The sequence below is a fragment of the Cydia strobilella genome, chromosome 13, assembly GCF_947568885.1.
Source record: "Cydia strobilella chromosome 13, ilCydStro3.1, whole genome shotgun sequence".
In the NCBI taxonomy this organism is placed as follows: Eukaryota; Metazoa; Arthropoda; class Insecta; order Lepidoptera; family Tortricidae; genus Cydia; species Cydia strobilella.
In genome coordinates this window covers 14,392,457-14,455,920 of record NC_086053.1, presented here as the reverse complement: position 1 = coordinate 14,455,920, position 63,464 = coordinate 14,392,457, and the positions used below count along the sequence as shown (strand labels likewise).

General features: G+C 36.8%; 1 protein-coding gene and 1 non-coding gene across 2 annotated transcripts; both read right to left on the bottom strand.

Moving 5' to 3' along the window:
• Positions 1-3,390: 3,390 nt before the first annotated feature.
• Positions 3,391-30,921, bottom strand: LOC134746926 (rho-related GTP-binding protein RhoN-like). Its single transcript, XM_063681497.1, has 6 exons — positions 30,865-30,921; positions 27,953-28,040; positions 11,803-11,912; positions 10,286-10,420; positions 5,737-5,877; positions 3,391-4,157 (listed from the first exon to the last, which is right to left on the bottom strand). The coding sequence occupies exons 1-6, from the start codon at positions 30,919-30,921 to the stop codon at positions 4,071-4,073; spliced, it is 618 nt and encodes a 205-aa protein (XP_063537567.1). The 3' UTR covers positions 3,391-4,070.
• On the bottom strand, positions 16,658-16,730 carry Trnaf-gaa (transfer RNA phenylalanine (anticodon GAA)). Its single transcript has one exon. It is a non-coding gene; the product is annotated as a tRNA-Phe (tRNA).
• Positions 30,922-63,464: the final 32,543 nt, after the last annotated feature.

The following is a 63,464-nucleotide window of genomic DNA, read 5'->3' as shown; positions in this document are numbered from 1 at the left end:
TACATTAAGATACGCTGCGGTGTGTGAGCGAGACAGCGCTATGCACGTGTATAGCGGTGTCTTGCTCGCACACATAATCGGTGTGCATCCGCATCCAATATGACGCCATAGGTACTAGGGTTACAGTCAACATATTCGAGCTTTCATACTATTACAATACTGTTAAAACTAACAGACGTTCAAGTCATGGAAAGTTTCAAAAAAGTTCGAAATGTTTTGAGAAATATTATAGAAAATTAAGGAAACATTCAATTTAGAAACGGAAAGTTAATCCCCATACAAAAATATGAGATTTTCCGAAATTTTTTAATATGGAAATTTCGCAATTTTAGGAAAGCTTTCCGACGGCACATCCTTAGTTTACTGTACGTTATTGTGACATACCATTGAAAAAGGGACTTTAGGCTAGAATAAGACCATAAGGCCCACTTGCACCATCCCACTAACCCGGGGTTAAGCGGTTAAACCGTTAACCCAGTGTCAAATTCTACTGGTAATCATGGTAACTCGGTTCACCCGGGTTAGTGGAATGGTGCAAGTGGGCCTAAGGGTCTTAAATATGACATAATTGCCCAAATGTTCCTTTTCCGCGACCCGACACAATTTGTATTACACTATGATCATTGCTATAGTATATTAAACTGACTTTATATAAATATAGATATAATAACTTATATTGAATTTTATCTAAAAATATAAGAATTTAAAGTACACGAAGATTGTTACCAAATAATTAGTAAGGCCTAAGGCAAATTTGTTTTTAATACAATTTTCTTAAAATTGATGTTCTAGATTATGTTAAAACGCCACGGTTATACCGATAGTTACATTGAAATAATGTTATTTCTGAATTTTTCATTTTAAATTGGAGGAATACAAAGCCAACTTAATTAATTGAACAGCGTATTATCTGTAATGTCAAATAAATAAATAAGTTAGTAGGTATTTGCGGCTATACTAGCAGTTTTGTGACGAAAACTTCTTATTTTATTATCTGTAAAAATAACAATAATTTTAAAAGGTATTAAATAATAAATGTATTACAAACAATTTTCCCTTGTGTAATTTAGAGACAGTAAATATAATTTACAAATGTTATATGAAATATATTAAACAGAGTCACTAACGTTTATAAAGTCGATGACGCGGTTTAATATATTTCATATGTCAGTGACTCACGGAAGTTTTGTTATTAAAATTACAAATGATAAACTCAATAAGAGTGAAGCTGTGTGATATGTTAATATTTTAACAATCAAAGAACCGGTTCGGGCGGAGTAAGTCACTTTCGGAGTACGTCACTTTCTGAGTATGTCACATAAGGAGTACGTCACTTTCTGAGTATGTCACATTCGGAGTACGTCACTTTCTGAGTAGGTCAATTTATGAGTACGTCACTTTTTTTAGTACCATCGCCCACAATGCTAACTGTACAGTCAAAGGCAAAAATATCTGTACAGTTGAGAGGTCAGAAAAATCTATGGCCATTTATGGAAAATGTATGGCCATTTGAACGTCTATCTTTTTGACCCTTTAAATGCTCACATATTTCTGACCAAATTATCGAACAGATTTTTCTGGCCTCTCAACTGTACAGATAACTTTGCCCTTGACTGTACAGTTAGCAGTGTGGGCGATGGTACTAAAAAAGTGACGTACTCAGAAAGTGACGTACTCAGAAAGTGACGTTCTACGCCCGAACCAAAGAACCATCTAATAAAAACTATTTTAAAGTTATTAAAAGCAATATCCTCAATATAATTATAATATATTTAAATAGGTATACATAACATTACCCAATAATTAAAGCTAACATTGAATTTAAAGCTTTGATATCGACTAACTACATGAAAAATAAAACAAAAGTAATAACGATCAGGCTAAAGTTTACTTTAAATAAAAATATAATTATTGAAAATCCTTTTTTTTTTCATTGTAGCTATGTCGATAGCTTGTCGTTAGTTCTAAACAATAAAGGCTCGGCCAAACACAAAGCACGACGCAGCGCCGCGGTCGCGCGGCGCGACCGCCGCCCATGGTAACAGGTTAGCGACGTCACACAAACTGCGTCCCGCCGGCATCGCGCCCCGTCGCGCGCGCCCACGCGGCGCGGACGCGCGCGAACGCGGCGGCACGCTGGGTCACACATCAGTCGGACGTGAATGAGAAACCTTCCGCGCGCGTATGATGCTGTATCGGGCGCGAGTCACGCCTGCATCGCGCCGCGTCCGCGCCGCGTTCGCGCGCGGGATGAGGGCGTTTTGAGAGCGCGAGGCCGATGCGATCCGCGGGCTACCTGTTTGAACAGGCATCACGCGGCGCGGACGCGGCGCTGCGTCGCACCTTGTGTTTGGCCGAGCCTTAAGCCATTTTCCACACCTATTTTGTCTCTTAATACATTTTTTTTGCTTTATTGAAAATTGTATTGTAGCATGCGATTTCGCACGCATACAAGTAGGTACCTTTAATTACGAAACACAAACAAATTAAAATAAAAAAAAGATATGAGTAAGTATTTTTTGAGGTTACCATTCATGTTTATTTACACAAAATATTAACAAATAAAAAATCTGAAATGTACTGAGTCGCAGGCAGCAAAGACTAATTTTAATAATTACGGTAGAAAATTTTAACTTCTAACGTAGCAAACATGGACGTTATCTACACCTGGACCATTATTTAATTGTATTGTCCATCATTGTGCATCATAATTTTAATTGTTTTACGTATGTATATCACAAACAATAAGAAAACGCTTCGCATCGACAAACAACCATATTTTTTTTACTAATTTATTATACAGCGCATAAAACGTTGGTCCTACTGAAAAAAACATAACACGTAATTTTTATAGCTATACACCAATTTGAAAATTCTAGTATAATAGAAAAACACTAAGTATTTTATCTATATTTATTGTATATGAAAACACTTATTTTCCGTTACATATTACCTTTTTACAATATTCATTTGAATATTACGCTGTCGCTTTTTATGACATTTAAATAACATTTCAGTACCTTTTTGATTTAAACAAGTTTTAAGAACTATTTTGCGTTCAACACTTTATTTGCCTACATATTCCATAATTCATGTGACATTGCTAGGCAAGAGGTACTTTGCATTATTTTGACTTTAGTTTTTTCTCCACTACAATAATGTTGAGATAAACCAAAACCTCTAAGCGACACATGCACCATCCCGCTTACCCGGGGTTAACCGGTTAAACCGTTAACACAGTGTCAAATTGTACTAGTAACCATGGTTACTCCAGATTTAACCGGTTTACCTCAGGTTAGTGGGATGGTGCAAGTGGCGTTAAGCGCCAACGAGTGTCTCTTATCTAGCAAATCACTTTTAAAACAGGATGATAGTTAAACATTTTAAAAATTTCACTGACTAAGCGCCTATGTGCCTCAAACCGTCCTATTAAAATTTCTCCGACTCTTTTCGAGAAGAGAACAACTATCGTCGTCGCTTAAGCCTAATTTTAAGAACACTAAAAATAAGGTTTAGGTGCCCACGATATAATTGTCTCTCCTGCAGTCTCGTTTACGAATTTCCTATTATAGATTATCACAGGCTCCTTTTTACTCCCAAATAGCTTCTTAGATTGCACCTTCGTTTCACTGATATTTCTCAAGGAAGTCCATCCAATCGGCGAAACGGCAAACGCCAATACTTAACTAACTTTATACATTTAATTCTTAAATTACCTTTACATTCCAAACTTGAAATATCAAAGTCATACAATGTTTTCACACGTCAAGATTGAATTTGTGAGCCAACATTTCAAACAAAGATTTTGATAGCATCAGGAAGGGTTATTTAACTTATTTACATCACTGATCAGACCAAGAATGACGATGTCACCGTCAGTCACAAATGCTCAAGACCCAGGCTTTGGACCAAAAACAATTGCCTCGTTACGTTAAGTTATGACCACGTTTTTTTAAACATTTAGCAGCTCTTTATCGTCCGAATTCTTCCTAACGGAGCTTAGGCTATCTAGAAGCGTTCGCGATGGCTTAGACGTCGTGCGGCCACCGCGAGGGGTGGCCGGCCCCGGATCACATGACGCAGCAGCTCTTGGCGCGCCCCTTCAGCTCTGCCTTCAGGTCGCGCTTGCTTTTGCTGCGGCCGACTTGCTGCTTCTGCTGGAAATAGAAAAAAAAAATGTTTTCGAACGTACAACTAAAGAGCTACTTTAAATGATATGATTTTAAATGCCCCTACACGCATTACTACCTAAGCTATTGATGTTGTGAAATCAGGTGGTAAGGCGTGGGATTTTCAAACCTTAGTGACGAAGTCACCCGATGAACGACTCAATCGTTCATCGGGCCAGTCGCCGAAAAGGTTGTCATGCGGATTCCAGACTATTTTAACGATGTAACATGGTCTAAGGATGTATCACATTAAACTTTCGCGTTTTGTACACATATTTATTTTAGTGATAAGATAGTGGTTCTACCGCGACGACCGGTCTGGCTAGTGACCCTGCCTGTGAAGCCGATGGTCCTGGGTTCGAATCCCGGTAAGGGCATTTATTTTGTGTGATGAGCACAGATATTTGTTCCTGAGTCATGGGTGTTTTCTATGTATTTAAGTATTTATATATTATATATATCGTTGTCTGAGTACCCATAACACAAGCCTCCTTGGGCTTACCGTGGGACTTAGTCAATCTGTGTAAGAATGTCCTATAAAATTTATTTATTTATTTATTATTTATTATAATAGTATAAAAATAATTTCATTATTTATCCCCTTTAAGGATGGCTCACGCTAGAATTGTCCGGGCACGGACCGAGGCGTCCGACACTTCATCCCAGGTAGCAAAGTGACGTCAGCGAGTGACGTAACGGACATCATAATGACGTATAAATGATACCTGGGATTTTTTACAGAAAGCATCACGTGATCACCGATCACCCGTCATAGAAAACGAAGTGTGTGATTTTTGAGCCGTGCTAAAAGCCTTGATAACGTTAGAAAGATGAATGTTGATTGATTGCAAAAGCCGTCAACGCCGGTCTACTTGTTTTTTACATTGCATTTGAAAATCATTGCGTGGAGACTGATAAAACCTTTTACCAATTTAATAGCGAGTAGTTTACCAAATACAATAATGTATCCTATATAAAATATTTCATTGAGCAGGTTTGTGGAACCACAAACATTTTAGATTAACTATTGAAAACCGCACTTTCATGTTTGAGCGATTTTCAACAGTTTAAAATAAATCTGAATGACATTGCAAACAATGACATTAAAATTATGTATTAATAATTAATTATGTGTGGCGCCTAGGCTACTCAAAAAGAAAAAGTTTAAATGATCTTTTCAAACTATAACCTATTTCTATAATATGTATTATTATTTATTGAACATAAAAGTTAAAGTTACCAATGTCACTTACCTGTAGACATCATAAAATAGGTTCTATGTGAGAGACGGACTTTAAATACTATTTTTTTATCTTTTATCCTTATCGACATGTTAAAACCTTCTAACTCTTTAAATTTGTATGATAAAATTTGTTAAAGAAACATATCGAAATTGTTAAATTTTGAAATGTGCACAGAGAAATCGCCGGTTTTACCGAACGTTTTTGGCCCATGCGTCGTTTCGTTTACGAAGTGACTGTGGTCGAAATTAATTAATTAAAGGTGGTGTAAACGGAATTCAATGTTTTTTACGAAGGTCAGTATTAATAATGAGTGCTACACTCACTTGTTTTATTTGCTGTTTGTTCAGCTTCCCCAGCGCGGCAAAGGCGGCCACTTCGAAGGCATCTTTGACGCCTTTGCTGGACGCTCGCGCCGAGGTCTCCACATAAGTCGTCGCGCCAAGCTGCCTCGCTACACCTAATGCCTGAAATAGATGGAAGATATTAGCTTTTGGAAGTACGCGTTAACATATGGGTGAGATAAAAAAACCTGCCAAGTGCCATGCCAGTCGGACTCGCGCACCGAGGGTTCCGTATTTTTTAGTATTTGTTGTTATAGCGGCAACAGAAATACATCATCTGTGAAAATTTCAACTGTCTAGCTATCACGGTTCATGAGATACAGTCTGGTGACAGACAGACGGACAGCGGAGTCTTACTGTCTTAGTAATAGGGTCCCGTTTTTACCCTTTGGGTACGGAACCCTAAAAAAACGTATTTTCTGTTCCTGAATGTTAATATCCAATTATATTTGTTTATGTTTCTGTGCATTTATTGTAAACTATGTGAGGTGTGCAATAATGAGTATTGTATTGTATTGTATTGCGAGCTTAAGCTGTCTGTCCAATCACGCATAAGCTTAACAATTGTAATATCTATGGGACAACTAACCTACACGAACCTAGCCGCCATCATACAATCGAAACAAAACGACATTCTACAACAACATGAAATTTGACACTAACATTCAAGTAACATAATTATCTAAGTCTGGTACTAGTTTTCGTTGCTACAAATTGTACAGTCGCCATCAGATATATCGGAGCGGCCGAGGTGCTCACAAATATCTGAACACGCACCTAACGCCTTGACAATAGAGGCGTGTTCAGATATTTGTGAGCACCTCGGCCGCTCCGATATATCTGATGGCGACTGTAATACAAAGAAATTAGAGCGAGTAGTTTTGTATGTAAGACTTTCTATGTTAAATCCATAATAAATTTCTAAGTTAAATATTTCGCTAAGAGTCCCCGGCAAGCTCGGACGAATTGCACCTTCCCATACAATAGTTATTTACGATACAAGTGCGGAAAAGAGGAAATTCGAAACGAGTGGCGATAAATTAAAACACGACCGCAGGGAGTGTTTTAAATCGACACGAGTTGCGAATTACCCATCCGCACGTGTATCGTACAACGTTTTACAGTACATATGGCCCTTTAAACTTTCGACATATGAACGAAAAGTGCTCTTTTACGCACTAGTGCGAGAAAGTAGCACCATATGTACTGTAAACGTAGTTCCGCTCTCATTATAAAACTACGTGTTGGATTGTAATGAAACTTTGCACATACAATGACATGAGGTATATCTAGGTCTGTAATTAGTTTATATAGCTCCAGTTTATAAAACAAACGAAATAGAGCAAAAACAAGTTTTGTATGAAACACTTAAATTTGCAGTATTTTTTTAACTATGATATCTGAAGCTACATAAACTAATTACAGACATAGATATACCTTATCCTATTGTAAATACAAAGTTTCAGAGCAATCTAGCTAGTCGTTTTAAAATGAGAGCGGAACTACGTTTGTATGGAGAACCGAGCTTGTCGGGGACCCTTAAACCGTAATATTTTAAGTGAATTATAAATATGTTTATTAAGCTAATGACATGTAAGATAATGCCTAATACTGTATTTTAGAGTAAATTACTCGACGAAATCCAAGAAAAACTGACGAATAATTTGAAGTTGCGTTTCACCTTAATAGAAAAAGTTCTCCTTTATATTTTAAACTAAAATCGTTTAACAAAAACTACTTCAAATAAGGTTCCCGTCCAGTAATCTCGCAGCCAGAGGACTTTCATTCGCTATTTAAAAACTCATTGGAAAGTTTTTGAAACTACCGACTTATTGGGATTGAGAGGAAAAAAGTTGAGTTCTTTTGAAATATTTGTTAACTAGAATTTTTCAATAAGATAAAATAGAGAGGCAAAGGATTGAAGTTCATTTGAATTTCCTATTCGATAAGTAAGGTACTGTATTTTTAGATTACATTTTTTTAAACTACTAGTTCTAACTAAACGTACCTAAAGTTTTCGTACCGCACATGCGTTAATTCATTTGTTCATAGTCTTAGTCTTATAAGTTTACTCAATAAGCCGATAGATGTCGCGAAATTGATATTAACCAAAGATAGATATAACTCCGTAATAGATGGATACAGTCTAAGGAAAAAACGTGATATCCATTGTGACAAGTTGTTTCGTGTGGATTTAAGTCAAGTACATATAAATAACGTATCGTATCGAGACGACGGTCAATGTTCCTTTTTCGAATGGAATTAATAAAAATAATAAATCAATGATAAAAACCATTTATTTACATATAAGATATATACCTACATTAGTACTACTAAACGAAATTAGTAACTAGCTTAAATCTAAAATACGCCCTTAAGGCATTGTACCAAGGATGGTGGCGGCATTTCCTCGCTGTGTCGCAATGCTGATACGTTGTGCGAGGAAGCCGCCAGCTCTTCGGTCACCAGTTACGTCAACCAATGTACTAAAATCAATGTACCTACACAAAAATCCAATTTCATTTAACGCTGTTCGATTTACATTTAACCTCAATTTCAAGCGCACATCGATATATGTATACTTCCTGTATATGTTATTAAATAGTATCTAGACCAGCAAAAACCCAATAAACTCCACGATTCGTATCATTTAGACGCTAACTGACGCAAATAGATTAGTTCAGTGTTAAGGGAATCCTTCGCCGATCCCTAAGGCCTTAATTAGGATCAAACTCAAGTCTCGGTGTTGGATAAAATATCACAGTTTAAAGAATAAATACAGTAATCTATCTTAGAATATTTAGGAATTCAAGTTCAACCTCGGGCGCTACGACTAGGTAGAAACTGATCCCGCGGGGCCTAGCCAAAATGACAATCGTTTGCGCTACGACAACCAAATGCTTTGTCTCTCTGTCACTCTTCCTGCTTCCATATTAGCGCGATAGAGAGACATCGGTTCGTTTTCGTAGTACAAACGATTATCATCTTGGCTAGGTCTCTTGATTCGGTTAGAGAAAGCGACAAAAGGTGGCGTAGCTATAAATATGAAATAACGTGGCTAATAATAAAATATCGACCATATCGCGAACTGTCAGAACTTGGCTTAAGAGATCGGTAATTGACAAAAATTAAAAATACGGTATACCGCTCTTGATAATTATTTAGTATAGATTTTGGCACGTTTAATTTTGTTGCAAGCGCTTGTTAAAAGTATACAGACAAATGAAGCAAAATATTTTTCCCGCAAACTTTACAGCAGAAAAAGAGAAAAAAATTACGGTACAGTGTCATGCGATCATGGGATTAGTGACCAATAGTAGATAGATTGCCAAACGTTAAGCACTAGACAACTTACTTATTGTTTCCGCAAAAGACTTACCGCTATATTCGCCATCTACTACTCAGTAGGGCTAAGATAGTCGGCTCTTTATCATTTGTCACCATGCCTGTCACGTTCTAACAAATATATAAGTAAGAAGGTGACGCATGGCATGACAGGTGATAAAAATGCGACCTTGATACCACTGCAGGTTAGTATTCATTTATCTATAGTTTGAAGATAAACTACTCTATATACTCTGATATAATCGAATAACCCCAATCACTCATTCCAAACCTTCCAGTTTATTGGAATGACCCTCGAATAGTTTGGACTTATTAATACCTACTGAGGAATGTCAACGGCGCTTGGTCAATTGGAGTATTAATGCGTTGCCTATTTTATATTGAGCTTTGAAACTAGGCCGAATCAACAGTTTCTAATAACGTGGTAAAGTATTATGTGAAACTTATTACTAAACTTTCAGGCATTTGTTTAGCTTCAGGATCCGGTGTAAACCGATCGCTTTAGTTATATAAGGACAAAGTTTTGCATATGTATAGGAGTAGGCGGGTATTCACTGACTATACCTAATACCACTGGGCCCGGTTAAAGAGGAAAACCCTGGATGTGCTTGCTTGACTTTACGATGGGTCTTTTGTTTCCCATATAGTTTTAAGTCATAATGATTATATGTCATTTTTATTTTATTTTTGCTGCTGTATTTGTAGCACCGCCCACAATCTCTCTGCTTAGCCTTAAGGTTGACTGGTAGAGAATGCCTTATGGCATTAAGTCCGCCTTTTGTACTGTAAGGTTTTTTCTTTTGTGCAATAAAGATTAAATAAATAAATAAATAATGTATTGTTTGTCCACATTTTCGTTAGTAACTTTACAGGGTTGCCATAAAATAAACCTATATAACCTAACCTAACCTGTCTATAGGATAACCTGAGGAAAATCCTAAAAAGTAACGGTTTCAGAATTATGACATGACTAATGATACTATGTCAATCATTACACTACATCCCTAGATTTATGACTTTCAATAATTATATCAAACAAAGGGACTCCCTTTACGAAGCATGTCATGCGCCACAATGGTCTTGGAGAAGTCGGATAGCGGACACTGGGCTCCAAAACAGTTGCTTTGGACGCAATCATAATAAACGCTAACCTGAGAAATTTGGGAAAGAAAAGTTGTGTACATACCTCTTCGCTTGTAACAGGGTGTGCTTTAAGCTTGGACAGCATGGTGAGGGTCTCTTTATCGTGTCGTAGGTCAGCTTTGCAGCCGCAGAGGAGTACTGGAGCGGAGCCGCCGTGCGTACGAACTTCTCTGTACCACTGAGGAAAAATCATCGGGTTAGTTACCTTGTGTACTGTTTTATTTCAACTTTGGTTACTCATAGAGTACGTCTGAATGTCTGCCAAATTAAACCAGTTTGGCAGTACTGGCTTCCCTCGAATGCGGCTGACCCCAACGTCACCCCAACGTTACGTCAGACAAGATTTTCTCTACAGACTCCTATAACTTCAGCCAGGGGTCTTCAAACTTATTGGATCCTAGGGCTTAGCCAGGCCGTTGACTCTCACGCTGTCTTTTGACTAGCTGTACCTATAATTTGGACACCTCCTAACCTTTTGTGATATTTTGTTCAAGTTTAATAAGTAAATTTATATACTCGTACCAGACTAGACTAGACGTTCCAATTATCCACCCCTAATTTATTTATCCGGGGTCTATTTCGAGATAAAAAACGCCGAAACTCTAAATACGTTTAGGTGTTTTTACGTGATTAAGCTACAAAGTTTAAACATAATAGGTACATAGTTCCACATTTATACTTATAATAGCTTTATTTGACGTTCATAAGCACATTGTAATAATGATGCCTACTTGAATAATAAACTATCTTTTTCTACTCGTCGAGTATAATCTGTGTATTACAACTTAACATGCAACACTACAACCTTACTCTTTTCAACGTTGGATAGTCTATGGCACTTCCGACTCAAGCATAAGAATTTTATCGATACGGTTTAGTCAATTATAAAAAAATTGAAAATAGAACTTCATACATTTCGATAAAATGTTTCTTGTTTAAGGAGACTCGATTCAATGCCAATTAGCCTACTTAAACACGCTGCTGCGTCGCATCTGCTTTGTGATTGGTTGGCCAACAAAAACATTGTATTTTATGTTGTAGTAGAAATAATTGCTTCATAAGTCAGAAACGCACATGTGACACCCTTCATATAGCAACATCCATACCCTACGAAAACCGCTTAGCGTTGCTTCTTAGTCTCCATACGCTACGGTGGCCAAAATTGAGAAAAAACTGTCTTAAAACTGAATTTAGCAAGGAGCAGGTACCAGGGCCTCATGAGTTACGAGGAGGTGTCGTTGACCAACCCGCCGGGGGCGCCGGGCCCGGCGGCCGGGGCGCGAGGTATCGCGGGCTGCGGCAGCTCGCGTATCTTAGCTGTATACTTTTGGTTTGTTTACTTATATGATTCTACTAGTTGAAAGTATTATTTTTTTGTCTCGTAGAAAAAGTATTGTATACAATAGTGATATAATCAAGCTTTTCAATCTCGTACCTTAACTTAAGCAACTCAGCAAGCTTCGTTGCTTAAACACGGTACTCGACTGAAAAGCTCTCTATTATATCACGATTGTATAAAATACTATTATCTTTAATATTAAAGAGAGGTATATAAAATACCTTGGCTGCAGCATTGTGGAGGGATTCTGGCTCAGCTACGTTGAAGCATAGCATGAAGATCTTTGCGTCCTGGTACGCCAGCGGCCTGACCGTGTCGTAAGAGGTCGTTCCTGAGGACAACCAACAAATTTAAGATTATCAAAATGGACAGTGCATTTCACTCACGTACCTACTAATACAAGTATATGGTGTGAAAACGGCTGTGGCGGATGAGACCCTCGGCGTAACAGATGGCGTTAGTATGGCCACTTCCTACACAATGACTGCAACCTATATGAGGCGCCGTATATTCCCTACATCACGCTTACGGAGTTCCGAATGTCAGTTGCAATATATACAACTCCTAACCAACTTTCATTAGACTTGGGTCCCCAGGTAGAACACCCACCTGGCGAGATTATTCTCTATTGCGCCCATATTGTGCCTCTCTACCTTATTAGGTACTGACGGTTGAAAAGGGAGCCAGGCTGCCAAATTAAAAGCAAGTATAGTTTAGCAATTGTATAACCTTTGATCCAAATTAGGAGGCAAACGAGTAGACGAATCGCTTTGACGGTAAGCAATTACCGCCGCCTATGGACACCTGCTACACCAGTGGGGTCGTAAGTATTACGCTCTTGCTCTTGAAGGTTTGAAGGTAGTACTGGTCCGAAAATACCGCGGGCGACTAGTTAGATCAAGAAAAGTCTGTAGAGATTTTGACAATACACGCAGTACCAGTGTTTTGTTTTTTTATTTTTTATTTGGAGATCCAACAGCTGTGACATTAACATAAGAAATATAGTAGATACAGATAGCCAACTATAGGAACTCACATAATTTTATAGAAGTTTGATTTAAAATACACTAACATTGCGTGTGCCGTCAAAGTCTCTACAGACTTTTCTTGGTCTAACTATTAATCCTTTTAGTTAACTTGAGGGTTATACAAAACTTTAGTTTGATTACAAACATTCGAATAACTGTGAACAAATCGTGTACATTTTAATAAAAAGGCGGGAGCTAAAACGAACCGTAGAAACGGCTTATTCAGTTTGCAATCATATTTACGTTCGTAACAAATTCTCTGACTTCGGAATTCCGGACAGCCTTCATGTCAAACTTGTTCTAATAGGTGCTTGGAAATCTGCAGGGGAAGAGAAACGGAAACGACGTAAATAAGTTAAAATTAGGTTATTTCGATCTTATTTTAACTTAAATAGTAATTTTACCGCTTTCGAATTTCGATGTTGCGAGGCAACGTTTTTAAAATAAATAAAAATCAACAAAATTCGATCGAAATTGACACTTGGCGCGCATGGTGTTTCCCATGGGCGTAGCCAGCATTTTTTAAGGGGTGGGGCAGAAGTAGGGGAGGCTGTTTCAACCGTACCCTGTTACCATACAGGGTACGGTTAAACCGCTCGAATATTTTCGATCTACAGGAGAGTGAGGGTTAGGGCAAAGATAGATATAACTCCGTAATAGATGGATACAGTCTAAGGAATAAACGTGCCTCGAAAATCAAGAAAATTTGATTCTCGCTCAGAGGGCGCTACTAGCTTTGGCCTACTGTCGTATAGATGGCGTTGACGATTTCGTTTGTTACTCAACAATTTTAACGCATATCAGTGAAAGAACATGGGTCAAAATCATAAAAATAATTAATGCAAAAAAAAAAACATTAATCCATATTTAAATACATGTTAGGGGAAAGAGGAGCGAATAAATAGTACTATGCCTTATGGGAAACGGTCGAAGAGATAGTTCAGATCCGGAAACCGCCATCAACTTTTAGTATGTTGTTGGGCATGGTATTGGGTCTCCAAAACTTGAAAATGACCAATTTAGATTTTTTTATACTTTAATGCAGTTGTTCTGGGAAATACCTATATTTTGGTACAATTTTTTTTAATTTTTGGTCTGATTTTGATTTTTTGATATCTGTGTATGGCTTGAGACATCATCTTTAATATTGTAGTACATCGATTTTTTTTACGTCATTTTCATTTCTTTTGTAAATTGCTGCTCTTAAACTACTACAGTGTAGAAATTAAATATAGAATATTTAATTGGCTTTCATTTAATACCCCACATGTGTATGTGCAATGCAGTTTGGGAGCAATATGGAATATTCGCAAAGAGGCGGGAGTCATTCCGCTGAAGTAGATGGCTGGCGCCGCTGTCTCCCGGCAATTTTGGGAACCCAATACTAAATAACATACTAAAAGTTGAAAGCGGTTTCCGGATCTGAACTATATTCCCATAAGGCAAATCATATTACGATTCAAAGATTTTTTTTTCGAGTCGATACTTTTACGGAGTATTTCAATTATTAGTTTTAGTATACGTAGGCTGTTTTGTTTCGAACCCTGGTTTATTTTTATTGGTAAACCAGGGGTTGAGTGCAGTAGTAACAGAAACATTTTTTTCCTTACTATCTTGTAGTTGTGAGAATAGCACAAGACTAGGGTAGATTTAATAATTAATAGGTACTAACAAGGAAGAAAAAAGCCTGTAAATAATCTAACTTCAGGCCTGTCCAGACGGAGACAATTTTTCCCTAATCTGATTAAATTGTCCGGTCAAATCAGGCCTTGCAAACGCCCATTTGGCTTGCCGATTATGACCGATATTACCGATAAAATGGGGTGCGGACGCAGGAAAACCAATTTGTGACGCTAGTATTTGGGGGGCATTTTTTAATCGTTTAAATATTTTTTATTTTTTAAATATTTGAGCGTTCTAAATTGAACAAATGCCCCCAAACGCGAATACTAGCGTCATAAATTGGTATTCTTGTGTATGCACCTCAATTTTTTCAGTAATATCGGTCATAATCGGTGGTCGAAATCAGCGAGCCATATTGGCGTTTGCGTCCGCACCACCTGATTTCATCAGACAATTTAATCAGATTGGCGAAAAATTGCTCCCGTCTGGACTGGCCTTAACTTTGTCCGGAAATCCCAAATAACTCTAATAGATAAAAAACTATAAACTATAAAAGACACGATCTCTGTGCACGCGCGCTCGATTCGCGGAGTAATTTTTAAATTACCTAAATTAATATTTAATTATCCGGTCAGAGACCAGAAGCGGTCAGAGATCAGGGTGGGGCAACTGCCCCACCTTGCCCCACCGTGGCTACGCCCATGGTGTTTCCCGTTCTTTCTTGCGAAATGTGACAGTGACAGCGGCAAACCGATGGAACGGCCAATATTTACCAAATATTTATTAATGATTATTTACCAATTATTGTACTACATATGAAGGGTACACGGAAAGAACATGTCTAGTCACTTATAAACATTTTGAGTAATCGCGGTTTTAAAATTTGGAACCATGTCAAAATGTATGGTAATTCCGTGACTAGGTATTTTGTAACTAAAAAAAAGTTGTGTTACATATATTATACAGTGGTAGCAAAAAATATAACTAATAGTTCATTAAGAGCATTCATTTTGAAATGAAAATCTCATTTTCCAAAAAAAGTGACTAGACATGTTCTTTCCGTGTACCCTTCATATAACAAACAGCAAAATGTAGGTATGTAGGTACGTACTACCTATGAACAATTACTTACGAGTATCTTGGCCGATTTCCATTAGAATTGGATTGAATTTGGTTGATTTAAGGAGTTTTATTTCGCCGAAATGAGGATTTGGGCGAAATAAATACGAAATCACAACTAGATAGATAAACATCACAAAACCCTAAAAAAACAAATAAAATAATTACAAGCAGTAAATAAATTTACAGGTACATTACATTAAACCCAGGTCAGCAGACAAACCGCTTAAACAATTTCCAAGGAAAAGATACCCTCGTCAGAGTAAGCTGCGCTTGCCACCGGATTATGGACACTGATTCTGCATTAGCAATTTGTTACGGTTTTATTACCGTCGTCCATGGACACCAGCCGGCCTAGCCAAGGTGACAATCGCTATCGCTTCGACAACGAAACGCTTTGCGTCTCTCTATCACTCTTCCATATTAGCATAGAGTAACTTATACTAGAGCGTTTGATATTAGTGCGACAGTGACAGTTGCGTTTCGATCGATACGGAGCGTTAGCGCTTGGCGTGTTGGCTACGGGGCCTGTAACACCAGAGGGGTTGCAAATGCGTTTGTGTAAGATTGTCCCATAATATTAATTTATTTTATTTTTATAAAATCCATATCAAATTGTTATACCAGAATCAGCAGAGATCTAATGTACAATTTGTTGTCATTTTTAAGGTTATGCGTGGTTTTGGTAATCCTTTTTGGGTGTAAATTAATTTGAAGGTTTAAATGGGTCGTAAATAAGCGGGAAATATGTATTAAAATGTACCCTCTGTGCGAAAAAGGGACATCGTAATTGACTTATTATTTATTTGGGGTTGCTGATCCCACTAAATCCATTTTAAAATAGAAATGGAAGTTCCTGAAAAATAAGGAAGCCTTGGGTCGGCTTGGCAACTAATCCCAAGAATTGGCGTAGGTACTAGTTTTTACGAAAGCGACTGCCATCTGACCTTCCAATCCAGAGGGTAAACTAGGCCTTATCGGGGTTAGTCCGGTTTCCTCACGATGTTTTCCTTCACCGAAAAGCGACTGGTATAAATATCAAATGATATTTCGTACATAAGTTCCGAAAAACTCATTCATCAGCGCTTCAATAAATATGTAATAAATACTATTAATTAATAAAAACGTAGGTACTAAACGAAGTGATGCGTATAAATCTATATTAGTAATATACATTTACATAGTTTGTAAAAAACATATATTATAAAAAACCCAATAAAAATTATAAAAATAATATAATACATAATTAATGTTTTGAGTGTATTCGTATAAATTGTCATTGTAAAAAAATGCAAAAAGTGTGATCTGCCGAAACCAGGGATTGAACCAGGGACCTTTAGATCTTCAGTCTAACGCTCTCCCAACTGAGCTATTTCGGCGGTGATTGACCGTGCGAAATTATCAGTCACTAGCAATAACACGTTTTTTATTCACTGTTTTTATCAAAGAGACGCATCACTAGGTCACGATATCATGATAGATCTAGTATATTTTCTAAAATAATATGTATAAATATTTAATATAAGATAAAACTCCTTAACTCAAAAAATCTTTTTAATTTAAGATTAGTAAGTTAAGTTTAATATTATATAATGTGTTTTTTTTATAGAAATAAATAGTTTATTTTTTACTTTTTATTTCTTTTTATAGATGTGCTATACGCGTGCGCCCGTGGGGGCTAGAACATACGCAATGCGACAAAATTAAAAACACGTTTAACATTCCTGACAACATACCAACAAGCCTACGTAATTTGGTCGGATTATTTGTTACCCACCAAAAACCATACTAAATTTACGGTGGGGAATAAAAAAATGTGAGACTGTGACAAGGACAAACAATAATTACGCTGTCTCTGCTACTCCTACTGAAAGTTCCATAAGAGCACTCGTTCGGTCATCTCCCGTCTCTACCATTTCATTTCATACCTACCTACTACCTCTATGTTACAATATCATGATATCGATATGGAGATAAGTAACGATGAAAACGTTTTATAAAATACTAGCTTTTGCCCGCGACTTCGTCTGCGTGGACTTAGTAACCCCAGCTAGAGTAAGAATAGCGCCTGGAGAAAGTCTTATAGCAATTATTTAATTTGAGCATATTATGCACACAAATTAGCAGACACTTCATTAATTATCTCAATTCCACCCCGCTTTTTACTTTCTTAAGGGATGATTTTCGGGATAAAAACTATCCTATGTCCTTCTCAGGGACTCAACCTCTATGCCAATATTTCATCTAAATCGATTCAGCGGTTTAAGCGTGAAGAGGGAACACACAGACAGACAGACAGACAGACTTTCGCATTTATAATATTAGTATGGATAATGCATAAAATTTATAAGTACTTAGGTATCTGCCAATGACAATCTCGTATACGTAGTAGCAAAGATAGATATAACTCCGTAATAGATGGATACAGTCTAAGGAAAAAACGTGCCTCGAAAATCACGAAAATTTGATTCTCGATCAGAGGGCGCCACTAGTTTTGGCCTAGTCTCGTATAGAGGGCGTTGACGGTTTCGTTTGTTATTTATAATTATATCCTCATTGGTAATAGGTAGGTAAAGATTAAGTATGAATGTGTACTTGTAATTTGTCGTTTATTAATTAGATAAATAAGTAGGTACTGTATTTTTTTTAGGTACTTACCTACATGGAAATATTAGTTGACTATTGTTGTTGAAAATTGTGACTAATTGCATTAAAACTCATTGCATAAGGGAATACTGCGAATATCTTCGCTAAACTTACCAGTTTATATCCTATTTCAACTGACAGCAGTCTTGTCCCACAATAGCTTCAAAACCTACGCGATTTCGCCACTCACGCGCACAATTTCAGAAACGACGTAACTAGCTTTAATTTCCTACTAAGATACGTCCTTTTGCCAATAAGTAAGTATTCTGGATTATTCACGATTGTCGGAAAGGGCTACCTTGTTATTTTCAGAAATTAGGTAGGTAGGTAAGTACCTAACTACCTACTGCATACGTCGAGCAAAGAAAACCAATGTAACAAGAGCTTTGACACCAGGTGGACACGCCATTGGAATTGTAATTAACTATATATTAGAGAACCTGGAGACTCCGCAAGAATCAGGAGATTGAAGATCTGGTGTCCGAGCCGAACATCATTGGAGAAATGAAATGAGCTGTAAAATTAAGTAATAATAAAGCTATACGATAAATATGTCAATAATTAATAAGCTACCTATGTTGATTCACAAAAACCTAAAAAATCTTTAAAAAGTTCATGATTTTTGTCGGCAAACAGGTCGCAGTCAGTGCAATAAAAAAAAAGAACCGGACAAGTGCGAGTTGGACTAGCCCACCAAGGGTTCCGTACATATTAGTATTTGTTGTTATAGCGGCAACAGAAATACATCATCTGTGAAAATTTCAACTGTCTAGCTATCACGGTTCATGAGATACAGCCTGGTGACAGACAGACGGACAGTAGAGTCTTAGTAATTGTCCCGTTTTTACCCTTTGGGTACGGAACCCTAAAAATTAAGTGTTAATCTAAGCAAAGATATTTATAACTCCGTAATAGATGGATACAGTCTAAATTTGATTCTCGTTCAGAGGGCGCTACTAGCTTTGGCCTACTGTCGTATAGATGGCGTTGACGGTTTCGTTTGTTATTTAACAATTTTAACGCATATCAGTGAAAGAACATGGGTCAAAATCATAAAAATAATTAATGGAAATAAAAAAAATCATTTATCCATATTTAAATACATTTTATCGTATTTTTATAAATCTTCATTTTTAGTTTTAAAGTGTGTCGACAGATGGCAGTGAATTTACTGGGGTTACAAAATTTACTATGACAGTACCGCTCTAGTATAAGTCTATGATCTAAGTTAATCTTATACTGGTTACCTGTGGCGTGGCGTGTTATGAACTTATGCATAATAGTGCAGTAGGTAGTAGGTGTGAGAAACATTGGAAGAGTGGGAGGGATTGAGTCAATCCCAATGCTTAATCAAGTTGTGAAACTACAATAAATCATGGATGTATTGTGTGAGAATTGAAATGTATAATTAAAACGTAATAGAATTAATGACTTAATTAATATTTTGTTCATTGAATAAAGACATAATGATTGTATTTGCGTTCACTTTTTTTCTGTATTTATGCAACTCTATCTCACTGTTATAAAGCAAAGGCGTTAAAGATGGAGACAAGCAATTTTATAATGTCAATTTACTGAAAACAGAGACGAGTGGAAAAAGAGGGGGGAGGCCTTTTCCAAACCACTTTTATTTCCCACCAACGATGGGGTAAACTTCCACAACGCATAACAGCGGTTACAGCGACTGGAAAACTCATTCAATCAAAACTATTCTCGCGCAACGTGTTCCAATTTCAAAGTGCGTTCGTTATAGGTGGCGTTCGCATGTCAATTATAACTGCCTTACTGTTGCGACATTACTGCGGCGGCGTATATGCAGACAGCTAACCAAGATGTTTCCAATATCATCCTAAACATTTTGATCAGTACGGTTTCACTCACTATTGTTTTTAATCGCTTTTGGCGACATGTTTCGGATTCGTCGGGAATCCTTCCCATACTTTAACCCTAATACTATCACGATAGTTGCTTTTTAGGGTTCCGTACCCAAAGGGTAAAAACGGGACCCTATTACTAAGACTCTCACTGTTTTGTTATGTGCATGAAACTTTTTAACAAACTACCTAAAACTATAAGAGAACTACCTGTACATAGATTTAGAAATAAATTGATGAAGCTATTGTCTGATAAAAGCTATTACAGTGTAAAAGATTTCCTTTCTCAAGATATACAGCCAGATTTATAGTAGTTTCTAGTTTTAAGATTTTTGCATGCTAGTACAACCTGTATAGTACAAATAGCAGAATAAGCAACCAATTGTCACTTACCACCTAAGACACTATTGTACCTACTTATTCTTTGCAAATAAATACTTACTTACTTACTGTCACCAGGCTGTCCGATCCGTGATAGCTAGACAGTTGAAATTTTCACAGATGATGTATTTCTGTTCCCGCTATAACAACAAATACTAAAAAGTAGGGAACCCTCGGTGCGCGAGTCCGACTCGCACTTGGCCGGTTTTTAACGACGGTTGCTTAAGCACGCGCTAAAGGCGCCTCTCCATAAAATAAACAAACGCTTTTGTTTAACAGATTAGGGTCTGAGGCGTAAAAATCATTTGAGAAAATTCATACTATACGTCAAGTGGACAGCTTGCTTGTGGATATATGCAAATTATGCAATGCATTCTTACTACCAAGTTTGTGAAAAGTTAGCAGTTGACCGGGACATAGACCGTGATCACCTTTTGTTTTTTTTGTTTTGTGTTGTTCTTTTGTTGTTGTTGTTGTGTTTTTGTGTTGTTTTGTATCACGGTCTATATCCCGGTCAATATAAGTCTAGTGAAAGTTAGCGTGGTCAGAGTCTACAGCTGCAGTAGGTAATCTCTCTCAACGTGGCAAAAATACAGCCCAAATCATACTTTGACATATATTCAACTGTCAAATTATGTGTTCCATTGCAGCACAGCCAATAGGAGAGCTCTAAAACGTTAACTGCATGTGTGCAGTGCATTCAACATGCAGCAACTGCGGTAGTTGTAAAGTCAATAATTGAGGACAGCCCGTGTTCCAATAGACTTGCGAGGCGCGTGAGTCGATGTTTTAGGATCAACCAGTGAGTAAATTGAGCACGAAATCAATGTCGGTGGATCAACTTTTTTTTATTGTTATTTAGTCCCGTTAGCCAAGCGACAATAGTCGCAGTTTCCTAGAAGAAATCTTATAGGTAGTATATTCTACTAATATGCTGAGTAGAATAAATAGATGACCCATTATGGGTATATTGGTTATATAAAATACCATAAAACCAGAGTTTTCAGTGACCCAGGCAACCGTAGATGGCAATTAGTGACAACAAAATGTTGCACTAGACTTATATTGACCGGGATATATACCGTGATTAATACCTTTCGTATTATTTATGAGCTCCCGATATTTTGACGCAGTTATACATGCATCATGTTCACGGGTGACTGATGTGTGGAATCCTGTGATTTGTTTGTGTAAAAAACCAGTGATACCGAATCAAACACGGGTAGTGACACTGTGAGTGTAGTATGCTTGGACAGACCAACGAGTGTGAACGCGACCAGACCAACAAGTGTGAATGCGACCGATGGTAACGTTGAAAGCGAACGCAGCCGACGCGCAAGAATGAGGGTAGACCGAGCGCTGTCTACACAACTTGGACACCCACCCGTAAAAAAGATGCATGTAACTGCGTCGAAATATCGGGATCTCATTAATAATACAAAAGGTAATCACGGTCTATATTCCGGTCAATATAAGTCTAGTGAAACTAACCGTGAATCATTCCAAACTAACAAAATGTTGATTCACCCATGTCTTCCGATGTGCCGTCAGAAAGTTAGCAAAATTGTGAAATTTCCCACGTGTAAGTCAAGGCCCATAGCTTCGATTCGGCAGTGTAGGCTGTTAGAATGGCACCCAGCAGTCCTGGGTTCTATCTATACTCTATGGTTCAAAGTTTTAAGTGAATTTCGACGTACGATCCAACTTTGTACTGCTAACTGTAGAGGATGTGGAGGTAAACAATACTGCGCTCAACGAGCTCTGATGCCTCTGATATTCCACATTGCTATGTGAAATGCAAAATACATGTTCAGGATTTGAATATATAGTATGTTTAGGTAGGAGTTGCGTTAAGTACATATTTGCAACAAAGATACATTGATTGAGTAAGATGCGAAAAACTAAGAAGCTCTTCAAATTTCACAGGTAAGTAAACGAGATGGCGCTGTACTGCTCCATACATTTTGCGGTAACTCATGATTGTCAAAAGTTGATGTTTGAAAATTCAGTGACCGCAAAACATATGGTATGGTGCAGTACAGCACCATCTGCTTGCTAGTTTATTATTGTAAATATTTTATTTTAATTTATGCTACACCGATCTGTTAAAATTGTATTGAGACAAAACAACATGTTAATGTACCATCCTATGTAAATATACAATTTATGGCAAATAAATAAATGAAATTAAAGTGTTTCAGATGTCAAACTAAGGGGCCCATTTTATTCTTAGACTTTACCTCTCTATTAATATTACAATCAATTCTTTTTGATTTGCATTTAAACTGTGATATTTGGTGAAATGGAACTGCTGAAGATCAGAATGGAACTCCTCAAAGACGTAAATAAATAATTTTTCATCACACCAGCTGGTAAAGGTTCTCTTGATTGTACAAACACTGATGAGAAAGTTCCATTTTATCTACAAGAGTTGCAAAGTAATTTGATGCAAATATTGAATTGCATCATGCATGAAATCACGTAATATGTTTGTTAGTAATATTAGCTGTCTGTCACAGAATTTGTTGAAAATCAAGGAAAGGATGAAATGCTACCTGTATTTACAACGGCAACGGCACCTACCTATATAGATACGAGTATGTATACATATATTACATATAGGGTGAAATGTTATCTGTATTTACAGACCTGTATATAGGGTGTGGGGCGGGATCAATGACCGTGTTAACGTCACTGTCGAATTAAATCTAAATTTGAACTAAATTTGATCTCATTTTAACATCACTCCTTATTGCATAAGGTACATGCGAGAATTGCGCTGCGAGTAATAACGTATCATTTATCAAAATTCTTGTTTGTTATAAGAAGAAAACATGCTTCGAATTTGACAGATAATTGACAGATGGAACTGTGGCTCGTGGCTCCGTACGTTATGCCGTAACTATCTGTAGCCTTACTACGACTGCCTTAGCAGTGTCAATCTGACATGTTCGCTAACGTCTGCGTTACTTTCTATACATCTCGCTCGCACTAATATGCGAGTACGAGCAAGATGCATAAAAAAGTTACGCACACGCTAGCGAATATGTCAGTGTCAAACTAGTGGTAGCCGTACTGGTTGTTAAAAGTTCACATTTAACAATCAATAACTTTTGAATCAATGACAAATTTCTAGTTCGAATACCGCTCAGTTCCTCACAAAGCTTACAGCACAATAGGGACCAATATAATCCAGACCTTCCATTACAAGAAGTTGTTACGAGACTGTAGGTCAAATTATAAAAGGTGGTGAACAAAACGTTTCGGGAATTGAATAGGATGCGCTGTAACTGAAACGTACATTTGCACTGGCGGACATTTCATTCTGGCTTAATTTTGTGTTACATGATTTATTTTATTCGTAGGTACTTACGCCTAATTTTCTTGATAGGCATGACCAAGTCTACTACTCCTTAAAAGCTGTTCGATGAAAGTATTAGTGAAATGTACCCAAAATTGTTACCTAACTATTATACTATTACTATATTATATTGTCCAAGGAAAAGACGCTCGTTTTCCGGATTTATTTGACCCTCAGAGTCAGAAAAATCTAAATTGTATTTCCTACCCTTTTTTTATTTATTTCTCTATCCTCAAATGGTCTACACTCAACTCAACCCGTGAACATAGAACAGTCGGACCAGTGATTCAGCCACCAATATCCTTGATGTGTGACCAGCTGTATGCGTCTGTGATGTCGGTCGAGCCGTGTAGATGTGCAGATACTCGGTCAAAATGAAGTTACTTGAAATAAGGCTTTTAATAAGTAGGTAGTGGTTGTTTTTTTAGGTAAATTTTAAAAGCCAGTTTGTTTATAAAAAGTACAGCAATACAATATTTCCAAATAGTGGCGTGAGAAAGTTATTTGCTTAGAGTAAAACAGATTCTCGCAAGTAGCTTTATGCTTAAGGTAAGGAACTCACGTTTCTTGATACTTATTTATATGTAGAAATCTTCACATTAAATGAGTTGCTTATTTTTCTTTTTTTTATATTAATGATGTACCCATTTCCCTGTCCTCAACTGTGTACTCTCAATGTCCGACCCATGAACGTGAACACAAAACAGTCGGGCCAGTGATTCAGCCACCAATATCCTTGATGTGTGGCATGCTCTATGCGTTTGTGATGTCGGTCGATCTGAGTATATTTGAGTATTGGTAGGTACATTTGTACCTACAAATACACACAGCCGCCACAATGGGACAGTGGCCTGATAAGGCACTGGTCCTCTCTGCATTTATCTTTAGCACCTAAGATAGTTATTTAAGTTTATTTTTAAGTTAACCGTAGTTATAAGTTTTAATTGACAACTATAACAAAATATGGACCATGTATCATGTATGTGTGAAATAAATGTTTTTTTTTTTTCTTTTTAAATACTCTGTCACCATGGAGATACGGCCATGAAATCTTGACCTATACGTACTCTTTTTGAAATTCTGGGATTTCCAATATTCTAATACCTACCTTTAATGCACGAGGCGAAAGTACCCGTATAGTATAAGTACATATTTATTTATTTATTTTATTTGGAGATCCAACAGCTGTGACATTAACATAAAAATTATAGTTGATACAGGAAGCCAATCATAACACTTTAAACTCTCGCGTTTTGTACACATAATTAATGTAAAGAAAGGTAAAATGTGCCATTTTCAACCAAAAGGGTACTATTGTCGCTTGACGTAAGGCGCTATTTTCATATAACTTCAATTAGAAATCAACCTTATCAACAAGCGATAATGTGGTACCTTTTGGTTGAGAACGACACAAATAATGAAATATAACCGCGTTAGACCCGGTAATGACATTAATTATACATATGTATTATTCCAGGTACTTAAATATGTACGTATTTCAAGTGTTAAAAACGCATTAGGTATACAACAACAAACATATATCTAACAATGTCACCAGACTCATCTAGTAGGGCAGGGTACCGTAAAATGGGGTGAGTAGGTTTCGCGGGGAGAGTTGGGTTATGAATGGGGAGAGAAGGTTTGAAAGGGGGTGAGGTGGGTTTTTAGGGCTACTGCTACAAAAATAATGTATTCCAATTTAAAAATGGAGCTATAGTAATACTCATAATAAAAAAAATCGATCCAACAATCTTCCTAAATCACCTTTGTATGAAAACCCATCTCACCCCAATTAAGAGGGACTACAGGGTGAGGTGGTTTTTCCTGTTTATCGTCAAAGCTATGAAATGGAACTACCCAAAATAAAATAAAAACTAAAATACAAACCTCCGGAACACTTATTATTTACATCATTCAGTTTGCATATGTCAAAATAAAATGTTATCGAGGTTTTAATGTCAGTTTTGTTCCAACTCACCCCATTTTGCGGTATGTAAGTATAAGTACCTATTCCAAAAATATAATCCAAATAACCTAAAACTTACACACAACAACACATTCCACACGTAGCCGCAGATAAACATAATATTTCATATTGGAAACGTAACAAAATCTAAGCGATTGCGGACGATAGCAATGCGGGAAAATTGAATCGGGTCACATTGCAACTCGAAAACTTTGCTGTCCGACCTCGCAATGTAGTTATCGACATCGATGCCTCTTGTGGGACATAGTTAATGTGAGTTCTAATTTCCAATCAAGTTTTGGTTATGTTTGATTTGATAAATAAAACATTGCTTTTAGAATGTAGAATTCATAAATATTAGAACGCGAATATGATTTTTAGGTAGGGTGCACCCTATCTAAAAATGTGGGTAAGATTGAACGGGTTGTTCATGTTCATAAGGGGTAAGACAAAAAATCGTCTGTATGCCGAAGCATTACGTTACAGGCGACTTTTCATATATTCCTGTGAACATATATGTACGCTTATACGTTAGAATGCAGCGTTATTCCCCAAGGAACTGAATAAAATAAACGTCTAGACGGTTTATGAAGGATATGAAACGCTGCAAGACTGCTAAACTGAAGGTTTTTCAAATTTCATCTGGCGTTTTCTTTGGAGTGGAATGTTTGAAATTTGTCAGATCGGTTCCGATATTGCAAAATGCGCTAACACTATGCTTTTTATACTTCAGTATTATGACTAAGGACACAAAATATATACTAAATTGTCAGTTTGAGTCCGCAACGAGCTCGGCCGAATTTCACCTTCCCATACAAACGGAGTTTCGTTCGCATTTTATAGGACTACGTGGTAGTTTGTAATGAAACTTTGCTCATACAATGACATGAGGTATATCTAGTTCTGTAATTGATATACCTAGCTAAATTTTATAAAACAACCGAAATAGAGCAAAAGCAAGTGGGGTGGCCTAGGGGTTCAACGCGTTAGCCGCGATAGCTAAAGACGCCGGTTCGAATCCGGCCTTCACCACTGGAGGGCTTCGTCACTTTTTCTCAATATATGACATCTATTTCGGTTTATAATTTATATTGAAGATTGGCACTTCAATATTTTTAATTTTTTTTAAACATCCGGTACATTAACCACAATAAACAATAATTTTCAAAACTGATTCCCAACGCGATCACACAATAAACCGAACTAATAAACAATCCGGCCAACGTTCGTTTACGACTGTACATATTTACGAGCGCGACTGTACCCGTAAAGTCACGTGCTCGTAAAGGTTCCACACATTGTATTTCTCATAAATAATAGGGAATGCATTGTGATACGCCATACTCTAGTTACAAGCTTTTGAGAAACGGGCCCCAGTTTAAAGTTTACCAACTAGTGGAGGACTGGAACAAAATCAGCTTCGATAACTCACAAGTGCGCTATTTTTTGTAGTTGGTTAGAATACTCTTGAGTACCGTATAAATAAATATATCGGATCTTGGGGTAGATTTAGGTATAAAAAGGTATTTGTTAAAAGGCCTTGTTAATTCAATTAATTATACTAATGACATTTTTCTTCGGGACATAATCGTATTTAACAGTTTGAACTTTTTTCCGACTAACGTAAGTACATTGTAAATATGTTCTCTGTTGTGACCTGGGTTACGGCAGAAAATCAGTGCTTTGCTCGAAAGAGCGAAGCTTATCACTGAGCCGTGACCCTTTTAAATTTTTCCTGCTGCAACGCACACAGTTTGTACATAATTTTACTTCTGTACTCTGTAGCTACTCATTTACTGTCTCATTTTTATTATGGTATTTTCTTTGTAAATACATTTTCTTTGCTAGTGTAATAATTATTTTAATATTGTCTTCGGTTACCGCGCTAGTTACTCATGAAATAAAACTATGAAAACGGATTCCCGTCACCCGAACCCGTCACCCGTTGATCACGAACGCTGTAAAGGGTTCGAAACATCGGGATGTATTATAAATTCAATATACGCGATATAATCCGTTTTCATAGTTTTTTTTCTGTTATGGTATTTGTAAATTTATATTGTGTGTCATTGCAGCTGTCAAATAAATGAATTATCCATCTATCTATCCATTACCATGAGTACACGGCCATATTCACTAGCAACTACGTAAACTCAAAAACCTCGCTCGAACTAATATGTGGTATTTTCTATTAAAAGGGACCTTATTGTCGATGGCGCTTACGCCATTATAAATGATGCTCCGATATAAATACAATGCCGCGTGACGCTGTGCGGCGTAAGCGCCATCGACAATAAGGTCCCTTTTCATACAAAAAGCCCCATATAATCTGTAAGCGAGCACAAAACATAAAGGCAAAGATAGTTCACTCACCCGACGTGTCCCAAACAGAGAAGCTGACTCTGAAATCCGCCACCGTGCATGTGTACCCGTATTTCTCGAAGCCTGTAGGACTGTACGCCTGGAACAAACAGAATTCGTGATTAAGACGAGAGATAGGAGATATACACATACAACAGACTGATTCAATTACGTAGTAATAATGGTATGAGAGTAATGGATAAACTTTTTAGGGTTCCGTACCTAAAGGGTAAAAACGGGACCCTATTACTACTACTTATACTTATTCTAAATTATTCTAATGTATTGTCTTTTTCTGAGTGTTAACTTAATGTTTAAATTAATATAATAATGCATCCTGTGATTGCCTTTAAGTGGGGGAACAATAAAAAATGTGCCCTTCTAGTATGTTAATTCTAGTATATAAATTGTATTTTCTGTTGGTGATCCTAATAAACAAATAAATAAACAAGACTCCTCTGTCCGTCTGTCTGTCACCAGGCTGTATCTCATGAACCGTGATAGATAGACATAGATGATTTATTTCTGTTGCCGCTACTAAAATGTACGGTACCCTCGGTGGGCGACTCCGACTCGCAGATGTCCGGTTTTATTTCATTAGGTACTCTTAAGGAATTTGACAGTGATATTTCCCATTTCCCGCTGCCGCAATGCTGCTGCAGTCACCATTCAAATGTCACTTTTTAAAGTGACGTTCGGATGTCAGCTGCAGCAGCATTACTGTTGCGGCGTCGCTGTTGTTGCCGCTGTATCTGTCAATTTCCTTGATAAAATGAGTGGCATTCGCCGTAGCGCTACCGCCGTATCTCTAAATCAGCTGGGGTCCCTTTGTTTGACATAATTATTGAATGTCATAATGTAAATAATGATTGTCAGATTGTCATTAGTCATAATTCTGAAACCGTTAACTTTTCAGGATTTTCGTAAGGTTAACCTAGGTTAGGTTTGTTTTATGGCAATTCTGAAAAGGTAATACGCGTTCCTGAGAAAAACCAAATTACGACTAACCAAAATGCGGACAAACAATACATTATGACTTAAAACTTTAAGGGAAACCGAACTGTTATACAGAAGATTGCTGCCGCAGTAACCTTTAACCATCCATATTGCAGCTGTCCGACGTTATATAACTTTTAGCTATGTAATGAGAGACAATTAATGAGCCTATTATAGTTTCAAAAATTTTCTAAGTTAAAAAAAGCCCTTGGACAACTTTCGACAAACGTTTACAAATATATTCATGGGTTTACATGTAATATAGGGCTAAAGTTTGCCACACTATTATCTCTGTTAGCAAAAACCGCAGTGCTTCACGGGACCACTAATTGTCACACGACGTTTAAATTATCCGCGAACACCTCATTATGGCGCTGAATTAAGGCCCGCTAGGGATGGAAGCGGACTTTTCATGAATATGATTTTATATAACGCGTGGGTGACAAACAAGCAATACAGCCTGCTTATTAAGCAGTTATTGGATCCTAATAGATAAATATACGTCGATCCTTTAAACAATTTGTTTTTCACCTCAGCAGCTCGAACAAGCCTACTTTCGTCACTCCCTGGAACAATGTAGCTTTTTAATTTAGTGAAGGCCATGAACTTCATACTTTTATTACATTTTTTTATGGTACGGTACGGTACGGTGCGGTGCGGTGCGGTGCGGTACGGTGCGGTGCGGTGCGGTGCGGTGGGGTGCGGTACGGTGCGGTACGGTGCGGTACGGTGCGGTACGGTGCGGTAAGGTGCGGTACGGTACGGTCTTGTCTCGTATCGTATCGTATCGTACATATTATAATACTTTTTTTTTCTGTTTATTCTGTGTAATTCGAAATACATTTTAACCTTTAATATGTTCTCACTACTGAGGTGAAAAATTATGTGTGCAACCAGAGCAAAGTTATTTTACATCTCGTGTTTTTGAGTCCCTCACTACGCTCCAGATTCTACCTTAGAATCACCCGCTTCGCTCGTGATTCAATTATAGAATCTTTCGCTTTCTCGGGACTGAAAATAAACACTCGCAAGAAAAACCAACTTTCCCTCTTGTTGCACAAATAACTATTGAACACATCTCTAGTATCAGTAGAGAGAGTAGAGATGGCTGTCGTAACATTTGGTTCATGAACACTTGAGAGCTTACAATATGTGTGAAGATAAAAGCAGTGTATGTAACTGTACCTATATACATATGTAGCAGTTACTTAAACTACTAGGTATTAAAATAGACTTATATTGACCAGGATATGGACCGGTTACGGTCTATATCCCGGTCAATATAAGTCTAGTGAAAGGTTAGCTGGAAGAGATCCCTTAAGGGGATAAGTAGCCTTTGTACACATTTACTGTATTCTCTCTGTGTTATGTACTTGTTTTGTGCAATAAAGTGTTTACTACAAACTAAGTGATACTTGTGATCGTAAATTGATTGTAATTGTATTTAATATTGTGCATGGCAGATTTTATTTAAATGTAAAATAATTAATTAATTATTTGGCACATATGTAAATAATAATATGTATAATTTTAGATTAAATAAGTATGTTTCCCTATGTGGAACTATGTTGCCGTGCCCTAACAGGGCGTCACATGAACAGCTTATATTTAAGAACACCTGTACCTGCTATGTGATATGCAATAAATGATTTCAATTTCAATTTCAATTACTACTACTACTACTCTAACCTTAATCATTCAAAACTGTTATTAATATATCTATACGACTAATAAAATGACACGAATATTCCGGTTACTTCCCTCTATTATAACTCCCGCTAAAACTAGATTTAGGTTACGCTCAGAGAGCTAAGGCGATTATACCTAAAATGTAGTAGCTCCATCACAAATTATCTCACAGGGTGTAAATTCACCGCGAGTATCATCTCATTAGTGTAGAGCTAGATTCAGATTTAATAATTTGTTACGGGTTTGAGCTGGTTTGACACGACCTTGACGAACTTGGTGATTCCCGTGCATCCCATGCACGACCAGCCGGGCTAGCACATGATTGGCGCGAGAGTATCTCGCCGCGACATAGACTACCCGTCCCCCTTTAATTCATACAGTAAAAGACGGGTAGCCCATCTCGCGGCGAGATACTGTCGCGTCAATCATGTTCTCGGCCTACAGGCGTGGCTCACTCCGCGATTTCGTCGCGTCGCTACAAGTACATGCGGCCCACACCAATTTTGGTGTCTAGCCATTGTAGTTGCCGCGCACCGCTACGGAACGGGCGCCAGTTCGCGCTTGCGCCACCTAGCGGACATATCATAATAGACGCGTTTGGTTAGAGAGTGAATCTTCAGTACCTAGTACTATTATTTATTCTATGGTACGACTTTCACTTCATTTTTCCCATTTCGCATGCAGTGCTATCAGTGTAAGGCTGTAAGGGTGGTTTATTACACCTGCCTCTCTAATTTCTTTGTCCAATGTGTATTTGCATCTCACATTTTGCTTAATGAGAGAGTGAGACGCAATGCACATTGGACCAAGATATTGGCAGGTTGAATTGCAACGTAAGCGATCTTCAAGGTCGTATCAAAAGCAGGTCAAAATCATAACAAATTGTTAAATAATAATCTGGCTACAGTAGTAAATTTATCGCGTCTCATTAGTGCGGGTTTCAACTCACTAAGGAAAACGAGCGTTGAGCGTGAATTTGCTGAAGGCCAATTCAAACTTTGTTGAAAAACCGGCCAAGTGCGATTCGGACTCGCGCACGAAGGGTTCCGTATCATTACGCAAAAAACGGCAAAAAACGTTCGTTGTATGGGAGCCCCACTTAAATATTTATTTTATTTTGTTTTTAGTATTTGTTGTTATAGCGGCAACTCTCTGAAAATTCTCAGATTCTTTTTTAGTCTGTGAAAATTTCAACTGTCTAGCTATCACGGTTCATGAGATACAGCCTGGTGACAGACAGACAGACCGACGGACAGACAGACGGACAAACGGACAGAGAAGTCTTAGTAATAGGGTCCTGTTATTACCATCTGCGTACGGAACCCTAAAATTGGAACACAAGATAATGTCCACGTTTAACTCGCCATTAAACGAGGTGTAAAATTTACCAGTCAACTCATTACCAGTCGCGCTGAATTTCAGCTCGCCGGGATGCTGAAATTCAGACGGGTTTGCACGACAGGTCGCTGAATTGATAGTAATTTTTATTCAAGTGTAGTTTACTTTTATGATCAGAATTGTGTGCGTATTTTATTTCAAAGTAAAGGAAAATGGAGTCAGTTCAGTAAAGCGATATAAAAATAATTACTCTCTTGACTTGTCGTCGCAGCTATTTCTTGACTGTGCTCAAACACTTTTTAAACATATGCAAACCTAGCGCAAATTACCTTCCTTCCAATCCAGATTGCAAAAATCCTATCAGTATTCGTACCACGTAAAAACCTTAATAGCCGCTCTACTGAGATTCTCCGATCGTTTACCTTAAGAGGAAAGGGGACGACCGCGTCTACATACAAACGAAAAAAAATTCCTCCTTGGAAATTAACATTATAGAGGTTATTTCTATTCTATGTAATTAGATGTATATTAACTGTAGCTATGCCCCTTCGTTTGATTTATTACGACTTTTTTTATTAGAGTTAGGAGCGAAAAACAAATTCTATACAAATTTTTAAATCCTCCTATCTCTTAATAAATTGATACTAATAAATCGTAATAATAAAATGATATACTAGTTGTAATAGTAAAATTGCTTTAAATTTAAAGGACTGTGATAAGAATAAATATTAGAATTGAAATAGAATGTTAAATTTAATCTATTATATTTTATGAACTAGTCACTTTTATACAATATTTATATTTTAAATACAATGGAATGTAAAATAAATAAAAGAACTATCATTATGCATGCAAGGGAAATGTTAAAATCTAATTATGATAGAATAAAGGCTATTTTTAATTTGAATTTTATTTTAACTCCTATAATATTTAAAAATTCGAAAAAAATCAAATGAAGGGGGCATACCTATGGTTGATATACCTACATCAAATTGTGTCAAAATATTTTCAATAATATTAATATCCAGAGAGGAAAATAGGGACTACCTTTGTACGAAAAGGCGGTTTCGGGGCGGTCGTCCACTTTCGTCTTAACCCTTAAATGCATGATTTTTTGTATAACTTTTTAATAAATTGAAATAGATGTGTCATGCTGTATAAAAGTAATAAATGTGATTTTGGATAGCTGCATATTGAGCCACGGACCATCAAATATTCGATGCATATATACATCATTATGCATTTAAGGGTTAAGGGTTCTAGCTAGTAGCTACGTATTGCTGGTGCAATGCACTGTGACAAGTAGGTAAAAGTGGGGGTAAATGCACTGAGGTTACTGAACTGATTATTTGTACGTAACTGGGTCATAGACAGATTTTAAAAAAACAACCATTGCATTCTTGTGTGCTCCGTTCAGGATAAACCTACAGCGTTCGTGGTCAACGGGACACGTAAAAATAGTAGATTGTACAACAAGGGCATAACGCGATCCATTGTTATCCGAGCGCAGCGAGGACCAATATAGTCGAAGATAAAAATGTACATTTCCCAACAAACAATTAGGCGACACTTAGCACTTAATTTGTAACTAAAAGACGTAAAACGACGCTACATTAACGCTTTTATAGGTCACAGTTGTAAAAAAGGGTTTACAAGAGTTAGTTATAGAGAGGTATTGTAGCTATTTTGACGTTATAATACAGCCTAGGGAGTTTAGGCAGTAAGCACCTGCATTATGCACTTAAGGTTCTTGACAGACGATAACTAACTCTTTTATAACCCTTTTAGTTGTAACAAGGTAGCTATTAACTGCTTAAGTTATTTAATGTTGCTAACTAGTGATTTTTAACACCGTATGCCGCAAGTGTTAATTGACACGCTTGTATGATTTAGGGTGGAATAGCGGAGTTATCTGTGCTGTTGTAGAACCTCAAGTCTCAAATAGTACCCGTATATTACCTTATAATTATGCCTAAGTTATACACTCTACTTTTCACATCGATTGTAAGTAAAATATACAAAAGTATCCAATATTGTAGGTTATTTTACCGTACCTATTTCATCATCATCATATACTTAAGAGTAAGTCTCTTGTCGGTGGAGCAATTTCCATGTTTCGCGGTCCTCTGCCTTCTCTTTGACAGCCTGATACGACACGACGTTGAGTTTTTCCTTTATTTGATGCATGTACGCTCTCCTTGGTCTTCCCTCCTTCCTCTTTGCTTTGCTTGCTTCAACTTTCCCTTCTATGATGTTTTTGATAAATTCGTCGTGTCGTATCAGGTGCCCAAGCATCTTTCCTCTTCTATTATCTATAGTTCTTAATAAAGTCCTCTTTTCTCCTACTATACGTAAAACCTCTTCGTTGTTTTTTTTTACCGTACCTATTTATTCAAGACTAAAGAAAATTGTACTCGGTTGTGTCGGGGGCCGGGGCACGCCGGTCGGGAGTACTGATAATTCCGCTACTTGACGCTTGATGTCGACTACGAAAATAATAGTATTTTTGGTAACAAAGCTGATGTATGGAGTGAGCACTCTATGTCTACTTAATTCTCTTTTATATTATTGAAGAAACTAAGTTGGACAATATGCGATGAGTGCGAAGAATCGATGTGGTAATCCTTGAAGAAAAATTTCATTAAACGTTGGAAAATGTCTTTAGCAAGTAGCGATATCAAGACGGGTGCAACGAGTTCAATGTACTGCAACCTTTTATGGGAAGCATATGCAAAGCAAGTTTATACGTAATGCCTGCAAGTTTTATGAATATGTTGTCAATTCCGACGTTCTCAATCAAAATGTACCACATTGTCGGTTGCCATAAGGACGCTTTGACAGGTTATTCGTATAAAGATACAAGCCAATTTCGTCTTTATGGTAAGCGACAAAGTGGTATCTTTTGATCGAGAACGTCACATTGATCCTGTTCGACGACAAATTAATATCTAAAGGGACTGACTTCATTGCATTACTAAAGTATGGACGCTAAGAACGAAGATTTTCGTATTTGACCCGCCATTTTTCCTATCTCTATCGCACGCGCATAATATTGGTTTATCCGCTCGCACAATGGCATTGACCGCCGGTACATGAGCGGGACAGTAATATCATAGAGTAACTTATACTAGAGCGGTACTGTCATAGTAAATTTTGTAACCCCAGTAAATTCACTGCCATCTGTCGACACACTTTAAAACTAAAAATAAATATTTATAAAAATACTATAAAATGTATTTAAATACAGATAAATTTTTTTTTTTATTTGCATTAATTATTTTTATGATTTTGACCCATGTTCTTTCACTGATATGCGTTAAAATTGTTAAATAACAAACGAAACCGTCAACGCCATCTATACGACAGTAAGCCAAAGCTAGTAGCGCCAAATTTTCTTGATTTTCGAGGCACGTTTTTTCCTTAGACTGTATCCATCTATTACGGAGTTATATTATATCTATCTTTGGTAACATAATTACGCGCGTGCGATAGAGATAGGAGCAACTAGGCGGGTCAATGTAAGAAATTAAGATCGATACAGTATTGCATTTGTTCTAATAAAATCGACCTGTCTTGTTTGTCATTTTAGATTAGTTCGCGTAGCTGCCGCATGGCGCCAGTTATAATCTCAGACATAATGTACGGCCAAGTTGAGTTTGGCCCGATATAACAGCTGTACGTAATACAACCATTTACCGTAATATGTATTTTTAACTTATTTCTATCTGTGTCTTTTGCATGTTATATATTAATTTTGTTGTTTTTCTTGATACCTGTCGTGATTATTTCACCGGATGTTCTCATCGGAAGATCAGCGCTGGCACTTTCTCTTTTTTATGTTTTTTTGTTTTGTATAATTTTCTATTTTTGTGTTTGTGCTCACGAATAAATTATTTCTATTCTATTCTAAATTATTCGTGCTTAGCCTTTTTCCGAATCCAACGATTAGGTACTGAAACAAATTTTAGAATAATCTCAATAGTATTTAATAAACTGTTGATTTGGTCACATTTGGTAAACTATTTTGTGTACATATATTTAATTACTCGAGCTAAACCATTACGACTAATAATGAATTCTCATTCACTATGAATACAAATCTATTCAAAACGGTAATTACCAATTGAAATGATGTTTGTGCAAACTTGGAAATCAAAGCCAACAGCCGCGTACCGATATTCTATTCGGATAATATTTACTGTGAATAACTAGCATGAATGGGGTATTTGACTGTATTTAAAATAAAATATTTATATATATTAATTTTTAACAAGCAGAAACGTCTGCGATCGATGTGGAAAAATTACTGCCTTGGGTGAGACTTGAACTCACGGCCTCTGGATCGATACTCCAGCGCGCTGCCAACTGAGCCACCAAGACCTCAATCCATAGTCAGCAAATCTTCCCACTATATGGGTCTAGGGGACCCTAGCGACATCTACCGTAAGAGTGTTACACTTCTTAAATATTTATATATGTGGTATTTTCTATAAAAAGGGACCTTATTGTCGATGGCGCTTACGCCAATATTTATTAACGATGCTCTGATATAAATACAATGCCGTGCGGCGTAAGCGCCATCGACAATGAGGGGACCATAGAAAATGCCCCATATAATAATTATAAAACTAATATAAAGAGAAGGTAATTTGATCGTGACGTCACATGCTAGTGTTTCATATAAATTCCATAGTTAGCAAAATCGTTTTGACAGTTCGAAAAAGACACTGATATGACTAGTAGTCTTATTCTTGGGATTAGTTGCCAAGCGGATCCCAGGCTCCCATGAGCCGTCGCGAAAAGTAAGAAGGATTGACAACTTTTGCTTAAAATCTGTTTCATGTGTTTTAAATATCTACTCGATCTGTATTATCTGGGTAACAAGCGTAGCCTGTACGGTCAGCTACAGAGAAGAAAAGGTGCCACTCTTTCTTTTTTTCTTTTTAGCTGACTTGGGCTCTATTGCACTAGGGCAATTAGAGCGGTAGGACTGTGTGGGGGGATGGTAGCCTGGGGAAAATCCAGGACAATTCCGCAGTGCCACGCTGCATACAATAAACTTCTATGCAGGGGTGCCACCTTTTCTCTGCAGCTGACTGTTAATATGGCTGTACCTAGTTAATACGGCGCACGAGTCGCCAAACCAGATTATACACATAAGTGCATGTCCAGTGTCCACGGGAGTTGTTGACCCGCCCGTATAAACGGATATCGTTACTTACTATACATAACACATGACTGTATCATATGCAAAGGGATACTGACGGCCTGATTCTAACTTTAAAACGTCAAAAATTTGCTAAATATACGAAATGGATCGGATATGTCATGTAAACAAAAACGTCACTTTTGACACTGACGTATCGGACGGATCCATGTCTCTTTAGCAAATTTTTGACGTTTCGAATCAGGCCGCCAGACAAGTAGAGAAAAACGCGAAGGAAAATTGGTGTCCCATAGAATACAAGGATCTACATAATAGATAGATAGATAAAAACTTTATTTATTTCCACAACATACATGGTACATAGAAAACATGCAGATTAGAATTACACTTAAAAACTAGTTTACAATTCTTGAAATAAGTAAAAGAAAGCAATAGAAAATACAAAACCATGTGTCGTGGCAGAGAATAGGCGCTGGCTCAGCATGATGATGCGGCAAGCGACATCGCTGATATTCTGCCAGGACCTTACAAAAATATTGATAAACTATAGAAGTCTGATTGACCTTTACAACATCTAACTCATGTTGAACACATCGATACAGCAGGTTGTTTACTTATAGTTCCAACAGTTAAATAAAAGATGTCGTTGGCGGTTGAATTTGGCTACATCGAGTTTTTTTAAAGGGAGAATTGTTCGAATTGAAACTGTCGCGAGAGAGTTTTTTGACGCCCGCCCCACCATGTGTACCCCCCACCCCCTACCTAAAAGTTACGTAACACCCAATTGACCATTTTTACCTAAAAGTCACAAAAATGTTTAGCAAAGTATAATCATAATATTTCAGAAATGAGCGGCGTGTATGAGGAATGTTATGCGAAAGAGGTATGTCAGAATCGTAGCAAGTCAGTATTTTTTTATTAAAAAAACATTGTTACGTAACGCCTTGTCCCCCCCCCCCAAATGCGTTACGTAATGGTTGAACGCCCCCCCCTATATAGGTTTCCTTTCTCAAGCACTAACAGTGCGAGCAGCGTTCACGACGGCCGTGCTTCGCGTACACGTATAGCGCGAGTGACTAAAACCAAGTGTTTCAACCGTAAAATTAGATTAATGGGAGAATTGTTCTTACACTGAACGTTATTCAATATGACCAGCGACTGGAAAGCTCGTACTTATATGAAAGTACGCCACGGGTTGCTTTAATAACCGACAAGAAATCCCCATTAAGAATCCACCCACCGATTAAACTGGAAAGTGGATCAGCTCTTGAGCAGTATTTTTCAACGGAACCGCCATTCCAGTTGCTTTTCTTTTAGTATAAAATAAAAGGATTAAAAAGACAAAACAGAGTCACAACTTATCACATAATAGGCTTTAAGAGAATTTTACTGGTTGTGTGCATTGAGAATGTCCATTCGCCGATGTTTCCAATTAACTATTTCGCGAACGCCGTGGGTCCGCCGCGCCGCGCCGCTATTACGCTTCGCGTTCGCGAGTTGTTCGCTTACGTAAGATACACGGCTTACGGCTATGGTAAGATGATGGTAAGCCCGAAACCTCTTTTGCAATGACGACAGCCCGCCCTGAGCAGCCCAATTGTCATTAAGAATTAAAAGTACGTATCATAAAATTATATCCCTTTACCTTTGACACACACTTTGTCACTGACATAAACGGCAAGCGTGGGTAGAGTATGCCGCAGTAAATAAGTCAACGTATTTTTGGGACAACTTGTATTTACTCGTTTTGTCACTCTGATTTATTTCTTTACTCGTGCGATATAAAAGCATATTCCGGCCACCGACCGGCTAAGGGTAGCTCATTTAAGGCTGTGGGGAAATATACTAGCATTACATTAACATTGCTACAAGAGCGAAGGCATGCGAAGGCTTATCCGGTTCTCTGGCAAACAGTGTAGGCAACTGGTGTTTTGTAGACTAAGATTAAAAGTTTAGATTTTTTATGACTCAATTATCTAATCGCACTTAAACTATCTTGAGACATATTTCAAAATATTTATCAGTACGGTACATACTCCGAAACAAGAAAACCCGAAACATAAGGGTTTGGTAAGAATCCGAAACATGTCGCCAAAAGCGACTAAAAATAATAATGAGTAAAAACCGTACTGATAAATACTCAATTATCTATTTTAGACTTGTACTGATTAGGTAAAAGTCCAAACTTATATGCAAAATGGTGTTTACACCTATGAATGCCACTTTAGGCTATGCATGCCTCGTAACTAAAGTTGTAAGACTCTATACTTATATTGACCGGAATATAGACCGTGATTATTACCTTTTATATTATAATAATAATTTTGTTTTGTTTTGTTGTTGTCAAATTGTACCGGTAACCATGGTAACTCCAGGTTTTACCAGTTAACCCTGGGTTAGTGAATGGTGCAAGTGGCCCTAAGAAATGTAAGAAGTCAGATCACGATATACTGTTCTGATCTGGTATTGAATATAAGAGGAATAGCTGCTTGTCCGGGTAAGAGTATTTTATGGTGGGTGGTTTAGAAACTTCAGAATAATCTGAACAATGAGCGTTCTTATAGACAGGTACTATACCGGACAGGGTAGGTTTTTTAGCATACTATAGTTTAATGGAGAGAATAAACAATATAAAGGTAAAATCATAAAAATACAAATTTAAAATAAGAAAACTATGAATGTCAAAAAATACAAGACTTATTATGACCGTAAACTGAAATGAAAAAATAGAAATATATCTTAATCTAAGAAACAATTTAATAATTGCATTTTACAATTGTATCAACATAACGATGTCAGTTTTTTGTTCTCATTCAACAATTGCTTTGATTAATGATTAGTAACTAAGATCTAAATTGTGAGACCAAATATTTAAAAAAAAATTGAAATATTGCGCCTCTAATTGCTTTAACTAATAAGCCCTCACATGCAATAACACTAACAACCAATTATACTTTACACAACCGTATTACGACAACAGTTTAGCCCCTTTCTTAGAAATATATGACAAAAAAACGACCTGTAAGCCCAAACATTTTTCTGAATAACACAAGATATTCTTAGTAAGTAACAAAAAAAGTTCAAAGATAACCAAAGCGCCACGCCACTAGAATACCACAAAAAATGGCGCTAACGGATAAATTTCTACTTAACTATCCGCAAACGTTTCTCATTCACACTTACATGGTTGCAGTAAGAGTGAAAGAGATAGTAATACAATTATAAATAGCGTGAAATTGACAAAAAATGCCAGGAGTCAAGTTCTCACGGATGTAGCAGGTAGATCTTTTGTCAATATTTTTATTTAGTTTTTAAACGTTGGAGAAAGTGAAATTTTATAATTTGTTAATGAACTCACTGGTCTCCGTAACAATAATAATTGGGATGATGACAACAACAGAGAATCATGGAGATAATGATTTCAAAGAAACATAATTATGATTCTAAAAATGGCCCAATTTCAGTATAAACATTATGATTATGAATATTTTCAATAAAATAAAAGTGCAAAATAACTCGTAACTGTAAGTATGTAATATTCGTGTGTAAAGTAGGTACTCATGTAAACAGTATCTAGCACCCTACCACCAACTAAACCGTGACGTCACAAACGAATGCGAGGCGTTTTCGCGCGAGGTAGTTGTAAAAAAATGCAATTATTTATGTTAAAACTTATGAGTATAGCTGAATAATGTGGTATTTTCTATAAAAAGGGACCTTATTGTCGATGGCGCCGCCATTATTAACGAGGCTGCGATATAAATGGGACCCGGGTATGTCCTTAAACTACGTCCAAAAGAGAGGTATGGGCACTGTGAATGACATCTCGCTTTGTGTGGTAGGGCACAGGACAGCGGATGTCATTCCAGATCTAGAGCAGAGCCCAACTGGGGAAGTACCTCCACCTTACAGAAAACCGCAGCCAAATAACACTAGACCCTACTAATAGTGTTGTGTTCCTGCCGGTGAGTAAGGTTGCCAGAGCTCGAGGGAGAGGAGTGTTAGGGTCGGCAACGCGCATGTAACTCCTCTGGAGTTGCAGGCGTACATAGGCTATGGAGACATTGGAGACTGCTTAACATCAGGCGGGCCGTATGCTTGTTTGCCACCGAAGTAGTATAAAAAAAAAAGTAAATACAATGCCGCACGACGCTGTGCGGCGTAAGCGCCATCGACAATAAGGTCCCTTTTCATAGAAAATGCCCCATATTGTGTTTTTCGGAACCAATACAAGTGTACCGACAATATTAAAAGGGATTTCAAAATTTGTCACCAGGCCAATTAAAGGCTGATTCAGTAATTTCATGACTGAAACAATTAATTCCATAATTAACATCAACCCGCATACGGCATAACCTATATTGTTTTAGACACGTTTTAGACAACTAAACGCCAACGTTTATTCCCACTTTGACGGCACACGGGACGTCATACATTTCAGCCTGTTTAGCGTTTGTGCGTATTTGTTTACATTAATAGGCTTTCAGTTTAAACCCTCTTAACCTGGGTGCTTAGCCAACATGCCAATTGCTAACGTTCCGTAGCATAGCGTAGTCATCTCTCTTTATCGCTCTTCCATATTGCAGTTACAGTTGCGTTTCGTTCGGAGTAAACGATTGGCACGTTGGCTACGCACCCTGTTCTCCAGAAAATTCCTGCCTCGCACAGCTAAACTGTGGAATGAACTGTCTCTCTATCACTCTTCCATATTAGTTCGATAGAGAGGCAGATGACATTTCGCTGTGGTAGCGAAAACGTTTGTCATCTCGGGTAGGCACCCTGTTCAGCGGGTTTAGCACGGTAGCATTTTTATCGCCTGTCACCATGTCAGTCACGTTCTAACAAGTGGATAAGTGCGAAAGTGACAGGCATAGTGACAGGTGATAAAAATGAAACCATGCTGACACCAATCACCAATTGGCGAGAGGTCGCACAGGATCGAGAAAAGTGGCGCTGTCTTGTGTCGGAGGCCAAGTCTCATTTTGGGTCGCTGAGCCAACGGAGTAAGTAAGTAAGTATGCTGACACCAGTGGTGTAGGATTCGGCAGAAATATATAGATATATACATAGAAGCTAATAAATATATTCTATTTTATTCTATTCTATTCCCACGTACTTACAGAAGTCCGCGCTCGCGATGGTTTCCAGCAGCGGCCGCTGATGAGATTAATTATTAAATGCGTGTCTAAATACTCTAAATAGGACTTAGCCTTTTTCCTAAGTTTCACACAGTCATGTGCTTTCCAAGTGTTTAGTAACTAAGGTATATAATCAAAATATACTGAATTAACTAAAGTTCGTATTACTACTCCGCAGTTATAGCTTTCAAGTTGAGCTATTTGGAAGTCGTATACACGGATATTTATCTCAATAGACTTCACATGTTACGCGATTTTTGCCAATTACTAATTTACTATAACTTTTACTCAGTCGTAGAAGCTATAATCTAAATTCAAACAATAACTCAACTCCTCAAAAAAAACCCTATCCTGACAAATTAAGGACTCAGAATTAAGGTATTACGCTATTAAGGTCCGGGTCGGGGCCGGGGTGTCTGACACTACATTTTCTATGACGGGTAGTCGGTGATCATGTGATGTTTTCTATAAGGAAGTGTCTGTCTCTTTGGCTCAGACCTGGACCGTTCTAACGTAGTCAGTAAAATCAGGAGATAGATATATATAAGTAGGTTACATAACAATCAATAGGTGGGTAGGTAACCGGTGTGAAGTTAGCGGCCAAAGTTATCGGCCAACGATAACCCGACCAAATTAAGAAGTCAAATTTTTTTACTTGTGCATTTCTATAAAAAGAGCTTAAGTCGGATATTTAATGGTCAAAAGTGAAGGAAAAGGTGAGGCGTCACCCTATTAATAACATATCAGAATACATTTTACCAACTAGGTATCAAAAATGACTTGAACAGATCCCAACATAATGTACTATACAAACCTACTATAAACGCATTTTTAGATACCAAGACGCTTCAAATATATTATTTACAGAAATAAAAAGCTTTTATCAAAGCTTTTAAACCCAATTAACCGCGCTTTTCAGAGTTGTTTCACGAAAACTATCCATTGGCCGAGTCAGCGGCCGAAAGCTACACAAATCACCGATTTTACCCAACTTCTAGAAACAAAGACACTTTCAAACTTACTTAATCGTACACAGCTGTTATAGGCTTTCCAAAAAAAGCTTTCAGAACCGACTTTCCTCGCTAAATATAGGTATTGCAACTGAAAAATAGTTAGCGGCCAAACGATTCTGAAAATATTTTTTTTTTAAATTGTGACACAGATCTAATTATGGAAAGTAATTATAACATCAAGGAAAAATATAAATCAAGAGCTTTTGTCAAAGCTTTCCAAACCTAATAACCGCGCTTTTCACAGTTGTTTAACGAAAAATATCCATTGGCCTAGTCAGCGGCCGAAAGCTACACAAATCACCGATTTTACCCAACTTCTAGAAACAAAGACACTTTCAAACTTACTTCATCGTAAACAGCTGTACCAAAAAAGCTTTCAGAACCGACTTTCCTCGCTTAATATAGGTATTGCAACTGAAAAATAGTTAGCGGCCGAACGATTCTGTTTTTTTTTTTAAATGGTGATACACATCTAGATATACAAAGTAATTTTAACATCACGGATAAATATAAATCAAGAGCTTTTGTCAAATCTTTCCAAACCCAATAACCGCGCTTTTCACAGTTGTTTTACGAAAAATATCCATTGGCCGAGTCAGCGGCCGAAAGCTACACAAATCACCGATTTTACCCAACTTCTAGGAATTAAGACACTTTCAAACTTACTTCGTCGTACACAGCTGTTATAGGCATTCCAAAAAAAGCTTTCAGAACCGACTTTCCTCGCTAAATATAGGTATTGCAACTGAAAAATAGTTAGCGGCCGAACGATTCTGAAAATATTTTTTTTAAATGGTGATACACATCTAGATATGGAAAGTAATTATAAAATCAAGGATAAATATAAATCAAGAGCTTTTGACAAAGCTTTCCAAACCCAATAACCGCGCTTTTCACAGTGGTTTCACGAAAAATATCCATTGGCCGAGTCAGCGGCCGAAAGCCACATTTTACCCAACTTCTAGAAACAAAGACACTTTCAAACTTACTTCATCGTAAACAGCTGTTATAGGCTTTCCCAAAAAAGCTTTCAGAACCGACTTTCCTCGCTTAATATAGGTATTGCAACTGAAAAATAGTTAGCGGCCGAACGATTCTGTTTTTTTTTTTAATGGTGATACACATCTAGATATAGAAAGTAATTTTAACATCAAGGATAAATATAAATCAAGAGCTTTTGTCAAATCTTTCCAAACCCAATAACCGCGCTTTTCACAGTTGTTTTACGAAAAATATCCATTGGCCGAGTCAGCGGCCGAAAGCTACACAAATCACCGATTTTACCCAACTTCTAGGAATTAAGACACTTTCAAACTTACTTCGTCGTACACAGCTGTTATAGGCATTCCAAAAAAAGCTTTCAGAACCGACTTTCCTCGCTAAATATAGGTATTGCAACTGAAAAATAGTTAGCGGCCGAACGATTCTGAAAATATTTTTTTTAAATTGTGATACACATCTAGATATGGAAAGTAATTATAACATAAAGGATAAATATAAATAAAGAGCTTTTTACAAAGCTTTCCAAACCCAATAACCGCGCTTTTCACAGTTGTTTTACGAAAAATATCCATTGGCCGAGTCAGCGGCCGAAAGCCACACAAATCACCGATTTTACCCAACTTCTAGAAACAAAGACACTTTCAAACTTACTTCATCGTACACAGCTGTTATAGGCTTTCCAAAAAAAGCTTTCAGAACCGACTTTCCTCGCTAAATATAGGTATTGCAACTGAAAAATAGTTAGCGGCCGAACGATTCTGAAAATATTTTTTTTTAAATTGTGATACAGATCTAATTATGGAAAGTAATTATAACATCAAGGAAAAATATAAATCAAGAGCTTTTGTCAAAGCTTTCCAAACCCAGTAACCGCGCTTTTCACAGTTATTTTACGAAAAATATCCATTGGCCGAGTCAGCGGCCGAAAGCTACACAAATCACCGATTTTACCCAACTTCTAGAAACAAAGACACTTTCAAACTTACTTCATCGTAAACAGCTGTTATAGGCTTTCCCAAAAAAGCTTTCAGAACCGACTTTCCTCGCTTAATATAGGTATTGCAACTGAAAAATAGTTAGCGGCCGAACGATTCTGTTTTTTTTTTTTAAATGGTGATACACATCTAGATATGGAAAGTAATTTTAACATCAAGGATAAATATAAATCCAGAGCTTTTGTCAAAGCTTTCCAAACCCAATAACCGCGCTTTTCACAGTTGTTTTACGAAAAATATCCATTGGCCGAGTCAGCGGCCGAAAGCTACACAAATCACCGATTTTACCCAACTTCTAGGAATTAAGACACTTTCAAACTTACTTCGTCGTACACAGCTGTTATAGGCATTCCAAAAAAAGCTTTCAGAACCGACTTTCCTCGCTAAATATAGGTATTGCAACTGAAAAATAGTTAGCGGCCGAACGATTCTGAAAATATATTTTTTAAATGGTGATACACATCTAGATATGGAAAGTAATTATAACATCAAGGATAAATATAAATCAAGAGCTTTTGACAAAGCTCTCCAAACCCAATAACCGCGCTTTTCACAGTGGTTTCACGAAAAATATCCATTGGCCGAGTCAGCGGCCGAAAGCCACACAAATCACTGATTTTACCCAACTTCTAGAAACAAAGACACTTTCAAACTTACTTCATCGTACACAGCTGTTATAGGCTTTCCAAAAAAAGCTTTCAGAACCGACTTTCCTCGCTAAATATAGGTATTGCAACTGAAAAATAGTTAGCGGCCGAACGATTCTGAAAAAAATTTTTTTTAAATTGTGACACAGATCTAATTATGGAAAGTAATTATAACATCAAGGAAAAATATAAATCAAGAGCTTTTGTCAAAGCTTTCCAAACCCAGTAACCGCGCTTTTCACAGTTGTTTAACGAAAAATATCCATTGGCCTAGTCAGCGGCCGAAAGCTACACAAATCACCGATTTTACCCAACTTCTAGAAACAAAGACACTTTCAAACTTACTTCATCGTAAACAGCTGTTATAGGCTTTCCCAAAAAAGCTTTCAGAACCGACTTTCCTCGCTTAATATAGGTATTGCAACTGAAAAATAGTTAGCGGCCGAACTATTCTGTTTTTTTTTTAAATGGTGATACACATCTAGATATAGAAAGTAATTTTAACATCAAGGATAAATATAAATCAAGAGCTTTTGTCAAATCTTTCCAAACCCAATAACCGCGCTTTTCACAGTTGTTTTACGAAAAATATCCATTGGCCGAGTCAGCGGCCGAAAGCTACACAAATCACCGATTTTACCCAACTTCTAGGAATTAAGACACTTTCAAACTTACTTCGTCGTACACAGCTGTTATAGGCATTCCAAAAAAAGCTTTCAGAACCGACTTTCCTCGCTAAATATAGATATTGCAACTGAAAAATAGTTAGCGGCCGAACGATTCTGAAAATATTTTTTTTAAATTGTGATACACATCTAGATATGGAAAGTAATTATAACATAAAGGATAAATATAAATCAAGAGCTTTTTACAAAGCTTTCCAAACCCAATAACCGCGCTTTTCACAGTTGTTTTACGAAAAATATCCATTGGCCGAGTCAGCGGCCGAAAGCCACACAAATCACCGATTTTACCCAACTTCTAGAAACAAAGACACTTTCAAACTTACTTCATCGTACACAGCTGTTATAGGCTTTCCAAAAAAAGCTTTCAGAACCGACTTTCCTCGCTAAATATAGGTATTGCAACTGAAAAATAGTTAGCGGCCGAACGATTTTAAAATTTTTTTTTTATAAACTGTGATAAAGATCTAATTATGGAAAGTAATTATAACATCAGGGAAAAATATAAATCAAGAGCTTTTGTCAAAGCTTTCCAAACCTAATAACCGCGCTTTTCACAGTTGTTTAACGAAAAATATCCATTGGCCTAGTCAGCGGCCGAAAGCTACACAAATCACCGATTTTACCCAACTTCTAGAAACAAAGACACTTTCAAACTTACTTCATCGTACACAGCTGTTATAGGCTTTCCCAAAAAAGCTTTCAGAACCGACTTTCCTCGCTTAATATAGGTAATGCAACTGAAAAATAGTTAGCGGCCGAACGATTCTGTTTTTTTTTTTAAATGGTGATACACATCTAGATATGGAAAGTAATTTTAACATCAAGGATAAATATAAATCAAGAGCTTTTGTCAAAGCTTTCCAAACCCAATAACCGCGCTTTTCACAGTTGTTTTACGAAAAATATCCATTGGCCGAGTCAGCGGCCGAAAGCCACACAAATCACCGATTTTACCTAACTTCTAGAAACAAAGACACTTTCAAACTTACTTCATCGTACACAGCTGTTATAGGCTTTCCAAAAAAAGCTTTCAGAACCGACTTTCCTCGCTAAATATATGTATTGCAACTGAAAAATAGTTAGCGGCCGAACGATTCTGAAAATATTTTTTTTTAAATTGTGATACAGATCGAATTATGGAAAGTAATTATAACATCAAGGAAAAATATAAATCAAGAGCTTTTGTCAAAGCTTTCCAAACCCAGTAACCGCGCTTTTCACAGTTATTTTACGAAAAATATCCATTGGCCGAGTCAGCGGCCGAAAGCTACACAAATCACCGATTTTACCCAACTTCTAGAAACAAAGACACTTTCAAACTTACTTCATCGTAAACAGCTGTTATAGGCTTTCCCAAAAAAGCTTTCAGAACCGACTTTCCTCGCTTAATATAGGTATTGCAACTGAAAAATAGTTAGCGGCCGAACGATTCTGTTTTTTTTTTTAAATGGTGATACACATCTAGATATGGAAAGTAATTTTAACATCAAGGATAAATATAAATCCAGAGCTTTTGTCAAAGCTTTCCAAACCCAATAACCGCGCTTTTCACAGTTGTTTTACGAAAAATATCCATTGGCCGAGTCAGCGGCCAAAAGCTACACAAATCACCGATTTTACCCAACTTCTAGGAATTAAGACACTTTCAAACTTACTTCGTCGTACACAGCTGTTATAGGCATTCCAAAAAAAGCTTTCAGAACCGACTTTCCTCGCTAAATATAGGTATTGCAACTGAAAAATAGTTAGCGGCCGAACGATTCTGAAAATATATTTTTTAAATGGTGATACACATCTAGATATGGAAAGTAATTATAACATCAAGGATAAATATAAATCAAGAGCTTTTGACAAAGCTTTCCAAACCCAATAACCGCGCTTTTCACAGTGGTTTCACGAAAAATATCCATTGGCCGAGTCAGCGGCCGAAAGCCACACAAATCACTGATTTTACCCAACTTCTAGAAACAAAGACACTTTCAAACTTACTTCATCGTACACAGCTGTTATAGGCTTTCCAAAAAAAGCTTTCAGAACCGACTTTCCTCGCTAAATATAGGTATTGCAACTGAAAAATAGTTAGCGGCCGAACGATTCTGAAAATATTTTTTTTTAAATTGTGACACAGATCTAATTATGGAAAGTAATTATAACATCAAGGAAAAATATAAATCAAGAGCTTTTGTCAAAGCTTTCCAAACCCAGTAACCGCGCTTTTCACAGTTGTTTAACGAAAAATATCCATTGGCCTAGTCAGCGGCCGAAAGCTACACAAATCACCGATTTTACCCAACTTCTAGAAACAAAGACACTTTCAAACTTACTTCATCGTAAACAGCTGTTATAGGCTTTCCCAAAAAAGCTTTCAGAACCGACTTTCCTCGCTTAATATAGGTATTGCAACTGAAAAATAGTTAGCGGCCGAACTATTCTGTTTTTTTTTAAATGGTGATACACATCTAGATATGGAAAGTAATTATAACATAAAGGATAAATATAAATCAAGAGCTTTTTACAAAGCTTTCCAAACCCAATAACCGCGCTTTTCACAGTTGTTTTACGAAAAATATCCATTGGCCGAGTCAGCGGCCGAAAGCCACACAAATCACCGATTTTACCCAACTTCTAGAAACAAAGACACTTTCAAACTTACTTCATCGTACACAGCTGTTATAGGCTTTCCAAAAAAAGCTTTCAGAACCGACTTTCCTCGCTAAATATAGGTATTGCAACTGAAAAATAGTTAGCGGCCGAACGATTTTAAAATTTTTTTTTTATAAACTGTGATAAAGATCTAATTATGGAAAGTAATTATAACATCAGGGAAAAATATAAATCAAGAGCTTTTGTCAAAGCTTTCCAAACCTAATAACCGCGCTTTTCACAGTTGTTTAACGAAAAATATCCATTGGCCTAGTCAGCGGCCGAAAGCTACACAAATCACCGATTTTACCCAACTTCTAGAAACAAAGACACTTTCAAACTTACTTCATCGTACACAGCTGTTATAGGCTTTCCCAAAAAAGCTTTCAGAACCGACTTTCCTCGCTTAATATAGGTAATGCAACTGAAAAATAGTTAGCGGCCGAACGATTCTGTTTTTTTTTTTTAAATGGTGATACACATCTAGATATGGAAAGTAATTTTAACATCAAGGATAAATATAAATCAAGAGCTTTTGTCAAAGCTTTCCAAACCCAATAACCGCGCTTTTCACAGTTGTTTTACGAAAAATATCCATTGGCCGAGTCAGCGGCCGAAAGCCACACAAATCACCGATTTTACCCAACTTCTAGAAACAAAGACACTTTCAAACTTACTTCATCGTACACAGCTGTTATAGGCTTTCCAAAAAAAGCTTTCAGAACCGACTTTCCTCGCTAAATATAGGTATTGCAACTGAAAAATAGTTAGCGGCCGAACGATTCAGAAAATATTTTTTTTTAAATTGTGATACAGATCTAATTATGGAAAGTAATTATAACATCAAGGAAAAATATAAATCAAGAGCTTTTGTCAAAGCTTTCCAAACCCAGTAACCGCGCTTTTCACAGTTATTTTACGAAAAATATCCATTGGCCGAGTCAGCGGCCGAAAGCTACACAAATCACCGATTTTACCCAACTTCTAGAAACAAAGACACTTTCAAACTTACTTCATCGTAAACAGCTGTTATAGGCTTTCCCAAAAAAGCTTTCAGAACCGACTTTCCTCGCTTAATATAGGTATTGCAACTGAAAAATAGTTAGCGGCCGAACGATTCTGTTTTTTTTTTTTAAATGGTGATACACATCTAGATATGGAAAGTAATTTTAACATCAAGGATAAATATAAATCCAGAGCTTTTGTCAAAGCTTTCCAAACCCAATAACCGCGCTTTTCACAGTTGTTTTACGAAAAATATCCATTGGCCGAGTCAGCGGCCGAAAGCTACACAAATCACCGATTTTACCCAACTTCTAGGAATTAAGACACTTTCAAACTTACTTCGTCGTACACAGCTGTTATAGGCATTCCAAAAAAAGCTTTCAGAACCGACTTTCCTCGCTAAATATAGGTATTGCAACTGAAAAATAGTTAGCGGCCGAACGATTCTGAAAATATATTTTTTAAATGGTGATACACATCTAGATATGGAAAGTAATTATAACATCAAGGATAAATATAAATCAAGAGCTTTTGACAAAGCTTTCCAAACCCAATAACCGCGCTTTTCACAGTGGTTTCACGAAAAATATCCATTGGCCGAGTCAGCGGCCGAAAGCCACACAAATCACTGATTTTACCCAACTTCTAGAAACAAAGACACTTTCAAACTTACTTCATCGTACACAGCTGTTATAGGCTTTCCAAAAAAAGCTTTCAGAACCGACTTTCCTCGCTAAATATAGGTATTGCAACTGAAAAATAGTTAGCGGCCGAACGATTCTGAAAATATTTTTTTTTAAATTGTGACACAGATCTAATTATGGAAAGTAATTATAACATCAAGGAAAAATATAAATCAAGAGCTTTTGTCAAAGCTTTCCAAACCCAGTAACCGCGCTTTTCACAGTTGTTTAACGAAAAATATCCATTGGCCTAGTCAGCGGCCGAAAGCTACACAAATCACCGATTTTACCCAACTTCTAGAAACAAAGACACTTTCAAACTTACTTCATCGTAAACAGCTGTTATAGGCTTTCCCAAAAAAGCTTTCAGAACCGACTTTCCTCGCTTAATATAGGTATTGCAACTGAAAAATAGTTAGCGGCCGAACTATTCTGTTTTTTTTTAAATGGTGATACACATCTAGATATAGAAAGTAATTTTAACATCAAGGATAAATATAAATCAAGAGCTTTTGTCAAATCTTTCCAAACCCAATAACCGCGCTTTTCACAGTTGTTTTACGAAAAATATCCATTGGCCGAGTCAGCGGCCGAAAGCTACACAAATCACCGATTTTACCCAACTTCTAGGAATTAAGACACTTTCAAACTTACTTCGTCGTACACAGCTGTTATAGGCATTCCAAAAAAAGCTTTCAGAACCGACTTTCCTCGCTAAATATAGATATTGCAACTGAAAAATAGTTAGCGGCCGAACGATTCTGAAAATATTTTTTTTAAATTGTGATACACATCTAGATATGGAAAGTAATTATAACATAAAGGATAAATATAAATCAAGAGCTTTTTACAAAGCTTTCCAAACCCAATAACCGCGCTTTTCACAGTTGTTTTACGAAAAATATCCATTGGCCGAGTCAGCGGCCGAAAGCCACACAAATCACCGATTTTACCCAACTTCTAGAAACAAAGACACTTTCAAACTTACTTCATCGTACACAGCTGTTATAGGCTTTCCAAAAAAAGCTTTCAGAACCGACTTTCCTCGCTAAATATAGGTATTGCAACTGAAAAATAGTTAGCGGCCGAACGATTTTAAAATTTTTTTTTTATAAACTGTGATAAAGATCTAATTATGGAAAGTAATTATAACATCAGGGAAAAATATAAATCAAGAGCTTTTGTCAAAGCTTTCCAAACCTAATAACCGCGCTTTTCACAGTTGTTTAACGAAAAATATCCATTGGCCTAGTCAGCGGCCGAAAGCTACACAAATCACCGATTTTACCCAACTTCTAGAAACAAAGACACTTTCAAACTTACTTCATCGTACACAGCTGTTATAGGCTTTCCCAAAAAAGCTTTCAGAACCGACTTTCCTCGCTTAATATAGGTAATGCAACTGAAAAATAGTTAGCGGCCGAACGATTCTGTTTTTTTTTTTAAATGGTGATACACATCTAGATATGGAAAGTAATTTTAACATCAAGGATAAATATAAATCAAGAGCTTTTGTCAAAGCTTTCCAAACCCAATAACCGCGCTTTTCACAGTTGTTTTACGAAAAATATCCATTGGCCGAGTCAGCGGCCGAAAGCCACACAAATCACCGATTTTACCCAACTTCTAGAAACAAAGACACTTTCAAACTTACTTCATCGTACACAGCTGTTATAGGCTTTCCAAAAAAAGCTTTCAGAACCGACTTTCCTCGCTAAATATAGGTATTGCAACTGAAAAATAGTTAGCGGCCGAACGATTCAGAAAATATTTTTTTTTAAATTGTGATACAGATCTAATTATGGAAAGTAATTATAACATCAAGGAAAAATATAAATCAAGAGCTTTTGTCAAAGCTTTCCAAACCCAGTAACCGCGCTTTTCACAGTTATTTTACGAAAAATATCCATTGGCCGAGTCAGCGGCCGAAAGCTACACAAATCACCGATTTTACCCAACTTCTAGAAACAAAGACACTTTCAAACTTACTTCATCGTAAACAGCTGTTATAGGCTTTCCCAAAAAAGCTTTCAGAACCGACTTTCCTCGCTTAATATAGGTATTGCAACTGAAAAATAGTTAGCGGCCGAACGATTCTGTTTTTTTTTTTAATGGTGATACACATCTAGATATGGAAAGTAATTTTAACATCAAGGATAAATATAAATCCAGAGCTTTTGTCAAAGCTTTCCAAACCCAATAACCGCGCTTTTCACAGTTGTTTTACGAAAAATATCCATTGGCCGAGTCAGCGGCCGAAAGCTACACAAATCACCGATTTTACCCAACTTCTAGGAATTAAGACACTTTCAAACTTACTTCGTCGTACACAGCTGTTATAGGCATTCCAAAAAAAGCTTTCAGAACCGACTTTCCTCGCTAAATATAGGTATTGCAACTGAAAAATAGTTAGCGGCCGAACGATTCTGAAAATATATTTTTTAAATGGTGATACACATCTAGATATGGAAAGTAATTATAACATCAAGGATAAATATAAATCAAGAGCTTTTGACAAAGCTTTCCAAACCCAATAACCGCGCTTTTCACAGTGGTTTCACGAAAAATATCCATTGGCCGAGTCAGCGGCCGAAAGCCACACAAATCACTGATTTTACCCAACTTCTAGAAACAAAGACACTTTCAAACTTACTTCATCGTACACAGCTGTTATAGGCTTTCCAAAAAAAGCTTTCAGAACCGACTTTCCTCGCTAAATATAGGTATTGCAACTGAAAAATAGTTAGCGGCCGAACGATTCTGAAAATATTTTTTTTTAAATTGTGACACAGATCTAATTATGGAAAGTAATTATAACATCAAGGAAAAATATAAATCAAGAGCTTTTGTCAAAGCTTTCCAAACCCAGTAACCGCGCTTTTCACAGTTGTTTAACGAAAAATATCCATTGGCCTAGTCAGCGGCCGAAAGCTACACAAATCACCGATTTTACCCAACTTCTAGAAACAAAGACACTTTCAAACTTACTTCATCGTAAACAGCTGTTATAGGCTTTCCCAAAAAAGCTTTCAGAACCGACTTTCCTCGCTTAATATAGGTATTGCAACTGAAAAATAGTTAGCGGCCGAACTATTCTGTTTTTTTTTTAAATGGTGATACACATCTAGATATAGAAAGTAATTTTAACATCAAGGATAAATATAAATCAAGAGCTTTTGTCAAATCTTTCCAAACCCAATAACCGCGCTTTTCACAGTTGTTTTACGAAAAATATCCATTGGCCGAGTCAGCGGCCGAAAGCTACACAAATCACCGATTTTACCCAACTTCTAGGAATTAAGACACTTTCAAACTTACTTCGTCGTACACAGCTGTTATAGGCATTCCAAAAAAAGCTTTCAGAACCGACTTTCCTCGCTAAATATAGATATTGCAACTGAAAAATAGTTAGCGGCCGAACGATTCTGAAAATATTTTTTTTAAATTGTGATACACATCTAGATATGGAAAGTAATTATAACATAAAGGATAAATATAAATCAAGAGCTTTTTACAAAGCTTTCCAAACCCAATAACCGCGCTTTTCACAGTTGTTTTACGAAAAATATCCATTGGCCGAGTCAGCGGCCGAAAGCCACACAAATCACCGATTTTACCCAACTTCTAGAAACAAAGACACTTTCAAACTTACTTCATCGTACACAGCTGTTATAGGCTTTCCAAAAAAAGCTTTCAGAACCGACTTTCCTCGCTAAATATAGGTATTGCAACTGAAAAATAGTTAGCGGCCGAACGATTCTGAAAATATTTTTTTTTAAATTGTGACACAGATCTAATTATGGAAAGTAATTATAACATCAAGGAAAAATATAAATCAAGAGCTTTTGTCAAAGCTTTCCAAACCCAGTAACCGCGCTTTTCACAGTTGTTTAACGAAAAATATCCATTGGCCTAGTCAGCGGCCGAAAGCTACACAAATCACCGATTTTACCCAACTTCTAGAAACAAAGACACTTTCAAACTTACTTCATCGTAAACAGCTGTTATAGGCTTTCCCAAAAAAGCTTTCAGAACCGACTTTCCTCGCTTAATATAGGTATTGCAACTGAAAAATAGTTAGCGGCCGAACTATTCTGTTTTTTTTTTAAATGGTGATACACATCTAGATATAGAAAGTAATTTTAACATCAAGGATAAATATAAATCAAGAGCTTTTGTCAAATCTTTCCAAACCCAATAACCGCGCTTTTCACAGTTGTTTTACGAAAAATATCCATTGGCCGAGTCAGCGGCCGAAAGCTACACAAATCACCGATTTTACCCAACTTCTAGGAATTAAGACACTTTCAAACTTACTTCGTCGTACACAGCTGTTATAGGCATTCCAAAAAAAGCTTTCAGAACCGACTTTCCTCGCTAAATATAGATATTGCAACTGAAAAATAGTTAGCGGCCGAACGATTCTGAAAATATTTTTTTTAAATTGTGATACACATCTAGATATGGAAAGTAATTATAACATAAAGGATAAATATAAATCAAGAGCTTTTTACAAAGCTTTCCAAACCCAATAACCGCGCTTTTCACAGTTGTTTTACGAAAAATATCCATTGGCCGAGTCAGCGGCCGAAAGCCACACAAATCACCGATTTTACCCAACTTCTAGAAACAAAGACACTTTCAAACTTACTTCATCGTACACAGCTGTTATAGGCTTTCCAAAAAAAGCTTTCAGAACCGACTTTCCTCGCTAAATATAGGTATTGCAACTGAAAAATAGTTAGCGGCCGAACGATTTTAAAAATTTTTTTTTATAAACTGTGATAAAGATCTAATTATGGAAAGTAATTATAACATCAGGGAAAAATATAAATCAAGAGCTTTTGTCAAAGCTTTCCAAACCTAATAACCGCGCTTTTCACAGTTGTTTAACGAAAAATATCCATTGGCCTAGTCAGCGGCCGAAAGCTACACAAATCACCGATTTTACCCAACTTCTAGAAACAAAGACACTTTCAAACTTACTTCATCGTACACAGCTGTTATAGGCTTTCCCAAAAAAGCTTTCAGAACCGACTTTCCTCGCTTAATATAGGTAATGCAACTGAAAAATAGTTAGCGGCCGAACGATTCTGTTTTTTTTTTTAAATGGTGATACACATCTAGATATGGAAAGTAATTTTAACATCAAGGATAAATATAAATCAAGAGCTTTTGTCAAAGCTTTCCAAACCCAATAACCGCGCTTTTCACAGTTGTTTTACGAAAAATATCCATTGCCCGAGTCAGCGGCCGAAAGCTTCACAAATCACCAATTTTACCCAACTTCTAGAAATTAAGAAACTTTCATACTTACTTCAACGTAAACAGCTGTCATAAGCTTTTATAAAAAGTTTTCCGAACCGACTTTCCTCGCTAAATATAGATACTGCAACAGAAAAATCGTTAGCGGCGGAACGATTCTAAAAATATTTTTTTAAATGATGATAATTTCTAGATATGGAAAGTATTTATTACATCAATGTAAACTGTAAATCAAGAGCTTTTGTCTAAGCTTTCCAAACCCAATAACCGCGCTTTTCACAGTTGTTTTACGAAAAATTTCCATTCACCGAGTCAGCGGCCGAAAGCTACACAAATCACCGATTTTACCCATCTTCTAGAAACAAAGACACTTTCAAACTTACTTCATCGTACACAGCTGTTATAGGCTTTCCAAAAAAAGCTTTCAGAACCGACTTTCCTCGCTAAATATAGGTACTGCAACTGAAAAATAGTTAGCGGTCGAACGATTCTGAAAAACATTTTTTTTTTAATTGTGATACACATATAATTATGGAAAGTAATTATAACATCAAGGAAAAATATAAATCAAGAGCTTTTGTCAAAGCTTTCCAAACCCAATAACCGCGCTTTTCACAGTTGTTAACGAAAAATATCCATTGGCCTAGTCAGCGGCCGAAAGCTACAGAAATCACCGATTTTACGCATCTTCTAAAAACATAGACACTTTCTAACTTACTTCATCGTACACAGCTGTTATGGGCTTTCCCAAAAAAGCTTTCAGAACCGACTTTCCTCGCTAAATATAGGTATTGCAACTGAAAAATAGTTAGCGGCCGGATATTTTTCGTAAAACAACTGTGAAAAGCGCGGTTATTGGGTTTGGAAAGCTTTGTAAAAAGCTCTTGATTTATATTTGTCCTTGATGTTATAATTACTTTCCATATCTAGATGTGTATCACCATTTAAAAAAAATATTTTCAGAATCGTTCGGCCGCTAACTATTTTTCAGTTGCAATACCTATATTTAGCGAGGAAAGTCGGTTCTGAAAGCTTTTTTTGGAATGCCTATAACAGCTGTGTACGACGAAGTAAGTTTGAAAGTGTCTTAATTCCTAGAAGTTGAGTAAAATCGGTGATTTGTGTAGCTTTCGGCCGCTGACTCGGCCAATGGATATTTTTCGTAAAAGAACTGTGGAAAGCGCGTTTATTGGGTTTGGAAAGCTTTGACAAAAGCTCTTGATTTATATTTATCCTTGATTTTAAAATTACTTTCCATAATTAGATGTGTATCACAATTTAAAAAAAATATTTTCAGAATCGTTCGGCCGCTAACTATTTTTCAGTTGCAATACCTATATTTAGCGAGGAAAGTCGGTTCTGAAAGCTTTTTTTGGAAAGCCTATAACAGCTGTGTACGATGAAGTAAGTTTGAAAGTGTCTTTGTTTCTAGAAGTTGGGTAAAATCGGTGATTTGTGTAGCTTTCGGCCGCTGACTCGGCCAATGGATATTTTTCGTAAAACAACTCTGAAAAGCGCGGTTATTGGGTTTGGAAAGCTTCGACAAGAGCTCTTGATTTATATTTATCCTTTAATGTTATAATTACTTTCCATATCTAGATGTGTATCACCATTTAAAAAAAAAATTCAGAATCGTTCGGCCGCTAACTATTTTTCAGTTGCAATACCTATATTTAGCGAGGAAAGTCGGTTCTGAAAGCTTTTTTGGGAAAGCCTATAACAGCTGTGTACAACGAAGTAAGTTTGAAAGTGTCTTTGTTTCTAGAAGTTGGGTAAAATCGGTGATTTGTGTAGCTTTCGGCCGCTGACTCGGCCAATGGATATTTTTCGTAAAACAACTGTGAAAAGCGCGGTTATTGGGTTTGGAAAGCTTCGACAAGAGCTCTTGATTTATATTTATCCTTTAATGTTATAATTACTTTCCATATCTAGATGTGTATCACCATTTAAAAAAAAAATTTCAGAATCGTTCGGCCGCTAACTATTTTTCAGTTGCAATACCTATATTTAACGAGGAAAGTCGGTTCTGAAAGCTTTTTTGGGAAAACCTATAACAGATGTGTATGATGATGTAAGTTAGAAAGTGTCTTTGTTTTTAGAAGATGGGTAAAATCGGTGATTTGTGTAGCTTTCGGCCGCTGACTCGGCCAATGGATATTTTTCGTAAAACAACTGTGGAAAGCGCGTTTATTGGGTTTGGAAAGCTTTGACAAAAGCTCTTGATTTATATTTATCCTTGATGTTAAAATTACTTTCCATAATTAGATGTGTATCACAATTAAAAAAAAATATTTTCAGAATCGTTCGGCCGCTAACTATTTTTCAGTTGCAATACCTATATTTAGCGAGGAAAGTCGGTTCTGAAAGCGTTTTTGGGAAAGCCTATAACAGCTGTGTATGATGAAGTAAGTTTGAAAGTGTCTTTGTTTCTAAAAGTTGGGTAAAATCGGTGATTTGTGTAGCTTTCGGCCGCTGACTCGGCCAATGGATATTTTTCGTAAAACAACTGTGAAAAGAGCGGTTATTGGGTTTGGAAAGCTTAGACAAAAGCTCTGGATTTATATTTATCCTTGATGTTAAAATTACTTTCCATATCTAGATGTGTATCACCATTTAAAAAAAAAACAGAATCGTTCGGCCGCTAACTATTTTTCAGTTGCAATACCTATATTAAGCGAGGAAAGTCGGTTCTGAAAGCTTTTTTGGGAAAGCCTATAACAGCTGTTTACGATGAAGTAAGTTTGAAAGTGTCTTTGTTTCTAGAAGTTGGGTAAAATCGGTGATTTGTGTAGCTTTCGGCCGCTGACTCGGCCAATGGATATTTTTCGTAAAATAACTGTGAAAAGCGCGGTTATTGGGTTTGGAAAACTTTGACAAAAGCTCTTGATTTATATTTATCCTTGATGTTAAAATTACTTTCCATATCTAGATGTGTATCACCATTAAAAAAAAAAAACAGAATCGTGCGGCCGCTAACTATTTTTCAGTTGCAATACCTATATTAAGCGAGGAAAGTCGGTTCTGAAAGCTTTTTTGGGAAAGCCTATAACAGCTGTTTACGATGAAGTAAGTTTGAAAGTGTCTTTGTTTCTAGAAGTTGGGTAAAATCGGTGATTTGTGAAGCTTTCGGCCGCTGACTCGGGCAGTGGATATTTTTCGTAAAACAACTGTGAAAAGCGCGGTTATTGGGTTTGGAAAGCTTTGACAAAAGCTCTTGATTTATATTTATCCTTGATGTTAAAATTACTTTCCATATCTAGATGTGTATCACCATTTAAAAAAAAAATCAGAATCGTTCGGCCGCTAACTATTTTTCAGTTGCAATACCTATATTAAGCGAGGAAAGTCGGTTCTGAAACCTTTTTTGGGAAAGCCTATAACAGCTGTGTACAACGAAGTAAGTTTGAAAGTGTCTTTGTTTCTAGAAGTTGGGTAAAATCGGTGATTTGTGTAGCTTACGGCCGCTGACTCGGCCAATGGATATTTTTCGTAAAACAACTGTGAAAAGCGCGGTTATTGGGTTTGGAAATCTTTGACAAGAGCTCTTGATTTATATTTATCCTTAATGTTATAATTACTTTCCATATCTAGATGTGTAGCACCATTTAAAAAATTTTTTTTTCAGAAACGTTCGGCCGCTAACTATTTTTCAGTTGCAATACCTATATTTAGCGAGGAAAGTCGGTTCTGAAAGCTTTTTTGGGAAAGCCTATAACAGCTGTGTATGATGAAGTAAGTTTGAAAGTGTCTTTGTTTCTAGAAGTTGGGTAAAATCGGTGATTTGTGTAGCTTTCGGCCGCTGACTCGGCCAATGGATATTTTTCGTAAAACAACTGTGAAAAGCGCGGTTATTGGGTTTGGAAATCTTTGACAAGAGCTCTTGATTTATATTTATCCTTAATGTTATAATTACTTTCCATATCTAGATGTGTAGCACCATTTAAAAAAATTTTTTTTCAGAAACGTTCGGCCGTTAACTATTTTTCAGTTGCAATACCTATATTTAGCGAGGAAAGTCGGTTCTGAAAGCTTTTTTGGGAAAGCCTATAACAGCTGTGTATGATGAAGTAAGTTTGAAAGTGTCTTTGTTTCTAGAAGTTGGGTAAAATCGGTGATTTGTGTAGCTTTCGGCCGCTGACTCGGCCAATGGATATTTTTCGTAAAACAACTGTGAAAAGCGCGGTTATTGGGTTTGGAAATCTTTGACAAGAGCTCTTGATTTATATTTATCCTTAATGTTATAATTACTTTCCATATCTAGATGTGTAGCACCATTTAAAAAAAAATTTTTTCAGAAACGTTCGGCCGCTAACTATTTTTCAGTTGCAATACCTATATTTAGCGAGGAAAGTCGGTTCTGAAAGCTTTTTTGGGAAAGCCTATAACAGCTGTGTATGATGAAGTAAGTTTGAAAGTGTCTTTGTTTCTAGAAGTTGGGTAAAATCGGTGATTTGTGTAGCTTTCGGCCGCTGACTCGGCCAATGGATATTTTTCGTAAAACAACTGTGAAAAGCGCGGTTATTGGGTTTGGAAATCTTTGACAAGAGCTCTTGATTTATATTTATCCTTAATGTTATAATTACTTTCCATATCTAGATGTGTAGCACCATTTAAAAAAAAATTTTTTCAGAAACGTTCGGCCGTTAACTATTTTTCAGTTGCAATACCAATATTTAGCGAGGAAAGTCGGTTCTGAAAGCTTTTTTGGGAAAGCCTATAACAGCTGTGTATGATGAAGTAAGTTTGAAAGTGTCTTTGTTTCTAGAAGTTGGGTAAAATCGGTGATTTGTGTAGCTTTCGGCCGCTGACTCGGCCAATGGATATTTTTCGTAAAACAACTGTGAAAAGCGCGGTTATTGGGTTTGGAAATCTTTGACAAGAGCTCTTGATTTATATTTATCCTTAATGTTATAATTACTTTCCATATCTAGATGTGTAGCACCATTTAAAAAAAAAATTTTTCAGAAACGTTCGGCCGTGAACTATTTTTCAGTTGCAATACCTATATTTAGAGAGGAAAGTCGGTTCTGAAAGCTTTTTTGGGAAAGCCTATAACAGCTGTGTATGATGAAGTAAGTTTGAAAGTGTCTTTGTTTCTAGAAGTTGGGTAAAATCGGTGATTTGTGTAGCTTTCGGCCGCTGACTCGGCCAATGGATATTTTTCGTAAAACAACTGTGAAAAGCGCGGTTATTGGGTTTGGAAAGCTTCGACAAGAGCTCTTGATTTATATTTATCCTTTAATGTTATAATTACTTTCCATATCTAGATGTGTAGCACCATTTAAAAAAAAATTTTTTTCAGAAACGTTCGGCCGCTAACTATTTTTCAGTTGCAATACCTATATTTAGCGAGGAAAGTCGGTTCTGAAAGCTTTTTTTGGAAAGCCTATAACAGCTGTGTAAGATGAAGTAAGTTTGAAAGTGTCTTTGTTTCTAGAAGATGGGTAAAATTGGTGATTTGTGTAGCTTTCGGCCGCTGACTAGGCCAGTGGATATTTTTCGTAAAACAACTCTGAAAAGCGCGGTTATTGGGTTTGGAAAGCTTCGACAAGAGCTCTTGATTTATATTTATCCTTTAATGTTATAATTACTTTCCATATCTAGATGTGTATCACCATTTAAAAAAAAAAATTCAGAATCGTTCGGCCGCTAATTATTTTCAGTTGCAATACCTATATTTAGCGAGGAAAGTCGGTTCTGAAAGCTTTTTTTGGAAAGCCTATAACAGCTGTGTATGATGAAGTAAGTTTGAAAGTGTCTTTGTTTCTAGAAGTTGGGTAAAATCGGTGATTTGTGTAGCTTTCGGCCGCTGACTCGGCCAATGGATATTTTTCGTAAAACAACTGTGAAAAGCGCGGTTATTGGGTTTGGAAAGCTTCGACAAGAGCTCTTGATTTATATTTATCCTTTAATGTTATAATTACTTTCCATATATAGATGTGTATCACCATTTAAAAAATTTTTTTTTAGAATCGTTCGGCCGCTAACTATTTTTCAGTTGCAATACCTATATTTAGCGAGGAAAGTCGGTTCTGAAAGCTTTTTTGGGAAAGCCTATAACAGCTGTGTATGATGAAGTAAGTTTGAAAGTGTCTTTGTTTCTAGAAGTTGGGTAAAATCGGTGATTTGTGTAGCTTTCGGCCGCTGACTAGGCCAGTGGATATTTTTCGTAAAACAACTCTGAAAAGCGCGGTTAGTGGGTTTGGAAAGCTTTGCCAAAAGCTCTTGATTTATATTTTTCCTTGATGTTATAATTACTTTCCATATCTAGATGTGTAGCACCATTTAAAAAAATTTTTTTTCAGAAACGTTCGGCCGCTAACTATTTTTCAGTTGCAATACCTATATTTAGCGAGGAAAGTCGGTTCTGAAAGCTTTTTTTGGAAAGCCTATAACAGCTGTGTAAGATGAAGTAAGTTTGAAAGTGTCTTTGTTTCTAGAAGATGGGTAAAATTGGTGATTTGTGTAGCTTTCGGCCGCTGACTCGGCCAATGGATATTTTTCGTAAAACAACTCTGAAAAGCGCGGTTATTGGGTTTGGAAAGCTTCGACAAGAGCTCTTGATTTATATTTATCCTTTAATGTTATAATTACTTTCCATATCTAGATGTGTATCACCATTTAAAAAAAAAAAACAGAATCGTTCGGCCGCTAATTATTTTCAGTTGAAATACCTATATTTAGCGAGGAAAGTCGGTTCTGAAAGCTTTTTTGGGAAAGCCTATAACAGCTGTGTATGACGAAGTAAGTTTGAAAGTGTCTTTGTTTCTAGAAGTTGGGTAAAATCGGTGATTTGTGTAGCTTTCGACCGCTGACTCGGCCAATGGATATTTTTCGTAAAACAACTGTGGAAAGCGCGTTTATTGGGTTTGGAAAGCTTTGACAAAAGCTCTTGATTTATATTTATCCTTGATGTTAAAATTACTTTCCATAATTAGATGTGTATCACAATTTAAAAAAAATATTTTCAGAATCGTTCGGCCGCTAACTATTTTTCAGTTGCAATACCTATATTTAGCGAGGAAAGTCGGTTCTGAAAGCTTTTTTGGGAAAGCCTATAACAGCTGTGTACGATGAAGTAAGTTTGAAAGTGTCTTTGTTTCTAGAAGTTGGGTAAAATCGGTGATTTGTGTAGCTTTCGGCCGCTGACTAGGCCAATGGATATTTTTCGTTAAACAACTGTGAAAAGCGCGGTTATTGGGTTTGGAAAGCTTTGACAAAAGCTCTTGATTTATATTTTTCCTTAATGTTAAAATT

What these genes read in the sequence shown, in the direction of transcription:
- LOC134746926 (XM_063681497.1), bottom strand. Translation starts at nt 30,921, where the DNA reads ATGGGATGCACGGGAATCACCAAGTTCGTCAAGGTCGTGTCAAACCAG. An exon ending in TGTCAAACCAGCTCAAACCC is followed by an intron (nt 28,041 to 30,864) that starts GTAACAAATTAT and finishes TGTTTGTTCCAG; the next exon opens with GCGTACAGTCCTACAGGCTT. An exon ending in ACCCTGTTACAAGCGAAGAG is followed by an intron (nt 5,878 to 10,285) that starts GTATGTACACAA and finishes CATCTATTTCAG; the next exon opens with GCATTAGGTGTAGCGAGGCA.